Source organism: Ictidomys tridecemlineatus, chromosome 3 (genome assembly GCF_052094955.1).
Source record: "Ictidomys tridecemlineatus isolate mIctTri1 chromosome 3, mIctTri1.hap1, whole genome shotgun sequence".
In the NCBI taxonomy this organism is placed as follows: Eukaryota; Metazoa; Chordata; class Mammalia; order Rodentia; family Sciuridae; genus Ictidomys; species Ictidomys tridecemlineatus.
Window position 1 is genome coordinate 213124645 of NC_135479.1, and position 56226 is coordinate 213180870.

The following is a 56226-nucleotide window of genomic DNA, read 5'->3' on the forward strand; positions in this document are numbered from 1 at the left end:
GAGAGGGAGGAGGGAGGAGGAAGGAGATGAAGGGGAGAGGAGAGGAGGAGGAGGAGGAGGAGGGAGGAGGAGGAGGAGGAGAGGAGGAGGAGGAAGGAGGAGGAGGAGAAGTTGCCACCAAGTGCTCTGTAATGGGACCATGGGAAAGACATCTTGAGGACAAGACATGGCCAGACTCCCCAGACTCCAGGGTAGAAAACATTTAAACTCACTTGAGAGGCTTTGTTTTGAGAAGAGACCCTGGAGCACCCTGTTAGCACAAGGACACTTAGAGTTACTTCCTGTGGATTTGTTCCCCCTGGTTGAGCCGTTCAGGCACTCAGAGGGCACTGCAGCCAGGTTCCAAGTGGGGCCTGGCTACTGCTCCCCTGGTGGCCGTCTTGGGGTTGCCACATGGTTCTGAAGGCATGCAGAAGGAAGGACCATGGCGTCTTTCCCCAAGATTCAGAGGGCAGCCGGGAGGCCAGGGAGTGCATGGCAGCCCTGAGGGGAGACACATGAAGATATGGGCGTGCAGCCAAAGCTTGCCCCCAGCAAGTCGGAAGCCAGGAAGTATGCCAAAGACAGAGGAGGCTGCGGGCAGAGCGAGGCCAGGAGGCCGTCAAGGCAGTAAGGTCACATAATGCTAATTGAGACCCAGAGGCCAAACGTGGAGCACCAGGAGCTGACGCTTGCCCTCTGAGGTTCTGGTCCTGCTGGAACCAGTTCTTCCCTCTAGTCCACTCCTTCCTTTGGGAACAGAAGTGTTGATCCTGTGCCATGGCATCTTGGTAGTGTGTAACTTGGTGTTTTGGGGGTGGGGTGGGGGTTTCACTGGCGATTGAGCCTAGGGGTGTTATACCAGGGAGATTCATCCTCAGCCCGTTTTTAAAATCACTTTTTATTTTGAGCCGGCGTCTCACTAAGTTGCCAAGGCTGACCTCAATTATCATCCTCCTGCCTCACACGCCTGGTGAGGTGGGCTTACAGGGTGTGCCACCATGCCTGGCTAATTTTATTTTGTTTTCACGGGAGCTCACAGCTGAGTTTGTCTTGGTCTCAGAGGCAAATTCAGTCTTAGACTTTGGAGCAGCCCAGGAGCTACTGACTCTGGGGTGGACTCATGCATTTGCACTGTGAGGTGAACACAAGCCTTTGGGGGCCACAGGTGGACCTGTTAGGGCTGGGATTTCAAATGTCCTCCCACATGTGCTGGAGGGTTGGTCCCCGATACAAGTGTCCGGAGGTGAGGCCTTTGAGAGGAGACAGGATTATAAGGGCTCTGACCTCCTAATGGAAAATGAGGACTAATGATTAATCTGTAATACAGCAATTCTGGGAGGCGTTTCTTTAACAAGATGACTTCCTCCAGCCCCTCGGGGTCAAATTTTAACTAAAGTTACGTCCCCCTCCTCTCCTCCAACCTTTCCCCTAGCACCCCACCCCCAAGGTATTCCAAATTCCAAAGACAGCCCCCAGCAGGGCCTCCCCCCTCCTCAGTGGGTATCAGGTCTACCTGAAAAGACAGTGCAGCCGCCGGCCACAGGAGGTCACAGTTCCCTTTGATGTGATGAGCAGGCTGCAGAGGCTCAGGCCTGGGGGGGTGCTGCTGGAGGAGGGCGAGCCCCAGATCTCCTGTGTTTTCTGTTCCCCATCCCCTCTCATGGAAGCCCAGATCTCCTGTGTTTTTCGTCCCCCTGTCCCCTCTCATGGAAGCCGTGGCATCCAGGAGCTTTGAATTACACTGTTTTCCTTGATCAACCTCGGGCTCCTGAGCTTCAAGCAGGCAGAACCTTCATTTCCTATACATGTCTTTGGCAAAAGCCAGCCGGGAGAAAGAGCCCCTCTGAGCAGTCTCTGGCGAGGGGAGCAGTGGTGCTCTCGGGGAGAACAGCCCCTCTCCGGTCGCACTGCTTGTGGAATCTCAGGGAAACCCCAGGGTTGCAGAGGAGACTCGCCCGCCCACGGTCCCCGTCCCCTCCCCTCATGTTCTTGTGGTCTTGCTCGAGAGCATTCCAGGAAAGACGCAAGACAGTCAAAGAATAGCAAAATTTAGTGAAGGGACAGGGCAGACGGATGTGCGTGGTGGGAACGCGAGGTTAAGAGAAGAGTTCTATACCGTGGCCACTGTGCTGTCGCCACATGCTTCTCCAAGAAGCAATTTACCTGTAGTCATGCTTGGCTCTAGGTGGACAGGATGTATGACATTCCTCAGAAAACCCCCTGTTATCTGCAGGAGAAATGTGGCCCAAAATAATAATAAGAGAGACCCGAGGGAGATAAAGACAAATCCTCCTGACCACAAAATCTGTAAGAACAGGTCAGCATGGGACAAGGTGACCTAGAGTTGTCATGGCAGTGGGGACTTGAAGGTCGGATGTCATCCTGTGCATCAAAAGTGGGCTTGGGGGACTCTCTGGAGCCTTCTGGGATCCCTGTAAAGCTGGAGTGTCGGGGTCATGCTGTCCTCTCCGCTCTGAGAGGACCTGCTCTTTCCCTGGAGAGTGCCCCATTCCCTTTTCCTACCCCCTAATAATCTCATGCCTGTTACTCCGAGTGACATGTCCGGAATCCTTCTGTGAACTTGTGACTTGATCACAAGAATCGGGGTTTGAGGGTGAGGGGTGGGGTTTCTCCTGATGGCTCAGGTTCCCGGAAGACACTGTCCCCTCCTGGGGGTCCAGCTCTTCTCACTCACATGAACCCTACTCTTCTCACTCCTCCCCTTCATTCTCACCTGTGGATTCTGACCTTCAGGTCTGTGAGGAAGGGACCTAGGAGGAAACTGGCCTGAGCCCTGGCCACCCCATTTGCCAGCAGAAGCAGGGAATCGAGTTTCATCTCCAAACTCGAAAAGGGGACAAGGGGCACTCTCAGGGGAGAGAGTAGATCTCTCAGAGAGGATGGCATGCCCCTCCTGCCCTCCAGTTTTGTTTTGGGTCCTGGGAAGTTTCCAGAATCCCGCCCAGGTCCACCTCTCTGACTGATAGCAGGATGACATCAGACTTCCAAGTCCCCACTGCAAAGGTAAAGGGCCAGGGCAGCTCGGAGTCACTGGGTCCAAGCTGACCACTTCTAATTGGAACCTGTTCTTACGGAGTTTATGGCTGGAGTCTTGATCTCCCCGAGTTCTGGAATCGGGTCTGTGTCAGGGTCACAGCAACCTGCCTTCCGCCCAGGGTAACCTGTGCCCTTCTCATGGGCACTGGGGCCTGCATTTCTCCTGCGGATGACAGGTGGTTTGCTGAGGAAGGCAGCAGAGCCTTTGACGTAAGCCTGGCAGGGCTGCAGGTAAACTGCTTTTTAAAAGGAAGCATGTGTGGATCAGCAGGGTGGGCCCGTTGGCAGAACTGTCCCCCATGTTCCCACCACTCACATCTGTGTTCCCCAACACCGGCAGCTGCACAGGGACATTCTGCATCCCAGGTATTTCTCCTTTCTTCCTGCTGCCGCTTCATCTGCCCACGGACACTGAGAGGGCGCACGGGAGCCAAGGGGTTCCTGCGTGGGTAGTCGTGCTGTGTGGGTGCACACTGGACATCATGACTCTGCTGGTGGAGATTAAAATAGAGCCTTTTGGACTTTACTGGGTCATTCTGTGGTTCTAGGTGCTGTGAAGTGAGCACTCTCCTCCACCATTTTGGTCTTGAAGAAGCCATTTGAACTTTCTTGGTTTTGATATCAGGTGTCTCCCAAAAGCTCCTGTGTTAATGCAGGAGTGTTGGGAGGTGAAATGATGGGACCCTGGGAGCTGTGACCTCATCAGGCCGTCCTAGTTTGAATGGGCCGACCGGGTGGTAACTGTGGGCAGGTGGAGCCTAGCTGGAGGAGGGGGCGTCCCTGGGGGTGGCCCCTTCCTCTCTCTGCTTCTCAGAGTCATGAACAGAGCAGAGTTCCTCCCCAGGCCTTTCCGCCGTGAGGTTCTGCCTCACTTCAGGCCCAGAGCAACGGACCCAGACAAAATCAACTTCCTCCTCTACATGGTTCTTGTCAGGTATTTTGGTCGTAGCCACTAAAAGCAGATTAATACATAGTCTGTGTGGGGTAAGACTCAGAGTCTATCTGGAGACGACTCATTTGTTTGTTCTGGATTTTTTTTTCCTTTTTTTTTTTTATTACTGCTTTATTTCTAGGTTAAGTGGCTGCATTTTGATACCACCTCAGGGTCCTCTGTGCCACACACTAAGTGGACAACTTATGGCTATGACTAAAAAAGAATTTATATACTAGTCTAACATGACATGGACTATGTAAGTATTAAATTCTGGTGAGAGACGGCCCCTAAAGGTTCTTTAAATCATACTAGTCTGTGATTGAGAGCATTTGGTCACAGATCAGGTATGTGGGACGAAATCCTGCACATCTAAGCTTTCTCGCTATTGCATAATAGACACCTAAGAAAGAGGGAACTACATTGATGGTTCAGAGAGGAAGGAAAGAGTTCATTCCCCTCTTGGACAGTAACACTCGGGAGGAAAGGGAAAATAAAGAGATGAGCCTTTGAATGTCCTAAACCCACCCCCGGCCAGTGCAGAGGCCACAGCACCACTGCTGCAGGTCAAGGGGCCGTTAGAGCTGGCCTCCCTCACCACAGGGAAGTGAGGCAGGAGCCCCGTCCTCCCTCAGGGGCAGCAGGGCACTCAGCATGGCCAGGGAGCTTCCCGTTCAGAGCAGGACAATCTCCAACAGTATCCGACTGGAGGGTTAGGTCAGGATGTCAGCCAAGAGATTTACGGACGGACAGTCCGGCCTCAACTTCACAAATGCCGAATGGAAAAGCTCTGACCTACGTTTTGAGAACAGCCGCAGAATGATCTGCCTCTATTTTTGTTCCTCACTGTCCTACCTGGACAGACACCAAGCTTTTTGTTTGTGTGTGTGTGTGTGTGTGTGTGTGTGTTTGAGTTCTGGGGATTGAACCCAGGGGCGCTCAACCATGCAGCTACACCCTCAGTCCTTTTTTGAGACGGGGTCTCACTAAGTTGCTGCGGCTGGCCTCAAACCTGCAGTCCTCCTGTGTCAGCCTCCTGAGTTGCTGGGATTGCAGGCATGTGCCACCAGGCCTGGCCCAAGCTCTTTAACCTACACTCTGCAGGCTGCAGATGGGAGAAGGCTCCTGACTCAGCCAACGGGAGGCCAGCATCTCCACCAACGGGAGCTTCCCATTGGTGGGACCTGACTGGAATCCAAACTTGAAGCCAGGAGGGGCTGCCTGACCCCTGGCTGGATCAGACAGTGTGCTGGTGCTGAGAAGTGGGAACAAGGAACAAGGAACTCACCAAGGCAAGTGAGGGTCCTCTGGAGTTCTAGAAACAACTTATTAGGCATACTGAAAGTACAGGAACGCTCAACGAGAAGACCCAGAGAACAGGAGGATGGTCAGCACGATCTTTAGGGCAAAATTCCCCCACTATTCAAAACACTTCAAAAATGTGAAGGAGCCATAGGAATGAATCCTTCCCAACTGGCAGATATTGCCTTTAGAATCTAAAACGCAGGAGAGATAACAACATCCAACTTTACCCACTGTTCAATAATCCGACTGTGATCTGCTGAACAGAGTGTTTTTTGGTAAATTGTAAGAAATCAACGTGAAGATACAACTTCAATGCTGTGAAAACCTACTTTTAAATCATCCTGGTAACACTTAGAACAACACCTTGCTTCCTTTCGCTTCCTTACACATGAAAAGTCTGTATGAGGGGGACAGGTGACTCCTGATGTGTTCATCATGAGAGGGGGGGGGCAGGCCAGAGTCTATATGCCACCTGTCACCAAAATGGGGAGAACGCAAAGGAACATTCTTCCCTCTTCTAGTAAGCCAGGTGCCACTCTAGCCTCCCACCGTGGAGTCTACCCTTGCCCCAGGTCATCCAGAGATTGAGTCGAAGTAGAGGGTGTCCAGTGGTAGGCTGGGACCCACGTCAGATTAGGACAACCTTGTAAAGAGCTGTGCCTGAGGTTTCATTCTGTAAAAGAAAAAACAAAAAAACAACACAAACAACAACAACAACAAAACCAGTCAGAAGTACTGTGAAGCTAATGACGCTTAAGCCCCAGGCCTCCCACCAGGACAGGCCATTCCAAGTTACAAATCTCTCATTCCTGCAGATTCTCTAAATCCATGATCATGTACTTATTGGAAATGAAATGCCTGTCTCTTTCCATTCTGACCTCCCTCCATCTTCTTTCATGGTAGTGGGTGCTGAAGTGGCCACAGGCTGTCTGAACCAGGCCATGGCGGATCGAGAAGGGGAGAAGTTTATTGAAGACTGAGTGATGGATATATGTGACGTTTCATCAACAGAACATTCTTTTCTTGTAGTAGAAAGCCCACAAATAATAAAGGAATGGTGGGATAAGGAAATCTCTATTTGGCAATGACCATAATCATCAATCATCAAGTTTGAGAAAATTTCTACTGAATTTTCTCATACCATACATAAGCTGCTTGGGATTCGGGGATTTTCCATCGTGATCTTTGGCACAGCATCCACAGATGTCCAGGAGCCAGGTGTTCAGGGGCATTTTAGTTAATCTATCAGTAAGAAAATAAAGCTTCAGTCCCACATTTAGCCAAAAGGGAATACAGAGATTGGATTTCCCATCCTGTAAGAAACAACTCCAGACAAAATAAGTGAAAGAATAATCTTTAAGACATCGGGGACAAAGGACAGGGGGCACTGGGAGAGGAGGAAGAGAACTGAGCGGTGGAGCTTGGGAAGAAGAGATGGCGGGTTCTGACTGAGGTGTGCAGAGGGCTGGGAAGGAGGGAGGGGGAAGGCAGGAGAGAACAAACTTTGAGGTCACTGAGCGGCCCCTGGGGTCTTCGGATGTGAGGAAACTTCCTGAGCCTGGCAGAAGAACTGCCTGGAAGGATCAGAGGGAAAAATACCCAAAGTGTGCACCTTTACCAAAATAATACGTGGCGGGGATGTCTCTGCCTCAGTAAAAGCAAAATGGACCCTGGGTTAACTGCTGCTCTCATCCACTGAATGCCGTTGGAAGGAAAATCCTGAAAGGACAGAACTGCTTCAAGGTAAGTTAATCATGTCCCCAACAAAGCTCCATAATATTTACAGGAGTGCAAAAATGACCAGCACTCAGCACAAGTCAGCTGCACACGTCTTCCATCCAATAAAACAACAGACACAACAAGAGGCAACAGGAGAAAAGGAAGCCGACCCAGAAATGGAGCAGGTGGTAGGAGATGGGAAAGGACCCTCGACGGTGTCACCTGCTCAAGCAGTCAGAGCAGAGACTGATTTGAGCATCAAATTTTTTAAAAAAATGATGGCAACTGATTATAACCCTTTGAAGGATACAGGAATCCATGAATCCACATCACATACACATGGGGTCAAGGAAACTAATGGGAATAACAGAACATTCTTTTCTTGTAGTAGAAAGCCCACAAATAATAAAGGAATGGTGGGATAAGGAAATCTCTATTTGGCAATGACCATAAAAACGTTGCAGGCAAGAAACATCAACAGATGCCCAAATTAGTGGGTACTCCCAAAATAACTCCTCACAAAATTTCTATGAAGAGGGAAAAGCTTGGTGGAATGATTGAAATTATCACACCAGTAACAGGGCAGATAGGCACCCAGGCCACCCACTCACTGGGTGACCTGAAGGGAACACAGCTTCGTGGCATTCTGGCCCCAAGCGCAATGCCTACTCTTGAGGAAACTCCAATTAAGGGACACGCCAACAAAGGATCTGTTCATAGTTGTCCAAACGATCAAGGCCATGAAAGTCAGAGACTGAGGAGTATTCCAAATTGAAGGAGACAAGAGGATACTGGGTTGCCTGAGAATGGGGCAGGAGTAAAAGTGAACAACAGCATGGGGGACAGGTCTGTTATCATCCTACAACATCACCACAGGCAGCGTGCCAAGCTGCACCTACAATGAGCACTCAGTGCCAGCTGATGCCCTCATCAGGCAACTACATACACTGAGGTGACCCAATGGGCACTTCAGCAGCACCAGTGAGACACACACCATGTCGAAACGGTGATGGCAGTACATGAGTGCTTGTCACTTACAAAGGGACTTGTCAATCTAAAGCTGGCCACTGGCACATTTCTATTCTCCTTGAGCTTGCTGAGACCCATGCAAAAGTTAAAATATACTGTGCATCTCTAACTAAATAGCTGCACTGAAATCTGGGGAATATATGCAGACATGTTTACTGTTTCCTACTATCACCAGCTAAAAACAACTAGGTTGGTGGTCCCCCACCTCCAAGATTTCTTTGTTGTAATTGTTTTTCAAATACTTAATAGGCCCCTTCTTTTTTTCTGGCCTGGAAACATATGAATAATGGACTCTACTCTCAGGCCCCTCCTTGTCTAGTGGAAGGACCTGGATGAAACAGAAAGCAGCAAGTGCACTGATGGGCCGTCAGGAAGCACTACTCTGGGCTAGGAAGAGGAGTGAATGGAAAGGGCCAGGAAGCATTTCCTGGAGGAAATTATGCCAGCCACAGTAAGTAGGGCTGAAGATACTCTGCTGGGCAAAATGCAGGTTTGTGTTATCTCAAGGCAGATGGCCAATCAAGGGGTCCTCCTGGTGGAAGATGTGGGCCATAGCCAACTGACACTTGAATTCATGCTACGGTGTTTGTATCACACAAGAATCCTCCTCTCCAGCATCTGCCATGCCCGAGCAAGACCTGCCACCCACCTTTCTTAGTTCATCAAGAACTGAGCCAAGATTCAGCCTCGGGCAGTATAAAGTCCCAAACATTGGGGTTGTGGTTTTGTCACTACGGCATTTACTGTCATGAGTGTGTGCTGATGACCTAGGAAGATGAGACATGAGTGCGACAAACTCAACCCCCCCAAAGATATTATTTCTAAGAGAAAAGGAAACTTTTTAAAACAAAATGATATCCACTCAGTGGCTAATTGAACAGCAGGGTAAAGGGTGAAAATTAAAAATCGTCCCTGTAGTGTGTTCAAGACACTTTTAGGCAGCCGTTCCCAAATAGGCCAATTTGCATATCAACAAAGGAAAACAAGGAGGTGAGAGCCATGGCACAGGGGCTTGCATCCATTAGCCCATGAGCACCTCTTCCCTTGGCTCTAGTGCCTTGTCTTCAAGTCAGCCTGGTGAAATACCTACAGCTCCACTCTCCTGTTACGGGAAGACTAATATAAAAATAAAAAGAGAGGCCGCATCCCATGTTCCCCAAAAGCCTTGCTAGAATGAAAAATACAATGCTGGAAGCCTTAGGTTAGGAAAGAGAGCCAGCCTATCAATTGCCGTGCTGAAGCACCAATGCAAAGTGCACGGCACTTTCTTTTTAGGTATTTATATCCCCTCACATTCACCTTAATAATACTACTTTCAAAGTAAAGGAAAAGGTGAATTAAAAGCTACTACTTTGAATAGAAATGAAAAAGGTGGACAAGCAAGGTAGCTGCTTATCTAGTTTTAATTACCATATATTTAATACAAACTTGATTCTACAAGAAACCATGAACTGGGGAAAACTAAATATCTCCCATAAATCTTAAGTAGACATCCATATTACCCCAACAGGAGGCCTTTCTCCTTACTTTCATAAATGCAAATGCTACTAATCGTTACCATCAAAGTGCAAAACGTAATGAAATCATGAATCAAAGCAAAATACAGTACAAATTTATTGACTCCAATCATTCTTAGTTAAGATTTAAGCAAAGTGAACAGATAATAGAATTAGGTACAAGTAAGCAATGGATTAACATTAGATATTCTATTTTACTATGAATTTTCAGTCCAAAAAAAGCTTATTCCTAAAAAAAGTGATTTACTCCAAAGCCTAACGACAAAAACATATTACAAAACCACTCATTCATTTTTCTTTAAACAATAAGCATATATTCAATGCAAACTGTGAGACAGTTTTGTATTTTTCAGTAACAAATTATCCACCTTTTGAGAATTAGTATTAACCAAGAATAACTATGAAAGTTCAGATAGTACAAACAATGACTAAAGAATTCTGATTCAATTATTGTAAAGATTTACAGTAAAATGCTTTGGTTCCCCAAAGCCTGTCTCTGAAAGGAATTTTTGAAATACCTGATGTTCACTCTTTCTCCTCCAGAATCTAAACACTGAGTTTCCTCCTGTCGTATGGAAATGCCCTAGGTTGCAGCACTCCCTGGTAAACACTGAAAGAGCCCATTCGAAATCACGCAAACATCAAACTTCTTAAAGTGCTTAGAGCCACAAGAGGAAAATGTATTTCTAAAACTTTAAAAAGCTTAGTAGCCAGTGTTTGAACTTATTATAAGAATGTGTATTATCATTATTTAAATCAATGTTTATTAAAAAAAAACACCAATGAGATATCAGAAACTGACAAACTGACTTGTAATATTCCAACAGTTAATTGAATGAAATTTATCAAGAAATCTGTTAGGAGTGACACCTAATTATTTATATATAAGAAAATTAATTTTTTTTCTTTTTGTAGTTCTGAATTATAGTTGCACAGGTGTGTATGCACCCAAGAACCCAATCTGAGGGAACAAAGGCCAACTTCAAGTCTGTTCTGTCTCTTCCACACCCTGACTATTCAGCCAGGCAGGAGACACAGCCACCCCGGACTCCAGGGAAGGGCACATTCCATTCTTGCCCCAGAGCTGCTACTCTCATTAGCACCAATAGGGGCTTTGTGTGGATTTAGGTGATAACCAATTAAGTGTTGGACACATTTTTACACAGAGAAGGCTATATGACCTGTTCCAAACAGAAACAGGAACACATACATCTCCCTACAAATGCCAAAAACACCCATTACTGAACTGCTAGTTGAACATTTTGGTAAAGTTATAAATGCATACTAACTAGTCTTAAGCATGAATATTCTATTAATCTTGAAATATTACTATAAAATGCACAATATTTGTTACCTCCATTGCTTACTCTGATAAAAAACACTTTTATGTTACTCCCTCCCTACCTCACATAAAAGGATTCAATAACAAGTTCTCAGATTAACAAAGAATATATTAAAACATTTTACATTCTTTCCACACTTTGTAAAAAAGCAGGCATCCTGAATACTTACAAGGAATAAATGAGTTTTCTACATTTTCAAAAATTAATTACAATCAGAAAAAACATTTACAAGAATATCTTTACCATCTAAAGGAGTTGCAACGATGAAAGACCAATTTATTACACCAAATATTTGCCTACTGGCTGAGATAAACATTCTTTAAAAAACTGTTTACTGAATAAATCGATTAATATGTCTTTCATTATTTTACTTCTTAACATTCAAAATAGTTACATGAGTGGAAGCATTTTTTTTGTTGTTGTTTCTGACCACCAAAATAAACTCTTTCAGCCTAATGCTTTTAAGGTACATTATAAAAAGTAATAGAAAATCCAGAACTGCATTATAAATGATTTTTGGTTCAAATTTTTATTTGAAATCTTATACTTCTTGCCTAGACAAAAAAATGTGACCAAGACAAAACACTGGTTAATTTTTAAAATCTAACAGATATGCAGAGCCTATATTGAGATCAAAAATATTTTTTTTACTGATTAACAGTATTATTTAAAAAATCTTCAAAAATGTAGCATAAAGGTTCAAGTCCTGGGACACTGAATCTGCAATGCCAAGATTATTCTGTATTGTGGAGTTATCACAGATATGCCAACAGTCATGTAGGCAATTGTCTTCTTCTGAATTGGCAGCTAGTGCTCAGAGTAAGAATGACCACATTAACAGGGAATGAATTCCATATGCGATAATCCACCATGATGTCTCTTTCATTAAAGGTCATATGCTTTAGTTTCATCTGTAAAATGCATAGATTTCTTCAAGAAAATATAAAGATGGCAAGAATCAGTAACTGCAACCTAATTTTATTTTCCTTTCTTCATCAAATTTGAGAACAAAATAGAAATAACTACTAAAATATTTGGGGATTTTTTAATAGCTTTTTCAAGTGAAAGGATAAAAGGCAAATTTTCATATATAATTTCTATAATATACAAAGTCAATTAGTAATTTATAAAAATGACTGTTTCAATAAAAAGAATATCTCCCCCACTATTGATATGGAATGTTGATGATGAGACTGATAGGTGGAGTTCTCTTCTATTAGAGCACAAATTGAAAACTATTTCTCAGTCATCATAGTTGACTTTTCTAATTTGAAACAATACCTAGGTTAAAAGAAGGTATAAACTTGCAGTCTTAATCCGTGTCACTACCTACAAAGGATTTCGTGGTTTCAGTAATATTTCTTTTATATATGTAACCCTCCCCATAAAAGTGAAATAAAAATTTTCCCTTCTGAAACACCTGAATGAACTTTGGATAACACTTACTAAAAGGCTTTTAATTACAACTGTCACAAAATAGAAAAAGAACAACAACAAAAGCCCAAACCCTATTACCAAAATAAGGAGCAAAAAATCAGTTTTGGACCCTTTATAAGTGCTTTGACACATATGTTTGATTATTAAGTAGTGGCCTAGAGCAGATGGTTCTGTTACTGATATTTTAACCACTATAAACTCCAACTCATCCTAACAGAAGTCTTCATAAGAGACAGAGAGGCAGGAGAAAGGTGTATCATACACATTGTTCCTGGGAAGTACGTCTGAAGTACAAGGTGGGGCTTCCTCCTCTGCTGAGGTCTCTAGAAGGAAGTGATGGTTCAGAACATAGTAGAGTGGCTGTACTGGTTCCTAGTGGTGGGATCTGTCTACACACTTGTCCCCACCTACCTGTCACACTAATGTTGAATTCAGAATGAGTACCATGTCAGCTTTGCATTTTGTTCCAATTATACTCAGACTTTCAATCTGTGACAACATAAATTGGAGGAAACCAAACATGCACAGTCCTTTCAACACAGGTCTGATTTAGACTGTGATACAGAGGTCTCTATGACACGCCTGTTGCAGCTCAAGCTCCTGGAAAGTGTGGACTCCTGTAAATTGTATTTTCATTTCTGTGTCTTCCTTGGAGCATGACCGTTATTTGATATACTAAGTGGCAGAGAGCAAGTTTTCATTATTCTGTAAAAATCTAAGTGTGACTATTGCTGATTTATATTTCTCACAATTTTCATAGAAAAAGAAAGTTCTTACATGACCACAAAATACCAAATATTTGTTTTTATCAAGTGCCAGGATAACTTGTTAAAGTTGAGGTTTATCATTTTTTATTGCTAAGGTGTCTAAGATCTAAACCAATACTGCCAACAACTCCACTTCTTCCTGATACATTTTGGCCTTAAGAACATGGCTAAAATTTAACTAGAACTCAGGTGTCTAAAATAATCAGAAGAAGGAATACTCTGACAGCATTCCACTAATCACAAATCAGTAAAAAACCAAAAACCTCAATTAAATGATTATACTGACACCTTGGAACGAGGATTGTGCAATCCATCAAGATTAATCCAATTTCAACAGTAACGAAATCAAACCCCATTGTTGCTGTGAGGTCTGGAACCACAATATTTTAGAGTTTATTTCTGAAGTTGAGTTAGGACATTTCTAAATAATGTCAGTTTATCCCAAACTTAAATTCAAGCATAACAATTTCCAACCTTTATTATTATTTTTTTAAAAATATTTTGTTTCTTAGGACAGTTCACAATTGAGGGGCCTCCCATTTCATATCGGGGAAGTGTGGGTCTCTCAATTGTGTGTCTGTTCGTGACTCCAGAGACTGAAGGCTGTTTTGAATGTCCTGTGGCAGAGCTTACACATAAATTGTCTTTTAAATGTGATTGCTGAAAGGGGCGGGGCATGGTAGAAAAGAGTGTCCGACTCCTGGGGTGCAAACAGTTTCTCTGTGGCCAGAGTGGGGTTTTCAGGCAGGCTAGTGGGGCTGTCAGGTTCCAGAGGCTGGATCTTAGGCAGGGGTGGCGGTGGTGGCAGAGGCGGTGGCGAGGGGGAGTTTGTGGGGACGGGGCATACCTCTGCCTCTTTATGTGCCGTCTCTTCTGTGGCCTGAGACATGTGGGACTGGAAGTGACTCCAGAGCCGGAAATTGGTGCGAAAGGCTTTGTGGCACACGTGGCAGATAAAGGGCTTCACTGAGCACAGCAGTTCCTGGTGCCGCTCCAGCTGCTTGTGGGCTGGGAACACCTTCCCACACTTCTCACAGGGCCACACGCTGGCCTCCTTGCTGGGGCCTGCTTCCTTAGGGGCTGCGCTGGCCTCGGGCACCTCCTCCTCAGCCTCCTCCACAGGCTCCTCTTTGACCTGGATTTTCAGTTGTTTGGAAAGACTAAGGTCTTCAGGGAGACAGGAGGAATCCTCTGAGTCAAAGTTCACTTGCTCTGAAGAGTCACTGAACGCATTATCGTCTTTTGGTGTAGTGATGTGATTTACCTTATTAGGCTCCGGCTGGGGCTGGGGCCTAGAAGCAGCTGTTACTTCACCATTGTGCTCCAGAGCTGGCGGGGAGACATTCTCAGTGGGGGCCATGCTGTTCTGGTTGTGCACTTCCACCTGGTGCCGCCAGATGCTGAAGGAGGACTTGAAGGTGCGCATGCACTCGAGGCAGGTCAGCTTCTTATACTCACACCTGTCCTCATGCTCCTGCTTCAGCGCGGGCGAGAAGAACCTGAGGCTGCAGTAAGGGCAAACGGTGGCGTTCCGGCATAGGCGCTCGTGGTTGCCTTGCTCTAGAAGAGAAGAGAGCTTAGCATTACAGAGGCGGCACGGGTAAACCTCTTTGCTCTCTACTGCGCTTGCTAGAGGAGCATGCTCTTTTGGCTTAGCAACTTTATTTACTCCGAGGGGTCTTTCTCCGGGGTGCATTTTTATGTGCTGCTTAAACTGAGAGAGAAAACGGTACGCCTTTCCACAGTAAGTACAAATGTAAGCTCCTTTGGCTCGAGAGCGCAAGTTCCTCTTGATGACTTGCTGTGCTGGGGAGCTACTCTGTCCCTGAAAGCCAGGCTTGCTGCGCCTCAGCTTAATGATCAGGGCCTTCTTAATCTCCCTCTCTCTCACTATGTCAATCAGCTTTCTTTGGAATTTCTCATCCAAAACTGCGTGGGAACTAGAGGCTGGTGATGGGTTCTTCACTATGCCGTGTTGGGTCTGACAGTGTGTCCACACTTTGAAGTTGGTGTGAAACCTCTTGTGACAGATGTCACAAGCGTAGGGCTTCTCTGGGTTATGGTACATGTTAACATGGCGGTGAAGACCTGCTGTTGATCTAAAGATCTTAAGGCAATGTTTGCATTTAAATTTTTTGTTTGGTCTTGTCCCCTCCAACTCACCAAATTCATCTTTGTTCAAGTCAGAATCTGGGAAATCTCTGTCCAGGGGAGGGTTTGTGCTGTCCTCACAGTTATCTTCTGATGCAAGAGGCCCCTGCTCGTCTGCCTTTGCCTTCTTGAAGGGTGACCTTCTGTCTGCCTGGAACCTCCTCTTTGCTGGAAGCCTGCTCATGTCCTTTTGGTCATCTTCTGTTTTCAGAGGCAGGTCTCTCGTGGCTGCTGCTGCATCTCCCACTGTAACGCGGATGATGTCTGAAGGGTCTGACAGTGGGCTGCTGGGCTCAGTCTTAATGCGCACCTCAGTCACCGGGGAGGCCCCCTCCCTGTCAGTGGACTGAGAAGCACTGAAGGACCTGAGGCGATGTGGTTGTAGCACTTGAGGCCTGTCATCCAGGGTTGTTTTTTCACTACAATCTTTTAAAGATGATTTTTGCGATAAAGCACAAAACACATTTCCTGGTGCATCACTGGACACTGCAGATGATCCCTGGGAAGATTTCAAATCTATGGAGGGTGAGTAGACAGGAACCTGGCTATCCATTGACAATGACCGTCTGAGGAGGCTCTTAACAAGTGGGCCACTTCTGTCAATGCTTTGGTTTCCAGAACCAGACCCACTGGACGGGACTACTAAGCCTAACTTGGAGTAGTACAACAAGTTCCTATCTTCACCTTGACCACTTCCTTTGTTACTTTCTTTTAAGAGATAGGGAGTCTCTGATGAGCTGCGGAGAGACAAAACAGGTGGCCGTGGTCTTGTCAAGGCCAGCTCTATAGCTCTTCCCTTGGGAAGCTGACCACTCACCCCTGGCTTATCGTCCACGGTGTCTCTGTCCTGCAGAGGCTTCGAGGGCAGCACTGCATTCCTCTTCACCAAGGTGCTTTTACTGGGGTCATCCAAAGACCCAGAATGCTCAAGAGACTTTGCAAACCCCGCATTACTCTCTTTTGGCCAGCTCTTTTCAGTTAATGACAGATTGTGAAGTGGTTCTGTTGGCTTAGGAGCCGGTTTATTGGTACTGGTCTTGGCTGCAATACTTGGTGAGGGCCGGGAAGCATGGCTCAGATCAGGTGGATTCTGACCAGCAGCTTTCCCTTGTGTTTCACTTCTACTCTGACACACGATGACACTTCTCTTTTGAGAACTGGTCTCTTCATCCTCTATGGACACTCTTTTTCTAGTGGGACAGGCTGGGAAGGGGGCCTGTGGGGCTTTGGAGACAATGTTGGTCAGGAAGGAGATCCCCAGGCTGTAGCCCAGCTCCTGCACAGCGGCAAGGCTGCTCTTTTCCACAAACAGGGACGAGGAATAGATGTAGTTCAGCACATTGTCAAAGGCGTCTGGTTCGCAGAAGTCCAGCTGAAAGACAGTCTGCGACTCATTTTCCTTATTTGTGAATAAACTCTGAAAGTACTCACTGCTGGCAGCCAAGACATTCTTATGAGCTCGGAACTTCTGGTCTCCGACAATCAGGAGCACATCACACAGCTGCCCCTTGAGGCGCTCTTCGTTGAGAGCGCTGAGCAAAGAGATGGCATGCGCTGGGTTAATGTAGTGCAGCAACCCCTCCATCGCTCGGGCTTCTCTGAAAAACAGAAAGTAGAATTATCTCCAAAACTGTGGTCAAAGACTTACCAGGGCAGGTAGAGCCAGCTGTCTTTCCGCAGGCGCCAGTGTTCAGCAGAGTGGGCTGACAGAAGCTTTCTGAATAACTTTACTTAAATAACAGTAAAAATATAAAACACTGTTTCCTGGTCGAGAAAGATCATCAATCATTACAACTGGAGAATTTTAGGAACTCAAGACTATACTTCAGACAAAGACTGCTAAAACTTGGTAGGTATATATGGAAGTGATACTTGAAAATTAAAGTTTATTACTCAGGATCCTCATTCAGCTGATGCTTGGTTTTATTCATTAATTTGGAGAATAAGGATGAATGACTAAAACCTCTGAAGTCTATAATTTTAAATCAATTTTATTATTGTATATTGTATATAATGGGAATAGTACCAATGGGTTGCAAAGTACAGGTGTTGTCAGACTTTTAAAAGGGTAACGATTTGGAAAGAGAAAAATCTTGGCTAATTAGCAGTAAACCAAAGTGTTTAACAAAGGTTAGAAGCATTAAAGATTAGGAACTTTTTTTTTTTTTTTTTAAACACAAATTACTTTGAAATCTCTTGAATACTATTCTAACCAAATGGCATTTTCAACAGTACCATCAAGAAAACTTCAGCCTGGGGCTGGGATTGTGGCTCAGTGATTGAGCGCTTGCCTCACATTTATGAGACACTGGGTTCAATCCTCAGCACCACATAAAAATAAATAAATAAATAAGATAAAGGTATTGTGTCCATCTAAACTAAAAAAAAAATCTTAAAAGGAAAAAAGAAAACTTTAGTCTGATTCTGAACTTAATTAAGGGATTTGAACTGAGGTTTCACACTGGATTTCTCTTCAAATCTAAAAGTGGATGAGTGTGGTGGGTGAGTGTGAGCTCTGGGTGCCAGCTCCTCCCTGTGAGCCAATGTCCTCAGGCATATCTGCTGGATGCCTTGTGTGAAGTAGGAGTCAAGCTGCCTCCTCTTGAAGGACGTGGCAAAGATGACAGGAGCCAGCATCTAAAACATAATAAGTACTCAACTAATGCACTTCACTTTCAAGAATTGCAGGATAAATAGGTACTTAACTCAGTATCAAAGAAAAGGGTCCAGATTAACTCTCTCGTGCTCTCAACGTAGACAGAGGCATTCTTACAGAGGCAATGCTGGGCTCCCCACGAGTCTTCATGTGAATTTCATAACACTTCATCTCTTTGGTTTTATAATGTCATTTTCTCTTTGAGATATTGTTATGAGACTGAGATATAGCTCAGTGGCAGAGTGTCTGCTCAGCATGCACAAGGCTTTGGGCTTGATCCCCAGCACCACCAAAAATAAAATAAGTATAAACACACACACACACACACACACACACACACACACACACACACACTCACTACATTTACTTTTACTACCAGAATGGATCCAAAGTAATTAAGAACTTTGTGACAGTCTCATCATTCTGGAGAGAGCACTCTGCAGATGAACCACACTCAGCCCCAGCACCTCTACAGGTTCTCTCCTGGCTCCAGGGGGCCAGCCTTGGCTGGTCAACCCAGGCCCAGGTTCTGTAGTGCCAGCAGAGAGCAGCCTGTGAGTTGCCACACACAACTTCTCACTCCTACTTTCACTCCTTGGCACAATGCTGACTCAGAGGTAAGGCTGTGCTTCCAGGATGGATGACTTCAGCTGGGCCACAAACCAGTCCTGGGGCAGAGTACAGATTTCCCTTCCCTCCATGCTGCTGTCATTTCATAGTCATGGTAAAACTCCATTCTTCTACTTGTGACTGTTTGACAGGTACCTTCCCTTCCTTTTCAGACATTTTAATTTTCTGCCTCACTTTAAGAACCACACAACTATTTGTATAAAGAAACCTCATCTTTTACAAAGGTCAGAAGAAAAAGAAGCTTATAATGTCACAGGTATCGACTCAGCTTTGTACTGGCAATTTGTAGTAACCCTGTGTTAGGCTGAAATGTGAAATACATTCCTTCCCTTGGATGACAATCAAGAAAGCTCGACACTGTTTTGAGCTAGCTAACCTCTCAGTTTTTGCCACTATAAAATAGGGACAATAATAGGGACAATAAATAGCTACTTCTGCACAATGTTTTTTTTTTGTTTGTTTTTGTTTTTTTGTATCAGGGATTGAACTCTGGGGCACTCAACCACTGAACCACATCCCCAGCCCTATTTTGTATTTTATTTAGAGACAGGGTCTCACTGAGTTCCTAAGACCCTTGCCATTGTGGAGGCTGGCTTTGAACTCGCGATCCTCCTGTCTCAGTCTCCTGGGCCGCAGGGATACAGTGCCCAGCTTGCACAATGCTATTTTGAGAGTCAAGGAATTGCTATCACTTATTTAGCACCTACAACACACTATAAATGGTACCAGAAACCTCTCATGCCACTCACTCATTCAACAAAATGGCACCTGAGAAAACTTGAGGAATGAGGGATAAGCCTGAATATATGGAAGGAAGCCATCACAGCAGAGGGAAGCAACGTAAGGGAGGGCTGGAGCAAAAGAGCCAGACAGCCAAGGATGGGGACATCCCAGAAGCACGAAGGAGACAGACTGACACATAGGGCTGAGTGGGCTGCTGGGGAAACTTCACAATGAGAAACATACCCATTGGAAGACTGAGCAAATAAATGACAAAGCTTGAATTGTTTTAGTCAGAACCGTAATAGCTGCTCTCTGCTTTCTGATCATCCTGCGAGTCACTTCCCTCCACCACACTCTTCTGCCATGATGTTCTATCACACCTCAAGCCCTAAGAAATGGACGGCCTTCTATGGACTGAGACCTCTGAAACTATGAGCTCTCAAATAAACTTTTACCCTCTACAATTTTAGTCACAGCAGCAAAAAAAAAGAAAAAAGAAAAATGAATAAAACACAAATTGGTACCAGGAATGGGGTCGTTGCTGTGTCTAACCTGACCATGTGGTTCAGAATTTTTTTAAGCTTTTTTGGAATTGGTAGGAGGAATTTGAGATGTTTAGTAGCGCAAGCTGGAAATGCTTTAGGTTGTTTAAGCTTACTGGCTGATTCTGGTGGGAGCTCAGAAGACTAGAATGCTAATAGGACCGTGGTCAGTGAAGACAGGGCTCAAGAGAGTTTAAGAGGAAAAGGAGGACACTGTTGGTAAATGGACTAGAGGCCCTTCATATTATGTTCTGGCTGAGAAGTTGTCTGCATTTTACCTGTGTCCTGAGACTTTCTGTGAGGCTGATTTTAAAAGCCACAGACTTCTTAATCTGGCAAAAGAAATGTCTAGGCTGCATAACATTTAGGTGGTGGCATGGATATTGCTGGTGGCTTTTAGCCAAATTTACTGTGATAATAGCAGAAAGTGGAGCAGAAAGACTTGAAAAACCTGGACTTGAAAGGTGGGAATAAAACTGGTGCCAAGAAAGCTGCAGTTGTTAAGGACATTACCACCACTAAAATGCTAAAGGCTTTGCCCAGAAACGATAAGCAAGATGGCTCAAGAGTATCTCAGGAATTGGCAAGATCATATCCATCTCAGACTCAAGGAAGCAAAAGGAAAAATTCTCTTGAGACCAGTGGAATATCTTTCTTGTACAAGGGGGCCTAGGAAGATTTTTCAGCTACCCAGGCCCTCAGTAAGTAAGCTACCCAGTAAGAGGGCCTGGGTAGCTTACTTACTCTATTCTTGTACAAGAAGACTGCTGCAGCCAGAGTCCCTGGAGGCTTGGCTACTGCTCAAGATGGCAGAAGACCATGGCATCAACCACGTGGTGCTGGATTTGCAGGATTGCAGGGTGCTGGAATTAGGGGGTCATGGAAGCTTCCACCAAAATTTCAGTTAAGCTTTGAGGCCTGGAAAAGTGCAGCAGGGTTTGAGTCTCTGCAGGCAGCCTCTGAGAGTGATGTGTGGAGATTTGAGGAGGAAGCCAAAGTTGCAGTGGAGACCCCCGAGATTAAGAATACCAGTAATGAGGGACATCGTTGTAGGAAAACTGCAGGTATTGAAGAGACAAGCCAACAGAAAGGCCACTTGGGCTGCAACCAACATGGTCACACGGGCAGAGCTATACAAGCCCTTTGGAAAGAACATCACGATGCCATATGCCACAGATGCTGGATGTGGCGCTATAGGACTTGCTTGCCCAGCTGCATTTCAGTCTGGCTTTGGTCCTATCCCTTTCTCAGCCCCAAATTTTGTGAATGGAAATATTTACTCTGTACCTTTATATATTGGATACTTGTAAATTGCTTTTGATTTTTACAGGAGCTTGTGGGGCAAGCTTGCCCTTAGTCTGAGAGACTGTGGTGACTCTTGGAAATGGACAAAATGTATTTTGCATTGTGAGATGATTGTGAGCTTTTGGGGGCCATGTTATGGTTTGGATGTGAGGTGTCTCCAAAAGCTGATATGTGAGACAATGCAAGAAGGTTCAGAGGAGAAATGACTGGGTGGAGAGTCTTAACCCAATCAGTGAATTAATCCCCTGACAGAAATCAACTGAGTGGTAGCTGAAGGTGGTAGGGTGTGGCTGCAGCAGGTGGGCATTCGGGGCATGGCTTTGGTGTATATATTTTGTATATGGTGAGTAAAGTCTTTCCCTCTGCTTCTTGATCTTCACGTGAGCTGCTTCCCTCCACTACACTCTTCCGCCATGATATTCTGCCTTACCTGAAGCCCAGAGGAATGAAGGTGGCTTTCAGTGAGCTCTCAAACTTTTTATTCTCTACCAAAAAAACAAAAAATAATAGCCCTGGCTATGGCATGGAGAATAAACCACAGAGCACAGGACACAAGTGGAAACTGGAGCTGATGAGGAGTCTGCTGCCATGATCCAGGTGGCCTGGACCAGGTAGTGGCAGTGGAGGTTAAGGCAACGCCATTAGGATTGCTAACAGAATGACTGTAGGAATGCAGAAGGGAAGGAGTTAGGATGTCCTTAGTTGACATGGGGTTTGACAGAGAAATCAGGAGTTCAGATTTTTTTTTTAAAGGAATTCAGCTCTGATACACTTTATGAGTATGACAATGTGTCCATCAATACATCTCTCTTTTTTTAAAAGATGGATACAATATCTTTATTTATTTTTTTATGTGCTGCTGAGGATCAAACCCAGTACCTCACAAGTGTGAGGCAAGCACTCTACCGCTAAGCTATAACCCAGCCCCCATACATCTCTTCTGAAGATCCTTCTCTAACCCCCACCCTCATTTTTGGGACAAGGGTTTAACCCAGGGGTGCTTAACCACTGAGTCACTGAGACACATTCCCAGCCCCTTTTTGAGACAGGGCCTCACTAAATCACTGAGGCTAGGCTGGCTTTGAACTCATGATCCTTCTGCCTCAGCCTCCTGAGCAGCTGGGATTACAGGTGTATGCCACCACAGCTGGCTCTAACCCTTTCTTATGCTTTCTGGAATAATTTCCCATATAAACTTCTATGTTAAACCTTTATATCAAGGTTTGCTTTTGGGTGAATCCAAACCAAGACGCCAAGAGAACTTGCATCCACAGGCACAGGTTAAGGAGGTATGTAAAGTCAGCAGAGACTGTTGTGTCTTGGAAGTCAAACGATGCTATTCCATTTATCACATGCACTCTACTGCCAGACAGCAATATTCTTCTTGCTGTTCACTGTTTAGAAAGATTTCTTTCTTTATCCTTTCTTCATAGTCCCTGTTTTTGCTCTAAGTAACTACTTCCAATCTCTTGAACCAAAGGCTTCTATCTTCTTTGAACAAAAACATCTTAGAATTAGGGAACAATAATAAAGTAAGAATTAAGCTATAAAATAAATATTCTCTGTCCTGAAAATTATTTGGGGTGTGAAAGTATTCACTTGACTGTAACCTCCATTTAGAGTCATCAATGAGACTGTCTGCTTATGAAGGAGCTACGGATGTCCAAGTTCCTGACACACTGAGTAACATCACAATATTTATTTTCCATTATACTCACTCAAACCCTCACTACATGCTTAAAAATAGCTAATACTTGTGTGTGCTTACTCTTCCACATACATGAAAGTAAACATCTTTCATACAATAATTCACTGTTTATGTAACTCTAGGAGATAAGTACTACTATTATTCCCATTTTACAGATAAGGAAACTGAGGCATATAAGGTCAAGTAACTTACTCAATACCACACAAATAAGCAGCAGCAGAGCAGGCTTCAGAGGCTGAGTTCTTAACACTCTACCATACTGTCTCTATAGTTTCCTTTTAATTCTCACATCATCTTCTGAGCTAGATAGTCACGGCCCTATTTGCAAGTGGGGAAACAGACACTGGAAGTCAAAAATTTGCCTATGGTTACCAGTAGTGGAGCTGGGAGTCTGGTTCCAGAGTATGGGTTCTAATCATTACAGTATATGTTTCTGGTGGCTGGGCATCCACCCAGAATATGCTAGAATCCTATTAAACATGGAGGTTGTCAACCTATCATACACAGCTTGCCTTCTGGAACTTTAAGTCTTGCATAGCAATAGGACAAGGCAACCGATCAACGCAGTCCAGTATGCAGGTGGCAGAAGAAGGGACCCAGTACAGGCTGTGGCCACCGGAAACAGGTGAGAGGACCGTCAGGAAAGGAATCAGGGAACATGGTGAGGAGACAGGCAGGAAAGGTGAAGGGCATTTTAAGAGACATGTGCAACATCAAGAGACAAGACAGAGCCCTGGAGCTGCAATGGATTCTTTTGGCTAGAGTGAAGGGTACATGTGGGGCAGGAGATTATGAGGCTGGAAAAGAAGACGGAAGCTGAGGGGCGGGGGGGGGGGTGCAGGGGAGCTTATGGTGCTTCCTCACCTTAAATTAAGGCCCTTGCTTTTAGACGATTAACATTCTGGATTTTTGTGTTTTAACCACAGTAGGTATTATCTATTTATTGAGTTTAACAACTTAAGTGAAATATAAAAAGCTTCATTGAGAACGTAGGCAAAAAGGGAAACTATAATCATTGAGCATCATGAGATGATCTGACAAACTTCTCTGTGGCTGGTGGAAGTGCAGACTGAATTCTCAAAACTCATTTCTCTCCTATTTGGCCCTCAGAAGAGGCCAGCTTTGTTGGTGAGGATACTTCTTCCTTGATGCACTTTTCTGATCCAGAAACAGTAAATATGCTGGCACACCAGACTCCAGTTCTCCTGAATGTTTTATTTATGAATGAACAGGAAATCTGACCTACCAAAGACCATGTATCTCACATAAAAATGCAGGATGCCTCTGGTGTCCACAGCCCACTCCCTCTCCACTGCTCATCTCTATTAACTCAACATGTAGGCTCCATCATTTCAGCCATGCTGGAAAGCCTGGGAGCTCTTAAAAGGGGGTGATAGGTGGAAGAAAAGGCCTGCTTATAAGCAGCAAAAAAGCTGCAAGGAACCCTCCCAGAAAACCAGATTCATTGACCATTTGGGATCCTCACCCACAAATATTTTCCCAAACTCTGCCTGAACCACTTCTATTTTGGGTGTGTGGGGGGGATACTGGGGATTGAACCCAGGGCCTTGTGCATGCAAGGCAAGCACTCTACCAACTGAGCTATATCCCCAGCCCCTAAACCACTTCTATTTTATGTTTTTTCTAGAAAGTCCAAGATGAGAGCATCTTTATGGTCAACAGTTCATGGGAGGCATGACAGTTCTGTGGAAAAGCCTTTCCCATAGTTACTCACCACCTATTAGGTGGATGACCTTCTAAAGACCATTTGGACCTCTCTGAGATCTAGTTTCCTATTAAACGGGGTGAGCACTACCTTTACCACATGGAACTTCTGCAAGGTACAAACAAAGCAACACATGTATGAAGCCCTGGTCTGTAGAACATGTCGCATCTACAAGTACACATCTTTCTCTCCTCTCCCCTCTATGTTTTGAGGGCCTGCTCCACACTGCATGTCACAGAGGTGCTGGTAATGGGAGGTGAGCAAACTGGCCAGCTTCTGGCTCTCCAGGTGCTCCCATTCCTGTGGTTAAACAGACAACAGTGTGATAAAGAATTCCAAGAGTATAACAGCAATGGGATTTCAGGAAGCTATTATTGTGGCTAGGGGGCAAGCAGTGGATGAGTCATTAGCAGAAACATCAGAGAAGGACTAGGACTCATAGTCCCTTGCCAGTTACAGTAACACCAAAGGTTCTATTCTCCACATTTCTACCACAAACACCAAAAACACAGGGATCTCAAAAGCTTGCCTGGCCTCAAGTTCCGGTTCCCTAGAATGGCCACAAAGCCCTTCATTGCTGGATCCCCAAGTCCTTCAGTATACTAAATGCTAAGGAAGTCTGGGCACCCATATCTTAAAGTAAATTAATTCAATGCAATCATTTTCTTCCTTATACCAATGTCAGAACAGCTGCAAGGAATGAAGATTTTTGAGGGGACAAAGGTAAGGTAGGCAGAGCATTCTGGGGACAGAAGCAGAAGAAAGTGAAGCACAGCCAGGCACCAAGTACAAAACTAGGAGGTTAAGTGAGGGGGGAAGAGGGAGATCAAAAAGAATCAAAATAATCCCACCTTTTTTCAAGTTTCAGAGACTAAAATTCAGGCTGGTATCACAGCTAAGGAGCATTATAAATTATCGTGGCGGCCCAGAACTCTTACTAACAGTTCTAAAGGAAAATGTCTTTTAACACCACAAACATTGACTTAAAATGGAATTCTGGGAACCATGATCCTTTGGAATGTTGGAGATTGCTTAAATAATCCTAATTATGATACTAGAGGGGAAATGCATGTAGCTCAGGCAAACACCCAGTGCATCTACTGACTTTGAAATAAAACACACAGTTCACGTGCAAACCCTCACTGCTGGATTTAGCCTAACTCTCTTCATTTGATTTTACTATTCTATGGTAACAGGAAGCTGGCACTGAAGTTCATTCTCATTATCACTCACTTGTTGACAATGCAGACATCCAGAAAACACCTAAAGCTCCTCAGATTTCAATGCTAGACTAGCTTATCCGATCCTTCCAGAGGGTCAGGTTACTACCTTGTACTCCACTCCATCACATTTTCAGAATGTCTGTCTCTTCTCTCGGGTTTGAATTTGATTCAAGCATACATAATCTCTGTCACCACCAGCAGAATGATTTCCCAGTGCAGTTCAGGTCTTAACTGCACCACACCAGGGTGGCCTCTGATCATAGGCAGTTAGTTGGTCTGTTCTGACCATCCAGCAGTGAACAGCCCCTTAATTTCTGCTTTGGAAGAACACTTGTCCCATGAGCACAGTCTGATGGTTGCAGACACACACCCCAAAGCCAAGGCCAATTAGAAACTTTCTCCCTAGAACATGGGTCCTGAGAAGAATGACAAGCCTACAGATGAATGAAGCTGATTTATCTCAGCAGGAGCCTGAAAATGCAACCCACTAGTGCCTGATTCAGAATTCCTGGAATTAGTTTGCTTTGACCTTCCTGGCCCAAGGTTTTGGTTTTTTTTTTTTTTTTTTTTTTTTTTAAGCTTCTCCTTCAACCCCAAGAGCAACTTTGTATCTTTACAATAAATTCCTTTTTCAATTCAAGTCAGCCAGTTAGTTTCTGTTCTGGTTATTAAAGAACCCTAACTAATATATTTCCACGTGGTACTCACTTTTCCTGTCATGCCTTCCAAACCCATGCTTTATAATGCTGCTGCTAGATTGAGCTTCCTAAAACAAGCATTGATATACAACATATACACTAGGTATCACTATTATTAACTGAGCTTATTACTAAACTTCTTTTATGTGCAAGGCTTGGTTGCATGTATCTGAAATACAGGGGTTCTCAAAATAAACAAGAGCCCCTTCGATCCAGGGAGGTAAATTAGATGATGAATTAGGAAACAAACAAATAAGACAAACTTCTGATGTGCTAAGCGCCCTGATGGAAAAACACAGTGTGATATGAGTGCAATGCCTAGGGGCGCAGCAGATCTCAGGAAGTGCCACACAAAAATTTAGTTGAGACCTAGTACCACTGTGAACACAGGTAGCCTCTGTCCTGGTTAGAAACAAATAATAAAAGCAATGTTTCCTCATTAGATTAAAATGAAGATTTTATAAAACATGGATCCCAAGGCACTATAAAAATCTGCTTTCAAACTATTTTTAAAATTCTTCCCCTTAGCTATCTCATCATAACTTTCTGCTTCCAATACTCTCGAGACACAACCTGTACATTGTATTGCTTCTTTTACCCAATCTGAAGCTTCCCAGGCGGTGTTTAGCCCCTCCCCAACTCATGTCAAGTTCCAAGTCCTCTAGGAAGCCTTCGGTTAGAACTGAATTGTGGCCAGGCCCTCACATGTTAAAATCCTAACCCCTAGCACCTCAGAAAGCAATCATATTTGAAGATGAGGTCTTTACAGAAGTAAATAAGTTACAATATGCCCTAATCCACTATAATTGGTGTCCTTTAAAGAGATCAGGACACAGACACACATGGAGGAATGAACCTGTAAGGATTCAGGCATTAGAGGCTGTCTGCAAGCCAGAGAGAAACCAGCCCTATACACACCTTGATCTCAGTCATCCAACCTCTGTAATTTTGAGAAAATTTTAACTGTGTTTAAGCTGCATGGTCTGCAGTCTTTATTACAGCAGCTCAAGCAAACTAATACACTTTCATCAACAACTCTGGCTTACAATAAGCAAACTCCTCCTTTCAATGTCTTCATCATTTACATGGTGGAGATCATTTGTGTAGTGCTTACTCATGGACTTGCCAATTTCCAACATAGAACTGATAATGCCAGACATGCTATCCTGCTCAGCAATAACTATATATTGATTCTTGTGAACTCTACTCCAATGAAATACAGGAAAGGTAATAATACTTTTTGTTTTTCTTAAGTAAAGCTGCTTTGGAATATTATTTTCGGTTACTTTCTGTAGAAAAATCGAAAATATAGACTGGCATGCAAATTCTTCACACTCTCAACTCACATCTGCATCCTTACTGGACTCTCCACACCATCTACCCTACAAACCTGCATACCCAGTTTCTGGCTCCTAAAAAGAGCTTTCCTGCCTCTCTTGTACCTGGCTACTGTCTACAGAAAGATTCAGCTGAAACGTTACTATCTCTATAAAGCTTCCACAATTTGCCCCAGCCAGCAGATCAGTCATTTCAACTACCACAATATTAGATCCCTCTGCAATAATTCCTAACTATTTCAGAGGATCTGCTTGTATCTATTTCCTCAGGAAATTTCTGAAAGGAAGAGCTCTTGTTTTCATCTGTGTACTGTACAGAAACAGAACTCACTGGACTCAAGGCTCAAGACCCAGACTTGCTCTCCTCTACTTCTCCAACCTTTGTTACAGAGCCCAGTACCAGACATTTTCTGTGTTTTCTCTGGGATCGTGTGGACAATGACTCCCACATCTTTTATGTCTGCTCAGACTTTTTTGCACTCCAGCCTGTTGGTACCAACCCAACAGATCCAGCTCAGCACCTGTAACCCTCACACCTGCTTGTCCCCCACACATTCCCTGCTGAGCTTGGTCACCCTCACACCTGCTTGTCCCCCACACATTCCCTGCTGAGCTTGGTCGTTGCTGGCCAGGGGCTGTCCTCTGCCAGGGACCTCTTCTCCTTCCTTTACCCTTTGGCCAATCACTTGACACCTGTGAACCTAGCCCTTCAACCCCTCAGTTACTTCCTTCTAGTCCAGGGGCTTCTGTAACAACTTAGTCCCTCATTCCTTATTTTTAGTTTTCCCTTAGTAGTGTATCTGTGTAATAGTCCTTGCGATTTAATCCTGTAAATTTCTCAGGGGAAGGCTTATACTTTCTTCAGCTTTTATTTCCACAGAATAAAGTACTCTATACTTTCAATAAATGGTGTCAAAAGGAATAATTAATTAAACAGAAACTTACTTTTAAGTAAACCAATGCCTCAAATTTCAACTTTCTCTTTAACAGCAGTATTTAGGGGCAAAGTCAAACTTAATGACTACTAGTCATCAAAGGTGGAGGTGGGATTTACTCCTTCAGGGGGAATCGTTTTTTTAAAATAATTTTCAATGATAAATCTTTCTAAAATGGATTAACCCTCAAGGTGCCAGGAACATGACACAAACTCGGTAACTCGTGACTCAGGGTCATGCTGGTGAACAATCACTGGACTATGCTGTAACAGATGCCCTCGGATGCAGAGGTGCAGAGCTGGGGAGCTCGAGCACGAGGTCTCTGCCAGCGGCAAGCCGGCCGCCAACCAGTCTGCCCGCTCCAGGCGCGCTGCTCCAGCGCCGCTCGGCAGCCAGGGACCTGGGGACTGGCAGTGCGCGGCCCCACGGCGGACCCTGCAGACCGGCACGGAACGTCTCCGGAGGACGCTGCCTGGGTGCCGAGCAAGGCCAGGCGGGGGTCCCGGGAGCCGCGGAAAGCCCCGGACCAGGTCCTGGGGTCTCTGGACGAGCAGGACGGCGTCGCGAGGCGCCGGCGTCCGCTGGGGGCGCAGGGCTAAAGGGTTGACCTGGACCCGGGGCTGTCACGCTCCCGGCGTGGCAGGTGCCGGGTCCCACCACCGCCCCCACTCCCACCGCCCCGCCAAGCCTGAGCTGCTCAGAACCGGGGCGCGCGCCCAGCCCGTAGGGTGTCCCAACGGCTCCGCGTGAGGGGCGCGCGCTCCGCCACCGCGGGGCCGCGGCCGCCGACAGCCCGGCCCGGACCAAGGGGGCGGCCGGCGAGGGGCCGCGCATGCGCGGTGGCGAGGGCGAGGCCAGGTGCGGGCATGGAGCATGCGCGGTGTGAAGGCACAATCGCCTACGTGGGAGCCCGGGCATGCTCAGTGAGCGCCGCGGCCCAGCGCACGCGCAGAAGCGCCCGAAGCCCGCAACCCGCTGGCGGAGGAAAAAGGGGAGAGAAATCACCTCAGAGTTACGTCAGGAAAGGCCGCGCTTTGCGGGGAGGCAGTAGCCCCCCACGGGGCCCCGCGATTCTCCGGGGCGAGAGGCGTGACCGTTACTCACCGCTCTTCAACCCCGAGGCAGACGCCAGGCCCCCTTCCGCTCACACTCGGCTCGCGCGCGCCGCAGCCGCCGCTGCCGCTGTGATTCCATCCATCTTGAATTTGACGTCATCCCACACCAGGGATGAGGTCATCGCAGGCAGCGCTCGTCACGTGCGCGGCGCTGGGATTGGCCGCCGGGCGCCTGGGGGCGGGGCGAGGGAGGTGCGCGGCGCGGGGCCGGAGGGCGGGGCTGGGGAGCCGTGCGGGTGCCCCGCGCCCTGAGCTGTGCCAGCTCCCCGCGTGGGCCAGCGCCTGCTGCCGCGGCCCGGACCCTACTTCCTGGGTCCCGGAGGGCAGGCGGCTGGGCGGGGGTGAGGGGCCGCGGCGAGGAGGCGCACGAGTCCCCGGTGGGGGACGGAGGCTGCCGGCGTGGTCGCTGCGGACATTTTGCAGCAGTTGTGCCGGCGGGGCCGCCTCGGAGTCTCGGCTTCCGGGAGCGGCGCACCCGAGGGACCCCTAGGAGTCCGGGCAGCCCTCGGACCTGCAGCGCTGAGCCTGTCGGGGTCCAGCAGACCTCCGAGCACGGGGACCTTGACGTCGGGCGCCGCGAGTGTCGCTCAGCTTGCGGGCGGTTGCGACGCGCCGGCGGAGGCTGTGCCCAGGTGGCCCTCTGGCTGTAGCGGACGCCTCGAGGCCTGCGTGGGAAGCCCCAGGACGCGGAGCTGGTGGAGAACTGCACTCCCCGTTTCCATCCATTTTCTCCTCCTGAAATGACCAGATGCCAGAGGACGGCTGGGGAGAGAACTGGAGGAAACTAGTTAGGGCTTCAGATTGACCCCGCAGCAGTGTCCGCTCCTGCATGTCAGGCGTGTCCAACACGCTTTTACAGACAGGAGCCTCTTTTTTAAAAGCAAGTATTAAGTGATCAGGAGGAAACAGCTTACTCTCTGCAACCCCAGTTCTCATGTAGCATGGGTTTTCTGGTGAACATCACAGCTCCATTTGTTAGAAGACTCACTTCACTTTCAATTGCAACCAAATTAGATAGCAATGCCAGACTGTAAATGCCAGCTTTAAAGAAAGCTTCTTTAGTTTACACAAGCTACATAGAACAGCTTGACATTTTCTCCAAAGCTTAGAACCGACCAGGAGTCCTTGTTAAGGAGAGGAGATTCTAGAACAGAACCTTCAATTTTCTGGATTTTAAGTCAGCTTTTATTAATACTTTTCCAGTATATGTTAATTTTCAAAATTAACTTTTTAAAATATTTATTTTAAATATTTTAAAAATTGTTGATGGACCTTTATTTTATTAATTTATTTTTATGTGGTGCTGGGAATTGAACCCAGTGCCTCACACATGTGAGGCAAGTGTTCTACAACTGAGCTACAATCTCAGCCCCCTTAACTAATTGTTGAAGTTTGAGTTTGTGCACATGATCCTAGATTAAAATAATGTATTAAGTGAGGAGTATATGGGAGAAATAATTTTGCATTAGGTTTGTACAGATGAACCTTATCTCCAAATTAATAGATCTTTTGTTTTAGTTTCACTAATGTTGAGACAACTGTTAGTATTAAGAATCTGGCATCCTAAGTTTTCTCCTACACCTACTTAAGAACTTTAAAGAATGTTTTTCTGTATTGAACTGTGGGGTGGTAAAGCAAACTGTGGCCTTGTATTTAGAAGGCAGCAGTGATTATATGCTTCGAAGGGCCTTGAGGTTAAGGGTCCGCTGTAACAAGGCTGAGTGAGCCTTACGTTATCCCTGTTTTATAGTCAGGAAAACCAATAGGGAGCTGCAGGGCCTGAGCCTGAGCTGGAAGCCAGGTTTTCTGTTACACCTGGTGCCAAAAGTGGCTGCCCCATGGTGTTTCCCTAGCTGGCTACCTGTTCGCCTGCTGGTTTCTAAGCGACCTCAACATGATGCACACTGGTGTATCTGCTTGAAGCCACAGATCACCAGTTGGCTGAACCTTTGACCTTCCAGTTGACCTCTGACTTGTGATACTTTACCAATTCCTTCCTCAAACTCCATGGCTGCAGTTAACATCTCAGTGTCCTGTATTTCCTGACTCTCTTCTGCTCCTCACCCTCCTGTGTTGGCTCTTCGGCCCTTGCCCATGCTCACCTCCAGTTTCCTAAGGACTATGACCTTGGTTCTTCTTTTATGCTTGCTCTTAGGGGGTCTCATCCATCCCAGGACAATCACTGGTTACCTGAGCTGGAACTTGGACACCACCCTTGGGCTCACCCTTCACCTCCAGATTGGGCCTGTCACTAAGTCTTGTCCATCCTGCCTCCTAAATGCTTCTCTAGCAATGCAGCCATTCATTCCAGCTTACCTGGTGTCCTAATTGCTCTCCGAGCCTCCAGTTTTCCCTTTTCTTCACTCACTTTATAGCCAAAGTGTCTTTTTAAGAAGCAAGAGGCATGGTGGCACTCCTCACTCAAGTGTTCAGGGTTCTGCATTGTTCTTGGCATAAAGTTCAGACTCCAACCTACACCAGCCTCACAGCTTGCTCCCACCCCCAACCCATCTTGCTGGGCCTCCTGCTTCTGGCTCAAGTGTGATGCCCTCCACCTGAGTGATCGCTCCCCTCTCGCCATCCAGGTCAGTTTCATTTTGCTCCAGGATTCTGTCACCTCTTTACCCCACCCCTGCAGTTCCTTTTCAGCCTCCTTTTAACACATGTGTAAGCACCTTGTATAGGTTTCGCTAGTGCCACTTGTGCAGCTGCTGTTGGATCTGCCTGCCAGGACCTCTCATTCTCCTGGACTGTGTGTCCTCCTCTGCTGCATGGCCAGCATGGGCTTAGCCTGTGGTTAGAAGTTTCTGTATTTATATGGAGTGATAGCCATGCCCTGAAGCACCCCGAGCAGAATCTCTAGCCCCATACACATATTCAGTTATAAAGAACACACATCATTTAGCCATCTTGGTAGACATTGCCATCTGGATGGCCCACAGCCGTGTACCCGCAGGCTCAGAGCCGCACTTGATAATCTGCTTATTCTTTCCTTCTCTACCCTACTTAAAGGGACTGTCAGCCCTGTTAACCAATCCAGAAACATAATTATTTCTCTCAATTTCTGCATTTTACTGGCACTAATCTTAACAGTCTACCTCTTAAACGTCCCTTGGATCCGTCTTCAACAGTGCTGCTTAGGCTGTTCCAGGCTCCCAGCCCCTCTGGCCAATCTAGCTGCTCCACCCAGTTCCAGCTTCAATTTTGCTTCCTTCTCTTCCCACTCACTTAACCCATTTTCAGTTAGATTTCTCTTCCTAAGCACCAAGATGATCAACCTGCTTTCTAGTTGCTACCACCCTTCCATGGCTTCCAGCGATCTGAAGCTTCAGCACTGGCCACGGCCTGTCCAGTGCTGCCAGGTGGCTTTCTCTCTGCCTGACCCAGGCCACTTCACTCCCTCCTCCTCTCCGAGCTCCCTGGATTCAGTGTGAATGACACATCTGATTTCTTTTACAAGCGTTAGACCAAAGCCATCTCCTGTCGGGCTTGACATCACCACAGCATTTACCCATCTCTTCTTGGCAGCTCAAAGGTCTGTGTGCTCCTATGGTGTGGTGTCCCAGAGCTTTGGGCCGTTGCTAGGGCTTTTGCTTTCGAGCCAGCTGATCTGGCTGGTTGGCGTTTTTCCTTAGAAACTGGTTTACAGTGGTGTCCAACACTGTGGTGTTAGTAATACTATAAAATTCAGTTTGTCTGCATTTCTTGTGCCAAACAAACACAGCCTTTCATAAGTTGGGGGAGGGAAGTCTGCATGGGATTTAAAACAAGCCTCTCCATATTTGGAAGTGGGAAGTTTTACTCAGCTGTGATTATCATTTCATTTCAAATGCAGAGCTCTCAAATATGGAGATCCAAATTTGCCCAACCTGTGGTTTGGGTAGTTGTCCCTTAAAAAATCTAGGCTGGAGTAGAGGGTAGGGATCAGTTTCCTATGACTGCTGCAACAAATTACCCCAAATGTGGTGACTTAGAGCAACACAAGTCTGTTCTCCCACGGTTCTGGAGATGGGCGTTGAAGTCATGTCACCAGGCTGAGGTCAAGGTGTCAGGGGGACCTGGTGGGGAGAGTCCATTGCCATCTCTTCCAGCTCTCGGAGCAGCTGGCACTCCTGGGCTGTGGTGGTGTCACTGCGTTCCCATGTCCATGGGAACTGTTGCCTTCTTCTGTCTGCCTCTCATGGAAAGCTGAGAAGGCATTCTGAGCCCATGCAGATACTCTCCTCAGCTCAAGGTTTTGAATTTAACCACATGTGCAAAGATCCCCGGGTTTCAGGGACCAGGACCTGGTATTCACAGGGTCATTCTTCAGCCTGCTGTAGATGAAAACGCTGTTCGTATATGTAAATAACTGGGGCTGACTTATGCCAAGTAAATGACAGAAAAGGGAATGGAAAGTGGGGAAATTAAGGAAGATGGTAAGTGATAGAATGCTGTGAAAATGGCCTCTTCTGTGTGGCCACCACTTCAGACACAAGTAGGCCCCGAATGGAAGGCTCTGGCCACGGTACTCTCAGCATGTGTGAAGTTGGGTTGGGTCAAGTGTTGATCTCACAACCAGGAAGCCCTTTCTTTAAAGATTACCATAAAAAAGGTAGGGGAGACTATTAAGCTGAGGACCCCCCCCCCAGTGGTGTGCTGGTGTTCTCTGAGGGGCCTCACTTCCCACCTCTCACCACCAGTCCTCATAGCCTTACACGTGGACCTTGGAGTCCCCAGCTCAGCACCTTGCTGATGATAACCAAATAGCACCAACAACTCCACAGCAAGAAGATGGCCTGTGACTTGTGTGTGTGTGAGTGTGTGTAATGGCAATAGTGATTCTATTTGATTACAAACTTTGTGCACAGTAAGAACATGGATTTAGATGTTCTTTCTTCTGTGCTGTTCTATAAGTTTCTATCATGAAAGGAAGTGAGGAATATAATTCCTTTAAAATTTGCACCACGGAATTTCTTTGGTAAAGAAAGATGGGTGCTCCTGTCTCCAGTGTGTGGACTGGGGTGAAGAATGACAGTTACTGTTTAACAAGTGTCTGCTGTGTGCCCCTAACTGTGAACCCATCCTCCCAGCCACTTTGTTCCTTAGGAATAATGATTCCCACTTTACATGCTGAGAAAGTGAGGTTCATAAAGACCAGAAAGAGGAAGAATGGAAGTCGGAACCTTCCAAAAGCAATGCTTATGACCGTCAATATGTCAAGCTGCTCTGAAATACTTCAGATATAGTTGAGTTCATTAACTGGTCAGCCCTTGATCTCATTTTCTTCTTAATGGGAAGGGGGGAATCCAGAGCACAGCACTTTGATGAGATGAGTTGGAAATGGAGAAATGTGTGTATAACCTGGAGCAATTGGGAAGCAAAGGGCTCCTGCTGCAAGGCCTGTGTGTGATCAGGGAAGCCATTGATGAACTAGTTATTCTGCAAAGAGGAAAGTATTGAGAGAGGGAACAGGTTCTCTCTTGTGCCTTTGCTGTGATTGTTCCCCTGAAGTGGCACTCCCTTTCTCCACAGAAAAGCCCTCTTCACCATGGCTGATTTTAGGACTGTCAGCAAAAGAGTCCAAGTAGATAAACTTCCTATTTTCATGTTGCCCTGTTTACTTGGCCACTGGCCTGGGAGATACCAGCACTCCAGGTGCTGGACACCCCTTACTAGCTTTTCACAAACATGTATCCAGTATAGTAGTTTGTAGAAATGTGCAAACAAAGCCTCTGGCCTTGAGCTGGGCTTCACAGAGATGTCTACATTTCTAAGATAAGTTACATCTGGGTTCCATGGTAATAGCTTGCAGGGGAGGAAAGAGGGGAGAAGAAGCTCTCCCCTTCTCAGGTGTGGTCCTTGAAGGGTTAACGTGCCCAGAACAGTGAGAGAAAAAGCTGCTTTTATGTGAACTTCTGCAGACTGAATTTCTGAGCCACTCCCCTTACATGCCGGGTATAAAACTCTGAAACTCCCTGAACTCGGGGTTCAGGGGGTTAATTGATTACAGCAAAAGCTGTGCCCTCTGAACCTGGCTGTAGCCAAATAAAACTTGTTTCCTGCTGTCCTGGTGCCCTGCCTCCTTTGTGCCTCCAACACCCCCAGCAGGTTTGGGGAGAGATGATCTCTCCCCTCAAGGAATGGGCATCCTCTCCAGGGAAACAAATGGGAACTGTTGATGCAAGTGGTGAGTACCGTGAGCCTCTTGTACTGAAAGTTCTGGGGCGGGGGGCGGGGGGTGCCCGCCTCTCCCAGGCCCGACACTGGGCAGGACTGTGGCCAACAATGGCAATACCAGGACTTTCCTTGCAGTGCATGGAGTGCCCTGGCCAGGGCCTGATGGAGATGGGGTCATCAGCAACCCCTTTCTGTGCAATGGCAACAGCTCCAAGGGTCCAGCTTTCTCCCTGACAAAGGACCTGCTGACTCCTGGGCAGGCGGGGAGCCGGCAGTCGCTGCTCTGGATTTGAGGCTGAGATCCTAGGCTGTGGAGAAGACAGTGAACTCACCAGAGAACTCATCCAGGCAGCTCTTGCTACATGTCTACAGGGGAAATGTCACTGTTCCCCCTCTGTGGCATTTCAGAGCAGCCGAGTGTGTCTGTTGGGTTTGGACCCCGAGCTTCATGTGGTGCTGCACACATAACCAGTGGCTGGCCAAATGCTGACTGAGTGATTGACCCCAGGCTTTTCTGAAACCACCAGAGATGGAAGTGGCCTTTGGTTTGGTTTTCTGTTTTTGCTCTTGGGTCATGGAGACTTTAGAGTTTACCCCTGCGCTGGTGAGAGTCAGCTTGGCTCTGGTTCCGTGTCCGTCCCTCACTGAGAAGAGAAATGTAGCGCACACTTCTGAGGTGTCTACTGCACTTCACCATGGCCAGAACTGTTTTTAGTTTACTGTACTTATAAATTCAATCCGTGTTTACCCTCAAATTTTTCTTAAAACATTCGTTTTGGAACAAGACTTTATAAGATATTGCAGAACTTCCACCTGAAGTATGCTAACGAGCACTTTCCTAAAAACTGGGCCCAGAGATCTCATTGGCTTTCTCAGAGCAGCCGTCCTTGTGCCCCACTCCCCGGGGGGGGGGGGAGGTGACTCAGTGGATTTGGTGCACTGTCTCCCATACCTGTGAAGTCACCACTTCTAAAGATAGGTGCTCTGCCCCCACTGTGCTTTCTTCTCAAGGTAGCTAATGATGGTTAAATTCCAGCACTTGCAAAGTTCTTAGGTGAGAATGGCCAGTGATGGAGAACCACCCAGTCGTCCCCCGTGGTTTTAGACTCCTGTGGAATTCATTTTACATGCGGTTGGTTGTAGCAAGTCTAGAGTTTCCAAATAACACTTGGAAGTATGCCCAATACTTTACCTCGTAAAAATCAACTACATTTTAGAAATGAGGTAATAGCAGCATGTGCCAGGACAGTGGGGTGGCCCCGCTAGGCAGCCCTGTGATGCCTGACTTCCCTCTCATATCTAGCGCTCCCTTGTGATCAGTGCACTGGAGTGATTATTTGGTGCCATCATGGTGGCGTGTCTGCAGGAAAGTCAGATTTTGCTCTCTTCCCACTCTATCGTAGTGAATGCTCTTGATGCCAGATGTGCGGGGGTTTTCCACACACCAAGCAATCAGAGCTGCAGCAGTGGGCACCGCTGGATGTCCTCTAATTCAGTTCTGACACCAGCTACCTGGAAGTGGCGGTAGGTCCCACAGGTTGAGGGTTCTAGATGCAAATCCCAGGGTTCTCACAACCTCTGCTTGCGTTGGACTAATCTGGTAGACAGGCTCACAGAACTCAAGGAAGTTACTTTCAGTTTATTGGAAAGGGTATTCTGAAGGACCAGATGGATAACTGTGGAGGACGAGGTGCAGGGAGGGGTGTAGCACTTCCATCATCCTGAGGTGCTGCCCCCAGAGCCTGCCTGTGTTCATCTCCAACAGCTCCCCAAACCCTGTCCTTTGGGTTTTCATGGAGGCTTCGTTACACAGGCATGACTGATAAATCATTGTCTATTGGTGATCAACTTAACCTTCGGCCCAACCCCTCCCTAGTGTTGGGGCTGAAAGTCCCTGCAATCCTACCTTCATCTTCCCCATGCCCACCCCCATCCTGAAGCCCTTGGGGGCTGCCAGCCAGCAGTCAGCTCACTAGTACACAGAAAGATTTCACTTACCACTTTTCAGATTCCAAGCATTTTAGGAGCTATGCACCAGCAAATGGGGAGGAAGGTCACTTCACAATACCGTGGTATGGATACTGTCTTATCAGCAGCATAATAATCTAAAATTAGGCCCTGAGTTCTCTCCCAGGTGTTTGAGGTCAGTCATCAGAATTGGATGCTAGAGCAGACCCTCCTCCCAGTGCTGCAAGGGAGAGGCCTCGCCACTTTCATGGTCTCATACCGGCCAGCCCAGTCAGTGGTGGCCCACTAGGGGTTGAGGTGCCAAGAAAAATCAAGTGGCCACAAGACAACTCAGCCACAGTAGAGACATTAGTTGTTTTTGTTTTTGGCTGTGGGGATTAAACCCAGGACTTCATACCAGCCAGGCACATGCTCTGCCACTGGGCTATGCCTGGCCCAGCAGGCATTGTATCAGCATGCCACTGACCTTCAAATGGGACCAAAGACACACTAAAATACAGAGAACACACAGAAGCAGACATTATGCCAGCGATTTGTCAGCAAGTGTAAGCGTGAACAGCAGACTGGTGCAGGTCTGGCTGCACCGCGGGGACACTGCCTTCGGTGGAAGAGCCTTCTAACCCCAGGCCTGGAACTTGTGCAGGTAAGAAGGTGCACCCGGAGTCTGAGAAGCACCATTTACTTCTGAAATGAAGAAGGAGGAACCAAGAAAGTGTCCTTGGTTAGAGTGAATGGAGAACGTGAACTGTAGCGTAGGGACTTTTCTAGGCACAGCTGGTGTGTGTGGGACACAGCCTTAAAGGGGGCACCTAGAGGCAGATGTGCCATATTCAGAGCATGATGTGGGGTGGTGAGTCCTCGGGAAAGGCCAGCTCCCGGAGGTCCCTGCAGGTCTCTGTACCTGCTGGTCCTCATTGGTGAAGTGGGGACACTGCAGTCAACCTCTGGGGGCTGTGTGTGAGGACTGAGATGATAAAGCTAAGGAGGCTCTGAACAAGAGTTAGAGAGACTAGTGTTTTTTCTAATGGCTAGACAACGGCCTCGGGACTGAAACCATGTCAAAGGAAAGCCACCTGATGTGGAGAGCACACCACAAAGTGGACGTGTCCGGGCACCAAGAGTGAGGAGCCAGGGGCAAAGTGGAGCTGAGTCAGCCGTGCTCCAAGTCTGGGGAGACAGAGAACCACATCCAGACCCACAAAGACAACCTGCTTGACTTGTATGAGGACCAACTGATAGAATCTGCTCAAAATATCATATTTTCACATTTATAAAAGCTGAGGAAAGTGAAAATTAGTACTTATAGAAAGATTCAAAGAAATTCTATCCAAAGGTAAGATGTTTGTAGAGGCTGCTTGCTGAAGTGGTTTTAAATTTGGGCAGGTTGGAAATCTTAAATAAAAATTACAGGAGGCTATTGTTTTGGATTGGGCTCCTGCACTAGGCCCTACAGGCCAGGCTAAAAGTCGCAATGGAGGCATTTATGCTAAAGTTCCAAATCACCAGCTGAAACGGGGAATAAGGGTCAGAGGGAAAACCACCAAGTTTCCCAAACAGGCCAGTTTCAACTGGTGTGATGATGAAGATCCCTCTGCCTTGATCATTACTCAAAGAAGGTGACCTGAGATGACCTGCTCCCTGCCACCGCCTTCAGGGAAAGTGACTTTGCAATGACCAATCTGCTTTTGCTCTTTGCTTCTCCTCAAGCCCTCCCTGTCTGTAAAACCAGCCTCCCTCGCCTGGTCCAGCCGACCACTACTTCTCACATATGGAATAAAGTGTTGCCCAATCCCAGGATCATTACACAAGTGATTTTATCCTTTGACAGAAAGACCCCCAAATTGACCACAGTGTGTAATAATGGGGCAAATGTAGAATCATTGATCATCAGGACTAAATTACCTTTCAGAGCTTGGCACTAACTACTCAGACAACCTTCCACAGGAAAACTGGAACTCTGTAGAAGAATTTCGCGTTGCCAGTAGACCTTACGGTTGTTCTTTGTTTGGGCACATGATCCCTGAATGTAGCATTGTCCTGTCTGCAGGGCAGGTGATTGAAAAACCTCTGGTCCACCTTCAGAGACCTCTGGTCAGCATGTGTGCTGCTTTGCAGTTTCTTCTTCAACCCTCCAACCAGAGCGCCTAGCAGCTCCCTGGTCCAGGACAGGCCTCTCACAGGCCCACTATGTAGAGGTTTGTTATGAGCCTGTGCATACACTTAAGTTACGACAGCTTTCTGTCCCCGTGCCCACGCTGGTGTTCTCCCACACTGGCCCATGTTTACTCGTACAACCACATTGGGCTTCAAGGTGGGGGCCTGTATCACCAGTCCAACTCACAGAGACTCCAGAACTTGGGAGTTGATCCCCAGCAGGAAGCACCAAGCTTTTGGCTCTGGGTTTAGAGGAGGTGGGGAAATGGCTGGAGAATCAGGAAGCAGGAGACTCAGAATAAAACCTGGAGGGCAGGTGGAATTTCAACAGTGAAGCAGGAGTGTCCTCCTGTCTCTCTTGCATTAGCCAAGGGATGCAGGATGGGGCTGATCCAATTCACTTCAGGCTCTTTGACCGCCATGGCTCACAGGGCAGGGCTAACTGCAGTTCAGGTGACTGGCACATCTCCTGCCCTGCTGTTTTACCCTGTCTGGAAACCCTTTTCTCTCAGGAAACTAATACAAGCAACATCTCTTGGTGCTTAATGGAGAGGTTGTGCACCAAACCAAGTCATCGTGGTCTCTATGGGGATCCACTGCAAGAGCTTGAGCTAGTGACCAGAGCAGAGGAAGTAAGCTGTGAGCACTTGGACACTTCTTTATGGTCTGAGGCTCAGGGTTCTTTCATTCATTTGTTCATTTGACAAATATTCGTCTCAGTCATTTGAATTCCAGGATCTATGGAAGCTGGACAGGGACGAGGACATATCCTGGTCTTGCTGTCATCTCCTGCCTGCGTGCTGGTTCTCCTCTGGGACTCTGTCTTCCAGTTTTAGCTCTGACCTGAAGCCCTGCCCAGCTGCCTTCTCCCTACTTCTCCCATGCTCTGCTCCAAACCAAGGGGCTTCCTGTACCCTTTCCCCCGACCCTGCCAGTGTGGTCCTCCTCCCAGGAGGCAGGTGCATGCACACCTGAGCTTTCACTTGTGTTCTGGCTCCCCACCCTGTAGCTACACACCCCAACTCTGGGCAGATGGGACAGCCATTCTCAGTGGGGTTCTTCTCTAGGCATGCAGGTGGCCCTCTGTCCGTGGGTTCCATATCCTCACATTCAATCAACTGCACATTGAAAATATTTGAAGAAAAATCTGTACTGAACAGATTTTTTGGTCATTATTCCCTAAATGATACGGTGTGGCAACTAGTGACATAGTATTCACATTGTATTAGGTGTTATAAGAAGCCCAGAGGTGGTCTGAAGCACACGGGAGGATAAGTATAAGTTACATGCAAACCTCATGCATTTTACTCAAGCATCCTGAGCTCTGGGGAATTTGGTATCCAAGAGGGTCCTGGAACCCGTCCCACATAGAGATTGAGGGATGATTGTTGTTATGGTTTAGATGTGAGGTGTCCCCCAAAAGCTTACATGTGAGACAATTCAATTCACCTGTTCGTGCATAAATCCCCTGATAGGGTTAATCAGCTGGAGACCCAGGCAAGTGTTGAAGTTTGGGTGTTAACTGTAGGCAGGTGGTATCTGGCTGGAGAAGGTGGCACATTGGGGCATGCCTTTGGGGTGTGTGTGTGTGTGTGTGTGTGTGTGTGTGTGTGTATGGTATTTGTTTTTTTGTTGTTGTTGGTACCAGGGATAGAACTCAGGGGCACTTACCACTGAGCCACATCCCCAGCCCTTTTTTGTATTTTATTTAGAGACCGAATTGCTTAGGGCCTCACTGAGTTGCTGAGGCTGCCTTTGAACTTGCAATCCTCCTGCCTCAGCCTCCCAAGCTGCTGAGATTCCAGGAGTGTATATTTTGTCCCTGGTCAGCAGAGCTCTCTCTGCTTCCTGGTGCCATGTCCTGAGCTGCTTTCCTCCTCCCCACACTTCTGCCATGATGTTCTGCCTCACGGCAGCCGCAGGAAATGGAGTGGCCATCTATGGACTGCCCTCTTCAGATAAACTTTTTCTCCTGTAATTGATCTTGTCAGGTCTTTTGGTCACAGCAGCAAAAAAGCTAACAACTGTAGTCCCTTATGGCAGTTGCTCCAGTTACCCATGCCCACAAGGCAATAGTGTTTCAAAGAAATTAAAAAACATCACGAGCGGGAAGTAGCCAGTGTCATGTGAATAATGAAGCATCAGTCACTTAAAATTGCCAAGCCATTTTATAAGAAAAATAATACACATGGTGTATCTTTATATGTGTGCATGGAGAGAGAGACTGATTTATTTTAAGGAATTTGCTTATGAGATATGGAACTTGGGAAGTCTACAGGAGGCCTGGCAGCTGGAGACCCAGGCAAGTGTTGAAGTTTGGTATGAATTCTTCTTCCTCAGGGAACCCCGATCTTTCTGTTAAGGCCCTCAACTGATTTGATGAGGCCCACCCACACAGTGGCAGGTCATCTCTTTTACTCAAAAGTCTGCTGATGCTACACAGATCTCTTTAAAACTCACCTCTCCACAAACATCCAGAATCATGATTGACCAAATATCTAGGTACCGTGGTCCCATCAAGTCAACACATAAAACTAACCATCGCATACAGTTAATCTGGCACAGGTACTGATTGGGCCCCTGATGGTCCGTGCCACGTGCCCACACCCACATGGCCGCTAGTGTGCCCCTGCCTCCTCACTTTGGCTCTTTCCTTTGCTTTCTCCCTGATGAAGATAAGGAGGAGAAGGAGGTGACGGTAACACCAGGCCACAATAGTAATGGCTGGCCCCTAGGCACATGGGGCATGGAGCCAGTGCCCGAGCTCCCCCTGCTCCTCCCAAGTCCTTTTCTCGGTGACACTTGACTGTGCCCTGCTGTGCCCTGAGCTGTGTGCCCATCGGGTGCATGTGAGAGGGTCTTGGCCACAAGATACTCCCAGTCACAACAACCAGAGCTACCTACCTCTAGACATAGTCCAGCGACCCCACGGGGTGCAGTATCCCTCCGGCTGAGAAGCACTGGCCTGGAGCATCTGGCGGGGCAGCCGGAGAGGCTGTGAAGGAGCCCGGGTGGAGGTCACACCAGGCTCAAGCTAGGTGGCTACACCAGCTGCACAGAGAGCTTGGCAGAGGGCGTCAGAGGGCGTTGGGGGGCAAGGCATGAGCCCAGGGCAGCAAGGCCTCCGGGGTGGGCCTGAGTGAGGCTGCTGCCATCTGCTGGGGTCCAGCCCTGCTCTTGGCCCAGCCCCGTGGGTGGCCTCTGCTGCCATCAGACTTGGTAAAGCCAGCTAAATGAGGCCACACCTAGCCCAGCTGCAGGCTCTGTGGACTCTAACGTGCAATTGTGTGGCACCAGGCTCTCCTCCACTCGGGACAGCCTGCGGTGCAGAACGCAGGTGACTTACATGTCCCCCACTCGGGACCACCTGCGGAATGCAAGTGACTTACACAGTCCTGCCTGCCACATCAACGGGGGCTTTTACACCCTTCACAGCAAACCCGAGTGTGATCCCCAAGAGTGCTGTGAACTGTCCCCAAGAGGCCTCCATAGGGTGGCTGTCATGCAACGTGTTCTACGGAGCTAGCTCCTCCAGGGCAGCAGTAGAGAGGACGTCTCCTGTGAGCAGCTGGCGCGGGGAGAATACCTGTGAGAACAGGCTGCACAGTCACAGCTGCCAACTCGAGACACGATGGCAGTGAGCACAGAAGAGTGCAGACGTCACTGGGGAAGCAACAAGGAGACCCCTGCACACCTGTAAGACTGGCGGATGCAGGTTTGGCAACCCAGGGCCAGACGTTGGCAGGATGTGGAGCGGCTGGGCTCTCATGTGGTGCTAGTGGGAAGGTCCAGTGGGGCAAGTGTTTTGGAAAACAACTGGGTGGATTCTGGCCAGCTGGACGCTCTGCATAAAAGCTGCAGGTCACTTCCAGGTGTTAATCCAGGAACAGCTTTGACTTCCAAATTGGAAGCAGCCCAGAGGTCCTTCCCAGCTCTCTTGGGTAAGGAGACAGGCCCTCTCCACGTGGTGGACTACTGCCTGGTGAAGAATTGCCAACACAGGATGCGGCCACCTTCAGAGCTCTGGCTGAGCACAGGAAGCCAGGCGCTGCAAGCGGCCTGAGCAGATGGCATGCACCTCGGACCTGAGGGCATTCTGGAAAGGCACGCCTCAGGGACGTGCACCAGGGTTGCCAAGGGAGGGAGCTGTGGGCAGCAGAGGCCAAAGGGCCGGGTGGGGGAGCAGCCTGTATCTCGACGGTGCTGGCTGCCACAAGCCTGGCTCCTGTGTGGCTCTGCCCCTCCTGTTAGGGTCTGGATGGGAGGTGTCCCCAGAAGCTCGTGTATGAGACAGCACGAGAAGGTGTGGCGTGAAATGACTGGCGTGTGAGCACGTTGACCTACTCAGTGCATAAACCCCTGAGAGGGGCTCACTGGGTGGCACCTGTAGGTAGGTGGGGTGTGGCAGGAGAACATGGGTCCTTGAGGTGTGTTTTGGGGTCTGTATTTTGTCGGTGCTGAGGGGACTGTCTCTGCTTCCTGGTGCCATGTTTCCAGACCTTCCCTCTGCCACCTCGAGTCCCGAGAGGGGAGCCAGCTGTTTACGGACTGAGACTTCTGGAACCATGAGCCCCCAAATAAGCCTTTCCTCCTCCTTCAAGTTGTACTTGTCAGGCCTTTTGGTCACTGCAGCAAAAAAGCTGACTAAAGCAGGACCCCAGTGTCGGATCAGCCTCCCTGGAGTGGGGGTGAGGGTTCGGGATGTTTGTGGGGTAAGGAGGCAGGAGCCTGAGGCGGGGAAAGGTGCAGTGGCCAGTGGCCTGCACCCACTTTCAAAATGGCAGCATCAGCGTGAACCGAGTGTCAAAGAGTCGCCTGTCAGTCACCTGAACAGGCCCCAGCAGAGTCATGGTTTTATCAAAATCGGCCCTGGATTCCCTGGAGAGTAGCCCTGGTGACCGTTACCATCATGACCCACAGGACAGAAGGGTCCTCTGCAGCAAAGCCTGTGGGACACTGGTGACAGGTGGCCTAACGGTGTGACTTCCAAAGCTGGTGAGTTTTGAAAAGCCAGCGGCTAGAGGGGAGCAGGGCCAGAGCCGGTCCAGGTGTCGGTTCCTCTCTGTCCTGCAGGACATTGCTCAGCCAGGGCCCACCAGTGTAAGGACTGTGGCCTTGGGTTTTCCCCAATCTCTACCTCTCTGCAGCCACTGGTCCTGGGGCCACCTGTCGCCCCGGTCATGGGGGTACCCAGCACCCTCCACTGTCCTACGATGTCCCGTCTGTTTCCTGTCCTGTTGGTATTCACACAGGGGTCTGAGACCCCATGCTGCCAGCCTTAGGTGGCAGTCTCTGGGTTGTCATCCCGTTTGTGTCAATGGGAGGCCACATCCTGGTGGCCTCGGCTCAGGGAAACCAAGAAAAGAGTGGAAACTGCACAGCCGGCAGCTCCTTCCCCAGCAAGGAGGCGGACTGCAAGAGTGTTCTAGAATAGTGGTCCCAGTGGAGCTCTGCGCTGCTCTCAGGACGACAGGTTCCCTAAAATCAGCCTTTTGTTTTAGGAAACGCCAGAGCTTGGTGGGGGAACACTCCATTTATGACGGCCTCCAGAGGCCCCTCTTCAGAGCAGCCGCCGAGGGGAGGAGACGCTGCCAAGACCCTGACTCGGGGCCCCGCAAGTCAGGAGCACCTGTTCCAACAGCACGGGGCCATTGCCGGCTTCAAGGGGCACCTCAGGCTGAGTGGTGCCCCCAGGTCACACGTCGAAGTCCTCACTCTGGGGAGATAGGGTCTTTCAAGAGGTGATTAGTGTTAAATGAGGTCACTAAGGTGGCCCTAGTCCAATCTGACTCATGTCCTTACAGGAAAAGATGACGAGGACAGACAGGAACAGAAGGTGACCTGGGGACACAGAGAGATGACGCTGCCCGCGAGCCCAGGAGGGAGGCCTCTGGAGGAAGCAGCCCTGCGGCACCTTGAGCTGGGACCTTCAACCTACAGAACGTGAGACACGTTGGGTTTGAAGCCTCTGCTGTGGCTTCTGGTTATGGAGACCCTAGAGATAAACACGGTGGAGTGGTCAGAGGCACCCCCACCTTCAGTCCATGGTGAGCTCCGAGGCAGGCCAAGGTGGGCTGTTGTGCAGCAAGTGCTCATCAATCCCTGGCCACCGTGGGCAGCTCAGGAGCTGGGTGTGGATGTGGGAACTGCCCTGGGTCTGTGTGTGTGTGTCGGGGGGCTGGGGACAGAGCCCAGGCCTCAGGTATGCTGGCAAGTGCTCTGGCCACAGCTCACACCCTGGGAAACATCGCTCTCAGCACCAGCTACAACTCGGGCTCATCACACAGTAACTATGGAAACAAAGAAAGGCAACATCAATGATGAAGACTTTCCTTTGAACAGGATAAGTTCCTGTGTCAGATTACCCGTGCCCACCCCAGCATCCACCTCCGCTCCCACTTCCTTCTTAGTAACAGAACTCAGTTTTATTTGGAGTGGTAATATGCCTGGCTGAAAGACCACATTTCCCAGCCTCCTGGCCTGCTCGTCCCCCAGTTGATACTCTGTCAAACAAATATTCATGGAAATGTACTCGGGGAATTCTGAGGTCTTCAAATGGATGGCACACTTCTCTTGCAGGCAGCTGCTTCTTTCTTTCTATTTACTGGACTGTGGATGCCAGGCTGGAGCCTCAGCAGCTCTCTTGTTCTGTGGGTTGACTTTGAGAAGAGGAACACATGTGACAGAACAGCAAAGCAGGAGCAGCAGGAGCAGTGGTGTGTGGTGATTTCACTCAGCTGCCACACTGGCCCGCAAGGCCTGCTTCAGACCTGGCGTGCTGTGAGAGCGGACCCTCCTGTGTCTGCGCTGTCAGTTGTACTCAACTGAATCGAATTACAACATTTTCTGTGGTTTGAGCAAGGAAGGCTTCTCCAACCTAAGAGATCATGATAACAGCGTGTGTGCCTGGTTTGACACCTAGAAACGCCTCCCTCCTTCCTGGCCTTGCAGGGCGTGAGAACAGTTGGGTTTATGGGTCTGGTGAACTCAGATAAGTGAAGTGTCCTTTCTGTTCCCAAATTTGTGGCCGTCCTTCCTCAGCCCACGATGGAGATGAGAGCCGTGAGCACCACTCTTCTGGCTGCTCCGAAGCCCCCAGCCAGGCAGAGGAAGCGCTTCTTCAGCCAGACAGCCTCAGACCTCAGGAACAGGAAAGAGGGGACGCAGTGAGCAGCTTTCTCCTGTTCTCTGTGGTTTTGTTTTTGGCTTAACCGGATCTCAATCTATGTTAGCATCTATGGGGGTTTTGTCTTTGAAGCAAGTGCCTTAGGACGTCAGTTGGAGCTTTACGAGTTGGAACAGTAAGAGGGGTGAAGGAGAGCTGGGTACTGCGAGACCAGGTGGGGCAGTGGTCCAGGGCACAGGCTGAGCCGTGGGCCAGGGGGTCTGAAGGCACCCTGGAGAGGCAGCAGCCCAGCTCCCTTGGCCACAAGGCAGAGGCTGCAGCAGGATCCTGGGACACAGGAAGGGTGTTGCGGTCAGCACTGGGCCCAGTGGGCAGGCTGAGGTGATGAGGTTGGGGGACCCGAGGGTTTGTGGCCAAGCTGGAAGACCCATCTCAAAGCAGCCGCCTGATGCTGTGTGCCTGGGCTTTTCATTCTAAGATGGTCTCCTGTCTCCAGTCTTAGGGATCAAGCCACTAGATGAGGTAATCTAGTGGCTTCCAGAAGCTCCTCTGGTCAGTTCCACAAAAGGGATGTGGTTGCAGGCTTGCAGCCTCTTCTCTCGGGGTCCCCCCCAGGTGAGGTCCGCAGTGGGGCTCGACCCCATCTCTGGCTGCCCAGAGCTCCTCTCCTAGACAGCCCATGACACACTAGGACCTGTGGCTTGTCCCAGGGCTGCTCCATTGCGGAGCTCTGCTGGGACACTCTCTGACTCTCTGTATCCCGCTAGGGGTTGCCAGGCCTCCCTTGGAGTAGACCTGCCAGAACCCCCTTCCATCTCAAAGGAGGGATTCTAGGGGAGCCTCCTCATCCCGGCCCCTTCCTGGACCTGGGTTTTACTGCTCTGCTTAGACTTGGCTTTTGGCTGAAAGTTCGTTTTAAAACGGGGAGTTCCACACCTGTGCCAAGAGGGGGCCAAATTTACCCTCTGCATAGAGCAGTCGCCTGGGGTGAGCTACACCCTGGCAGAGCCGGGACAACCCGAAGCCAAGGGCAAACAGGGGGAGGTCGGTGCAGGTGCCCTGCCCAGAAGGCGGCTGGGGGTGACAGGGTCACCAGGGCCCCCATACCCGCCTCATGGATCTCCCTGTAAACTCCCGGGCCGTCCCTTGGCCCCAGGGCTCAGCCCAAGGCCCATCGCTGGTTCTCCCTGGACAAGTAGAAAGAGAGGCCCCAGCCCCGCAGCAGATCCCAGGGCCCTGAGCCGTGCAGTGCATGGGAGGACACAAGTGACAGAAGCGTAGATGTGCAACACGCCACATCACAGCTGGTGGCATGGGAGAGGACTCCACTTGCCCATGAGCTTCGTGCTCCCGACCTGACATCCAGCCCAGTCGGCCCTGGCTCTCGGTCCTTCTGCTCGGAGCCCCCGTCTTGGGATCCTGGAGGGTGGAAAAGCCTGACAGCTCCTGCTGCCCTCAGGTCCTGGAGTCCTGCCAGGTTCATGGTGATGAGGTGACGAGGCTGGTGGCTGCTCACGCCAGGGCAGAGGGGAGTCGTCCACGGTGAGGAAGATGGCCCTGCAGGTGGAGGTACCCTCCAGAGCGTGCCAGGAACCCTGCTCTGCTGAGCTGCAAAGCCCTGTCCTTGCTGGGGAGGGTTGGACACCTCCCATCGCACGCAGTCCCTGCCTGGCGTCCCCACGTTCCCACGCCTGCTGTCTGGGCTCCCCTTCCTGAGGACTTGCTTCCCGACACTCCTGCCGCCCCAGCCTGGGGGCCCAGCGAGCGCCCTGCTGTGTTCTGTCCCCTGCCGACTGGAGCACAAGGACACAAACGCTTTTCATTCACAGATGCTGTGGCCGAGAATGACCCCCTCCCAGGGATGTGGACACCCCTCCCCAGGCCCAGGAGTAGGAGACCTTATGTGGCAAAAGGGACTTTGCAGATGTGACCAAGTGAAGGGCCACTGCAGGGTCCCGGTGAGGGAGAGAGAGAGCCAAGAGGAGCAGGGAAGGAGACACAGAAGCGGAGGTCAGAGTCGGGGCAGAAGGTCGGCATTTGCTGCTTCCTGTGGCTCTGACCCTGAGGGAGCCCCTCTGTCTGTGGGGTTCGCCTTGGTCCTCCAGCTGGATAAGGAGCTGGCCATGGCCTCACTGAGGCACGGCTTTGCCATCTGGGCTCTGGGCTGATGTCTTGGCTGAGTTGCTGCTCGGCAATGGGGCAGAGCCGGAACCTCTCCTGGGCCCAGCCTTGCCTTCCTCCAGCCCGGCCCAGCAGGCGTCTGCCCCTCCACACTTCAAAGCCGGCAGGCAAGGCCTTGCTTCCTGCTTGGCAGCTGCTTTGAGCTCTGGCTCACCTGGAGGCCCAGCTCTGATGGTGCCCTGTGCAGCCCCCCCTTCTGAGGCCCGGCTCCTCCACCTCCTCAGTTCCATGGGACTCCTCCAGGCACTCACCAGGTGAGTGCTGAGTGTCCGCTTGGCGCCAGGATCGGGGGTTCTGGGGTCATTCTGGCCTTTAAAGAGTGTGCGACCTCGTGGGGAAGACAGGCGATGACCAAATGCAAAATTCCAAACCTGCTCAATGGTGCGGCGATGGGTGTGTGAGGAGGACCAGGGCTCACAGCAGGGCCTCCCCGGCTCAGGCCAGGCCTGGCACAGACTGCCTGGCGCGGGGGGCAGTGTGCACAGTGTGGTCTGAGTGGAGACGTAAACACGATGAGGAGGTGGCTGCTCACGTCAGGGCAGAGGTAAGGGAGTAGCCTGGGCCAGAGCGAGGGCTGGATGGAGAAGGGCTCAGAGGCTGAATCCCTAGGATGCAGACTGATGGAACATGGGGACATTGAAGGTGCCCTGTGCCCAGCATGAACCACCAGAGAATTGCACAGTCCCCTAAGGAGACGGGCAGGAGTGGGGAAGAGAGCGTGGGGGGAGGGACTGTGAGTTCCTCCTGCAGGTGCCCCCTGCATCTGGGCTTGTGAGGAAGGGGGGCGGAGATGGAGCCCAGCGGAGGGGAGAGAGCCTTTCCTGGGAACCTGGATGCGGCAGGTACTTCAAACCCACGCACAATGAGAGCTCAATGAAAGCTCACGGTTTGCAGGGATGATACCAAATAGCGCCCACCCTGTGGAGCTGTGAGTGCCAGCCTCAGCCCTCCCTGGAGATCCAGTGGGAAATGCGGGGCACCCCTGGGGTTCTGCCTGGATCTGGAGAACGTCCTCTGGTTCTGCTGGTGGGCGAGCTGAGGGAGCGCAGGTGAGACCTGCAGTGTCAGGAGCTGGAGGTGACGCTGCAGCCCCTCCTCCCACACAGTCGCACTGGTCAGAGCCCTGGATGCCCTCTGCTGGACCTCTCAGCCAGCCCCGTGCATGAGCTGCGGTTGCCCACAGTGAGGTGCTTCTCCTGCCTCGCCTGGGCTACCTGCGTCACCCTGATCCACTTTTCTACCCAAATCCTTGTCTTGGGGTTTGAGAGGGAGGGAAATGAAGCAGAGGCATTGATGAGGGTTGTCCTTGTGTGCTGTGGTCCATGGGCTCATTTAGATGAAAACATGGGTAAGTGCCTCCATTCTGTAAGTGAAAACGCTTTATCCCGGCTGTAACGCCCTGTGGTAAGTTCCTTTTGGGTAAATAGACCAATGAATTTATTGTTGTCTTTGGGTAATAACAAAACCTTTGGAGCTGCATTTTTCTGACATGTGAAAACTTGTGTCTAAATTAATTTGCCCTACAAAATCAGCCGGAAGTTCACCTTGCCACGGCCCTCAGCCTGAGAGGAGGAGAGGCAGGCCAGTTGGGATGGACGTTGGATGGGGTGGCCTTCTCCTGCATCTTGGACCACGCTGTGGAGGCCCACGGGCTATGCCTGCACCTGAGGTCGATCCCCAGCTGTGTCCTGAGCAGACCTCTTCCATGACACCCATCAGGTCTCCCCGCGGGGTGAGATCTGAAATAGATAGAGGTACATTGAGCTGGAGGGGGGAAGCAGGTGCCTTCAGGGGTCCTGTGCTCTGGGGCCTGTGACAGGGAACGCCTGTGCGATGGCCTCAGATTGCTTCACTGACGGCAGGGCTGAGTCATGAAGGCATGCACTGTGCCATGACTCAGTCCAGAGCCAGGGGCAGGAGAGGACTCTGCTCAGTCAACCTTCATCTAACGCTCCCGGCTTGCGACGTAACTGTAGCCCAGAGCAGAATTGGGCCGGAATTGCTCAACACGGTGTAACCACGTTCACTCTGCCTGTCATGGCCACTCGTTGGTGGGGGCTGTCCAGCAGGCTCAGGTGGGCCGCAGGTCAGTCCCTACTGGTCCCTGGTAACAAGGCCGGAACCCTCACCCTAGGAGGGAGACAGGCTGTGTTGAGGTAGGTGCAGGGGAGGCCAGAGGACTCCAGATTCTCAACAGGGCCATTGTATTTGAGCCTCTGTTTACCTTCTGTGATGGACTGACCTTCCTGACCATGTCCCCTCCAAGACAGACCCCTCTCTCATTTTGGCCTGAGGCCAGACCACCTGGGTGCTCATGACACCACTTGACAACTGCAGCTGGGGAGAGAAGGACGCCCACCACATTGAGGGTGAGGCCCGTGGACATCGCCCTCGCCGGGTTTCTCCATGCCCCTACCTCAGTGCCATCGACGGGTGCTTCCGACAAGATTGACAATCATGACAGCAAAGAAGGCTTTTTACAAAGTACTTTTACATCGTGGCTTCCCTTGGTCCTGGCCGTAGCTGGTGACTACATTTTGTTCTTTGGCCTCCCTGCAGCCACAGGAAGCTGAGGCGCAGAGCGCTGGGAGGGGTCAGCCAGCTAGTGAAGGACCAGGCCTGGGACTGGGGAGCCTCGAGGCCTGTGGCAGCTGCCGAGGGTGGGGCTTCTCTGCATCTTGGGAGCTCAGGAGGCAGCCAGGCTGCAGCCGCTCCCTCCCAGGTTATTCCTGGTCCCTGAGGTCCTAAGCCCCTGTCAGATGACCAACCAAGCTCCACGTGTGACCTCGGACCCCACCCCTAGGTCTCTACCTTACACCCCACACATGGCAACCTTTGAGGACCCTGGGCCTGTGTGGTCCCGTTCTCACCACCTGCCTGCTCAGCTGGGGTGTCTTCTGAAGTCCCTGCTCCAGCCTGGCGAGTGCTCCTGTCCCTAGAACAGGCCTCCCTGGGAGCCAGAGGCGACAGCACTGGATGTGCCCATTCCTGCCGTCACCCTGGGTTCTACCACCTGGTCGCACTCCAGCCTGGCAGCTGCTGCCTGAGCTTGGCAGGAGGGAAGAGGAAGAAGTTGGTTTCAGGTGTTGATAACCCAGCGCATGACGAGGTGCTGTTTCCTTGTACCCCTCTAGACTTTAGAACCCTGGGATGTTCACGAGGAGGTCCAGGCTCAACCTGTCTCAGGCTCGGCTGTCTTTCTGCCCAGTCCTGCTCCACGTCCTCCTCTGGTTCTGTTTAGTGCCTGCCATCAGGGGGCTGGGGACATAGCTTAGTTGGTAGAGTGCTTGCCTCGAGTGCACAAGGCCCTGGGTTCAGTCCCCAGCTACACACACACACACACACACACACACACACACACACAAAATGTAGTTCCTCCCATTAGGGAGAGGGAACCCAGCCACATGGACCCCTCTCGTCTCCACACTGCCCTGGGCCTCTGAGGGCCTGGCCCTGCCTGTGGGAGGATTTGTGGGTGCAGAGGCCTCTTAGAGACTGGCTGGGGTGGGGCAGTGGGAGGTGGCAGGGACAGAATAAAGGAAATGTCGCTGAGCAGACCCTCAGGGCTGACCACCACTGTGCTCCAGGACCTGGACAGCTAGGCCCAGGCCTGTCCACTGCCTTCTCCCTTTGCTGCTCCTCTGAGAGTTGGTGAGAGAGACAGAGGGGTTACTCACTGCCCACCTGAAGGCTTCCGACACTCTCCCTAGTGCTTTTGACACTCTCCCCTCCCCGCCCACTAGGGGAAAATCCATCTGGTGAAATCCCCTTAGAATAACTGAGCTCCAGGGTCCCTTGTGCCTGGTGTCTGTCACCATGCACCTGCATGCACAGGGGCCTGAGATGGGGGAGGGCCCAGAGGAGTCAAGTCAGCAGCCTCCCAGTGCACAAGGTTTGGTGGCCGGGCCTGGGGGTGCGGAGCACAGAGCAGCTGAAGTGGGGATGTGTGCGTGCATGTACCCCTACGAGCTCTGCATGTGGTCAGGTCTGACTCAGCCTCGCATGACCCCTCTGTCCTCCCCAGGACATGTCCCATGGGAGCACGCAGGACGCAGGAGGCTTGCTGCTCAGCCAGCAGCAAAGAGGGACAAGGCAGCATGAGCTCATCAGGAAGCAGAGGGCAGTCGCCTCGAACAGCTCCATGGCCCTTGCTGTCCTCAGAGACCACCGTGGAGTGGAAGCTAATTGCTGTGGCTTGGATCTGGAAGGCCCCCCAAGGCCCAAGTGTTAAAGGCTTAGTGCCCAGTGTGGTGCTGTGGGAAGTGCTGGGAGCTTCGGGAGCAGGGGCATAGTCAATAGGTCATGGGGTCATAGTCAATAGGTCATTAATTGTGAACTGAAGCCTCCAGAACTGCCAGCCAAAATCAACCTTTCTCCTTTTTAAGTATATTTGTCTCAGGTATTGTTTTACAGTAATGAAAAGCTGACTGGCACATTAATTGATATGTAAGCTAAAGAAGACCAAGTAGAATTAGAAGCATTTGCCTTCTACACAGCGCTTCATCTTGTTAGGTAATATCCCTCATCCTTGTCCTGACTTCCCAAAGGATCCAGATTTACCACTGCTTGTGACTTGAGATAGCGTTGGGAGCCTTTTTACAGATACACCATTGCAATCTTGAAGCCCACCTTTGCTTAAACCACGCGATGTCCTCTCCCTGTAAGCCTGAGGTGGCACAGCAGGTGCCTTTGGCTGAGCATCCCCCAGCCCCAAGTGCAGCAGCCCAGGTATTCACACAGCGTCTCTGCTCAGCCTCCACCTGACTATCGTCCTTCTTTATTCCTAAATGCAGATGCAAAAGACAAGCCATTTCGGCAGATTTGGGTCAAGGCTGGGTGGGGGTCATGGTCTCAAAATTTGTCCTTAAAACAAAGGTCAGGAGTTGGAAACTGGCAACTGCTCATCCCTGTTTACTTGCAGTCCGTTGGGACCTTGAATGGCACTGTTTACTCAGAGCCTGTGTCGGTGAGGACAATGTTTGGTTTCCCAGAGGCCGTGCTGGGAGGAAGAATTCTGGGAAACCAGAATTGGGGCCAAATGCCTCCAGTCCAAACAGCAGAGGAGCCGCTGGCTCCCACATCTGCTGGGGCACTGTTGGGCTTCCGGGGCTCACTCCAGATGAGCGCACTGCAGGCCGGCTGGCGCTCGGAGGGCTCTCGCCGTCTCTCACCTGCGGACAGACCTGTGCACAGACTGTCGGGCTAAGTGAAGCAGAGTCGAGCTCTGAGAAGAGGCCTGGGGAGTTCGGTTTGGCTGACTGGATTTCATTTTAAGATTCTGAAGTCATCACCGCTGCGCTGCATTTCCTGAGTACTGCGCTGTCTCAGTGACGCTCGGGAGGAAATGCCTCACCTCACTTTATTTAGGTCTTTACCACAAAGTCCAGATGCAGGCCAGGTGTGAGGTCACTGACTGGCTCTGCCAGGGCAGATTTACAACCAGGCAAAGGACCACTCAGTGGCAGGTCCCCACCCCTGGCGGGGCGATTGCTCTTGGACTGCTCCGTGCTGATTCCGTGTGGCCTGCCAGTGCTGGACTGTCTGGGGGACACAGGCAGGGTGACAGGAGGCATGCTCAGGAGACAGGGCTGCTGCTTCCTGTGTGGGCTCCGGGATCACTCGGTGCAATGCTTGCTCCCTTCCACGATTGCCTGAGGATGATCACCTTTCTATGCCACAGCCCAGGGACAGATGGAGTGGGACGTGCTATGGGTGTGTGTTGAGAACCTGTGTCTGAGCTTTTAGTAATTGCTCTCTGGCCTTAACACCTTGATAAAAACTTTTGCCCCTTTCTTCCCCCTCCTCTTTTCCCCCATAGCAAACATTATGCTAAACCAATATTTCTTAAACATCAGTGGACATGGGAGTCCCCTAGAGGCCTGTGACACTATGGACTCTGACTCAGCAGCACGGTGCACAAGCTCCGGGGGATGCTCAAGTTGTGACCTGGTGCACAAGCTTCGGGGAATGCTCAAGTGGTGACCTGGCACACTCCTGGAGGAGCCTGGCCCTCATTCTCCTTGACTCCAGGAGTTGCTTCTCGGCTCTGCCTCGCGCTGTAACCACAGGGCTCTGGACACAGTCATTACGGATCAGCATGGAGCCACACCTGTCTGGTCTGGCAAGGGCCAGGAGTGAGGGTACAGGGGAAGACATCTGTGAGAGGCTAAGACCGGCTTACCCATCATCTAGGAATGGGTGGCTAGAAGGCCGTCAGGCTGCAGAGAGGGCACAGAGAGTGGGGTGCAGAGCGGGGGTGTCAGGGTACCAGGGTCTGATTCAAAGGAGAACAGCCAAGGTAGGGGCAGGGCCAAGGGGCCTGGGCGTCTCAGAGCCCTCATGTGTCCCTGTGAATGGGCTGTTCACCCTGCCCACCTGCTTCCTGGAGCCCAAGGAGCCCTGAATGAATGGTGGCCACTCTACTGTGGGTCCAGGACAGCACTGGTGTCCAGCTCAACCCACCTGGAGTGAAGGGGGTAGAAATCTGGTGGAATCAAGCACTGTGGGGCCTCAGGGTGCGTGACGCCGGGTGAGCCACCATGTCAGGGGAAGTACCTGTGGTGACAGTGGCTGGTGTCTGCTTCCTCATTCTCTGGTCCTGCTTCCGATGGGGTAGCTGTGGGCCTTCTGGTGGGGACCAGGAGGGGGAAGACACCCTCTGAGTCTGGGTGTCGCGGGGCTTGGTGCTGGCCCTGGCTACCACTGCACAACTCAGGGGAACGGTCCTGGGATTGAGGAGCCAGGCTGCACCCGGCCCAGAACAGTGACCACCAGTCTGGGTACACAAGTCCATGCACCTGGG

The 56226-nt window shown here is 49.3% G+C and overlaps 2 protein-coding genes, 2 long non-coding RNA genes and 1 other non-coding gene across 11 annotated transcripts in view; 2 read left to right on the forward strand and 3 right to left on the reverse strand.

Annotated features, from left to right (window-relative positions):
- Positions 1–6218, reverse strand: part of C2cd2 (C2 calcium dependent domain containing 2) — a 69540-nt gene extending 63322 nt beyond the window's left edge. Inside the window, exons 1-4 of the mRNA XM_005323468.5 lie at positions 6154–6218; positions 5066–5225; positions 3356–3497; positions 3076–3275 (exon numbers count right to left, since the gene is read on the reverse strand). Of these exons, the coding sequence (XP_005323525.4) occupies positions 3076–3275; positions 3356–3497; positions 5066–5225; positions 6154–6218 (567 nt within the window). The remainder of the gene's footprint in view (positions 1–3075; positions 3276–3355; positions 3498–5065; positions 5226–6153) is intronic.
- A 7321-nt stretch (positions 6219–13539) lies between these two features.
- On the reverse strand, positions 13540–29955 carry Zbtb21 (zinc finger and BTB domain containing 21). 5 transcript variants are annotated; one of them, XM_078044688.1, is made up of 3 exons: positions 29826–29955; positions 16670–16836; positions 13540–14647 (listed from the first exon to the last, which is right to left on the reverse strand). In XM_078044688.1, the coding sequence occupies exons 2-3, from the start codon at positions 16821–16823 to the stop codon at positions 13653–13655; spliced, it is 1149 nt and encodes a 382-aa protein (XP_077900814.1). In that variant the 5' UTR covers positions 16824–16836; positions 29826–29955; the 3' UTR covers positions 13540–13652. The 5 variants fall into 5 exon arrangements, with proteins under 5 accessions (XP_077900814.1, XP_077900813.1, XP_005323523.2 ...); XM_078044687.1 differs by having other exon boundaries at positions 15251–16836; XM_005323466.5 differs by having other exon boundaries at positions 13540–16836.
- Trnaa-ugc (transfer RNA alanine (anticodon UGC)) lies at positions 24342–24414 on the reverse strand. Its single transcript has one exon. It is a non-coding gene; the product is annotated as a tRNA-Ala (tRNA).
- A 63-nt stretch (positions 29956–30018) lies between the features above and the next one.
- On the forward strand, positions 30019–36750 carry LOC144376514 (uncharacterized). The gene is made up of 2 exons (XR_013437070.1): positions 30019–36005; positions 36131–36750. It is a non-coding gene; the product is annotated as an uncharacterized LOC144376514 (long non-coding RNA).
- Positions 36751–43405: 6655 nt separating this feature from the next.
- LOC144376513 (uncharacterized) lies at positions 43406–50903 on the forward strand. 3 transcript variants are annotated; one of them, XR_013437069.1, is made up of 3 exons: positions 43406–45112; positions 45619–49678; positions 50319–50903. It is a non-coding gene; the product is annotated as an uncharacterized LOC144376513 (long non-coding RNA). The 3 variants fall into 3 exon arrangements; XR_013437068.1 differs by having other exon boundaries at positions 45619–48785; positions 49073–50903; XR_013437067.1 differs by having other exon boundaries at positions 45619–50903.
- Positions 50904–56226: the final 5323 nt, after the last annotated feature.

Excerpts from the sequence above, each read along its gene's own strand:
- Zbtb21 (XM_005323466.5), bottom strand. The coding sequence starts at position 16,823 with ATGGAGGGGTTGCTGCACTACATTAACCCAGCGCATGCCATCTCTTTG.